The sequence below is a fragment of the Prionailurus bengalensis genome, chromosome B1 (genome assembly GCF_016509475.1).
Source record: "Prionailurus bengalensis isolate Pbe53 chromosome B1, Fcat_Pben_1.1_paternal_pri, whole genome shotgun sequence".
Classification (NCBI taxonomy): domain Eukaryota; kingdom Metazoa; phylum Chordata; class Mammalia; order Carnivora; family Felidae; genus Prionailurus; species Prionailurus bengalensis.
In genome coordinates this window covers 118,983,375-119,055,463 of record NC_057344.1, presented here as the reverse complement: position 1 = coordinate 119,055,463, position 72,089 = coordinate 118,983,375, and the positions used below count along the sequence as shown (strand labels likewise).

Below are 72,089 nucleotides of genomic sequence, written 5' to 3'. Positions count from 1 at the left end.
CAGATGGGGCATGAGTCTATCAAAAGTACAATTCCATTCTTTGCTCAAAGGATTTAGTTAGGATTCTGCAAGATACCAAATACACACACACACACACACACACACACACACACACCAATTCTTAAGTTTTTTCTTGCTTATTAACCCTCAGCCATTTGGCCTAGTCTCTCACGTTCACTAGGCCTCAACAAAGACACTAAGTGCTTTCCGGAACATAGATTTAAATGAGGCCCCTGCCCAGTGGGCTTACAACCTAATTAGACAGAGACAGTTGACCAACATATGCCCACAGACTACAGTTGGCCACTTATTTATTCTCTAATTAACATAAAGCAGCAGGGCAACAGATCCGCCTGTGCTCAGTGAGCAGGAGAGCGTCTATGTGCGCTGTAGAACTCTGCGGGAAACGAGGCTGCTTCTTTCTGCGGGGCTTTTCAGTGTGCATTCTCTTGCTTCTTGCTTGTCTCCGTAATTAATATTCCTGTGCATATCTTGCTGTGACTATATATGTCCAAGCAAACAGACTCTCATGGCACAGCAGAACCATTTAGTTCAGCCGTCTTGATGATCAATACAGGTCGCTGGTTGGTTGACTTTATGGTTGCACATGTAACTGTGCCGAAAAGATAGGCCAGAGCAAGCCCAAGTGCTTATTCCATGCTGTGATTCAGTCTTTTCAGCCAAACAAGGAAGACTTTCACCTGATGGCATTAGATTGTCAAGGTCCAGTGGCTTCTTTCTGCTATTCTCACTGCCCTTACTAAACACTCTTGCGATCTCTTCAATTTTTGAAATTTCTCCCTTCCTAAGTGTGTTTGATGTGATTCTAGAAAGGTCTTTGAAGTGACATAAACATGTACAGTGCCACACCGTTAAAAAAGTAAGTACATGCGAATATTACGGTGAGAGAAAGATGAGCACGAGGACCCATCAGATAAAGTTTGAGAAAAAGTTGGTACCTGAAATGCATGTCACAAGCTCACAAGTATTCACTAAACAAAATCCTTCATGAAGATGGTACATGAGTTGAGAATTCAATCATTGTTTATCCAGAGAGAAGAATGCAAGCAGGAAAATCATATTTTTTTCCCTAACTCTAAGGATATATTTAATGGTGGAAAAAGGTAAAACTCATTTGTTTTAGGTTACAGACACATGTAATTGCCAGTTACTACCTCTCTTAATGTTCCCTTTAAAATTCTGTTTAATGCTCTTGACCTATTATTAATCCTGATTTACATCTTCTGAGAATGAAAACCTTCACAGATTTGTAGTCATGAGTTTTTCACCCTGTGGTTTTCAATCTGTTATTGGGGAAACTGATTTTTTGGGGGGAGGGGAGAGGGGTATTGTTTCTTTCCTCATTCTATACTAGGTCCTAAAAAATAGTGTAGATATTGGAGAATGTAATTTCCTATGATATCATTCTTCCTTTGTTTGATTCCAAATTTTCAAACACACATAATTGCCATGGGGTAGTCAACATCATTATTGTTTTAAAGTGTTTCTCAGATGAACTTGAACATAACATAGAAGATATTTGGACTCTTGGGAATTTAATACTTATATAGACTATTCTCATATTTCTCTATAAATTGTGATCCTGTAAACTTACTACTATGCTGCTGAAGTAAAGAAATATAAACATTTAAAGTATAGTTGAAAAAAATTTGGGCGCCTAATGAGACTATAAAGGAGACTTGCTTTCACGAGTCAAGTAAAAAACAAAAGGCCTGAGTCAAAATATGAGAATCTATATAACTCAGTATATAACTGCTTCTAAAATAGAGTCCCAGAAATACCAGCAATATTGTTTTTGCATGATAAATGGCGTTGGTACAATCAGACTGATCACATTTTAGAATTTAGGTATTCTGATAAAGATTCTTAATCTTAAGCACCTTATGGTTTAGAAATAAATGGTCATTTTAGTCTCTTTGAGTCAAATTGTTGCTTTAATTATTTTTTAATGTATATGTGAACATGCTCATCATGGTGAAAGTAAAACCCAAGTTGAAATGAATATCTAAAGCTAATGCAGTTTTACTTATTTCTACCAAAAACTCTGTATCTGGAACTTAAAACAACGCAATTTTGTGTGGGTTTTTTTTTTGAGGGGGTATCCCTTTTCTCTCTCTCTCTCTCTTCTTGCATCTTCCATTTTCATTGTGAAAATCTCGTGCAGCAAAATAGGAAATTCCATCCACGATGATCTAACCTCAGGGCCTCCTCTAAGCATGCTGGAGAATCAGTGCTCTGTCACCTCTGAGAATAGAATTCATTTTGGATTCTTGTATTACCTGCCTCTGGTACTTGGGCACTTATTTCCTGACTGACTGAGTTATTGTAACTTTGGTATGATGTAAATGTCCTTTATTGCACAGTTTCCAATTTAGTATTTTTAAAATCAAGATGAACTTGAAACAGTGCCAGGTATTGTGCCCCCTCCCAAACAATAAAGTACTTAACTAAACATTTCAAAGGAAGAGTAATAAATCAAAGCTAGGAATTCCATTTAAGATGGAATTATAGTGTCATAATTCTCAAAATTCAAATTATAGAATATTTTCATTCGTCAAAATACATTTCCTTAAGAAATACAATGATTTGCAAATGATCACAACTATAAGCAACTTAGCACAATAAAAATATTAATAGCTGTTTCAGCATCTGTAGGATTTAGTTGTTTTGATGGTACTTAATAGGTAGAACTAGTATTTCTGGGCTCCTGCCAGTTGACCATCTGTCTAGGTAGTCCGTGGAGAATCAGAACAACTGAACTTGTGGCACATCCAATTACACCGAGCAGCCACCAACCCTGTTTTAGGTTACAACAGAAGAGAGCATCACCAAAAGAGTATGTTAATTGATTTAATGCTGAGAATTTGGGGAATCTGGAGGTAGTCATGGGAGCATCTCCGCCTTAGGGAGTTGAACCCATAAAAAACATAAATTAATTAAGGGCTCTTTCTCTTATAGGTGTTTTGCTATAGGCATTTTGAAGAATACAGTGATAACATAATCCTTGCCCTTTATTGCATACAAAATGATATATGAAATAAAATTTATGTTATACATATCTCTTAAGGAAGGCAGCCAAACATGTCAAAAATATTGCTACTTTTGTTGTTGGAGTACTGGGAGGGCAAACTACTTCCATATGGAGATCAAGAAAGTGGACCATGAAAGGCATGTCATTTGTGTTAAGTCTCAAATATGGACATGCCTCTGAGAAATAAAATCAGAGGTGAAGGTTTTACCAGGCTGAGGGACAAGTAGACTAAAAATAGTGAAGTGAGTTAGGGAATTAAAGCAGACTAAGATTGATTGGGGCCAAATCAAACTGAGAAATCATTTTAGAAATCCAGATTTATGTCATAGAGAGTCAGTAAGGAATTCTGAGCAGTGGAGCCATAACATTGTGTTAAGTATGATACGTAAAAGAAAGCGTAGTTAGAAGAATCTGGGACGAAACTCCTACAATGATGCAACTTGGAAGAAATAGTGCCTTCTCTGGGGCAAATGGAGAGGGAAAGAAAAAGAGGGTTGATTCATGAGATGCAGCTGAGACAGAAGTGAAATATTTCATTTGAGTTTATGTAAAGGGAAAAAGAGGAAACAAATCAAGATAGTTCTAATGTTTTTGAGCAGCAGGGACTATAGTGTTATACAATCAAATGAGGTACAGAATTCTGCGAATGGCACAGGTTTTGAGATACGTTATGTGATCATTAAGGCCATACAAGTGCCTGGAAGGATAAATTTTGAAAAGTGCCACTACTGAAGAGACAGAGGAAAGACAGAGAAGAGCCTGGGAAAGAGAATGAGGAAAGGAAAATATAGGAGATTCAATGGAACTCAGTGAAATGAAAAGTATTCGTAAACCGGTGGTCATCAAGGTTAATTGCCTAAGAGATGTTAAGGAGAAGGAGACCTTAAATAAAGTCACTGGATTGAGAATACAGAGGTCACAGGGGAATTTCAGGGGAATAATTGCAGTTGAGTAGGTAAGTGAGAAAGTCATATTGTATTCATTTTACTTCTAAAAGAAGTGTTAAGTTTGCTAGTGAAAGAAATTGAGATAAAAGAAAGAGATAAGATAGATGATAAATGGTAGATATTGACAGATAATCAGACAGACACAAAGACAGATATAGAAAATCATCACTTAAGAAAATGGTTAGGAGTCGTGTGTGTGTGTGTGTGTGTGTGCGCGTGTGTGCGTGTGTGTGTGTGTAAATGGGTAGTCAGGGAAGGCAAGACAAACGCTAGCATTTTATCAAAGAATGTAAAATAAAAGGACTGTTACACAGAAGTTTGGGTAGGGGTAAAGAAACCAACAAAGGATGTTTACCCTCTTCTCAGCCCTAATTCTGAAGAGGAAAGCAAGGAACTAGAGGACCCCAGTCACTGCAAGGAACGTGGTTCGCAGCAGACAGGGGAGGTAGAAGAAAGTCACACTTCCCTCCCCCCAAACTCTCCCCCCAAGCCTCCTGTCTCCTGTCTCTTCCTGCCTTCTGTTAGCAGAATGAAATATAAACCCTGTCAGCACCAAGCTTTTGTTGTACAGTTCTTGGGAGTCCGTTTCTTGAAGCATAAATCAAGGCACAACGGGTATGGAGTGGACAGTGGGAGAGCAGCATATTCTTTTTTTCTTTACGTTTATTTATTATTTATTTTGAAAGAGACAGAGACAGCATGAATGGGGGGAGGGGCAAAGACAGAGCGAGACAGAGAATCCAAGCAGGCTCTGCATTGTCAGTGTGGAGTCCAATGCAGGGGCTTGAACTCAGGAAATTGTGAGATCGCAACGTGGGCCGAAATCAAGAGTTGGACGCTCCCGGGTGCCCAGAGAGACAAGCATATTCTAAGCAAGGAAGAAGTCCCAGGAGAAAAAGAAAAAAAAAAGTGTAAGAAAGAAGATGAGATAAAAAAGTGGAAAACAGTTCAGGACAAGATGAAAGAATACATAGAAAATTTAAATTAAAAAGTACAAAAGAGGAAAAGATGGGATGCGAAGCACTTTTGAAGTGGGAATTGGGGCTTGTGTACAATGGGTGTACAGAATTTGCCTTTGCCAACCTAGACATACAGGAATGCAAACAGTTACAAATTCACAATGTTATCAGAACTTAACCTTGATTATTTTTGCAATGCTTAACTAATTAATACTTTATAATTATTACCAAGTGAAGACTTTATTAAATACATTTACTATGAAGTTTAAAAACATCTGTAAAAATAAGTACACTTAATGACTGTAACGTACATATAAATGTGTGTGTGTGTGTATATATATATATATGTATTTTATATATATGGAAAATAATATTTCAGTAAGTACAGTGATCAGGCGTTTTGTTAATATGTCCTATGGAATAGACTAGAAAGGAAAGTTTCACAATAGTTATTTTCCAGTCATCATATCCTTGTTTCAAGCAGTGAGATGGAGAAGGGGATAAAAAGGGATACATTTGTTCACTTTTTAAAGGTTTCCTGAAAGCCCACAAGTGTCTTTCTGTGTATAACTTAGTCACATGGGGCTGCCTAATTCTGAGGAACAATGGGCCTTCTAGCTGAGTGTTAGTGTCCTAGCAGGGAATCGGTATTCTGATCACTAAAAGATCGGGAAGACACAGCTTTGTTAGGCATCTACGTTTTCCTCCTTCCTGTGTTAAAATGAAGATGTTCTTAGAAAGACAGTGCTTTTGTTACTCATGTAGAATAAATTCATAAGTGATTATTGGAGAAACTAAGGACACTACTCCTGATTTGAAACACTACTCTAGGGGAGAAAGCACTTGAACATCGAACTCTAGGGGAGACAGCATGAAGTAGGGAAAAATGTAAGTCTGAAATTAAAAGGTAGGCTTGGAGAGTATCAAAGGCAATGTAGAACATATTCCTGGAATCAGCTCTACATTGGAACTTTAAAATAATTCTGAAAGTCATCAAGGACAGAAAAGATTTTAAAATAAATACCCCCAGATGAGATCTCTTTACTTCCCTTAAAGAAATTCTTTTTGGAGGATATTAAAAATAATGCACTGATTTACAGAAAACTCTAATCCATAGTGAACAATGTCATAAGTGAACATTTTCACTAATTGGCAATAATGGCAATGGTCTCATTCATTAATCAACATATGTAAGTGGAATCAGACTGGGGTGCCTGGGTGGTTCAGTTGGTTAGGCATCGGACTTTGGCTCAGGTCATGATCTAACAGTTCTTGAGTTACAGCCCAGTGTCAGCCTCTGTGCTGACAGCTCAGTGCCTGGAGCCTGCTTCGGATTCTGTGTCTCCCTCTCTCTCCCTCTTCCCTTCTCGCGTTCTGTCTCTCTCTCTCTCAAAAATAAGTAAATATTAAAAATATTTTAAAAATAAGTGGAATTAGACTGTGCATTGGACAGCAATTTATAAAGATTTAACTGGCCAGGAAACTAGTCCCTTGAACCCACACGAAACTTTTATATAACAGATATTTAATGGATGGAACACTTAGTCTAACTTGAGTCTCCTAGCATGACACCCTCAAACTGTGGTCTGGTTTTAGCTTTCTGGAACTGGTGGTCATACCTCTGTAAGATAGGAAATTTAATTCCCATGTTCTTTTAGTTCTGAGCTATGAATGCTGCAGTACCAATGAGGAAGGAGCTGTGACAATCATCACAGTATGTTTGAAGCATGTGCACTGGCTCAATCTTTTTCGTTTTACTAAAAAGTGACTAAAAATTTTCAGCTTAGAAAATGTATTAAAAACATTGTTGCATAAATACCCATATCATAAACTCCAAGCAATATAATAAAACTGGTAAGGAAAACAAAATTCTTACATCTACATTATCATAATTCTGCATGTTCTTTTAACATCATTTTGTGCAGAAGATAGTAATCTATAATGTCTTGAATGAGGTGTGGGGCAAAAAACCATATGTCTGTTGAACAAATATAATCATTCTTAGTGATTCTATTAAGCTACATGACAAATGATATATTCAATGGGTTAATTTTTAAGTTCTGCATCATCTTTTCTATACATAATTTATTACCATACCTAGCTGAATCAAAAGTGTATCACTTGATTAACATTTACTCTCAATTATCTTAAAAATTCTTTTCTATTTGTATATCTTAGAGTTTCAAAGATGTCCTTCAATAAATTTTTTTTTGCATTCAGTATATATTATAGACATAATATTATAATTTTTGTTCTTGCAGAATACAAATGATTTGGAGAAAAAAGTGGATTGGTGAATAATTTTACCTTGGTAAATTAGGAAATGGTTTCTTGTAAATATATAGAATATGAATGGCACAAGGGCAAGCTAATACTACATAGGTACAGAAAAGATGACAGAAGAATGGCAGGAGATTTTTAAAAAGGCAGTCATATATACTTCATAAGAAACCAAATGAAATTTGATAAATTAAGGCTGTGCAAATATATAAATCCAGGAAATTATTAGTAAAAGCAATAGCAGGTAAACGTCTAGAAAATAACCTTTGTGCTCAGGATACCTGGATCCCAGATAGCAGAAGTGTTGAATTACTGAAGCGTTTACCCATTGGCTCTCAGGGTATTGTTTGTAAAAAAGAAGGGATTGATTAGAGTGTCTGACTTTTATTAAATTCTTACACATTGTTTCATTTGATACCTGCAACAATCATATTGAAGGCAATATTATCAGCCTCACTTTACAAATGGAGAACCTGAACTTTAAAGAATGTAAATAAAATGAAGTTCACAAAACAAGCAAACAAAAGAACAGGCCTGGAACCTAAGACTAGTTGAAAGCTTAAGTCCAATTTCTTACCCACTCTAAGGGTTGCTTTTTTCTATGCATGACTATTTCTTCTTGCCAAGGAAGCCACTGTGCTAAAAGTCCTGGATATAAGTAAAAGAATTTAAAAAAACACATATTTCAAAGAAAGAAATGTAGTAAGGAGCAGGGAAGCAGCATATGAATTAGTATTTATTTAATAGGTTATAGTCATCAAATTGAAAGTGTGTCACATAACAGAGCATATTGAAACTTCAGATCATGCATTTTTGATGATTTACCAAATATCTTGACAAATGGTATTTAAAAAGTATTATTTGCAATGTGGAATCTAAAATACAATCAACAAACATTTTGTATTTTTTTACCTTAAAATCCATTGGTCCTTACAAAAAAATGCAACGTATAAAGGTGTTTATTTATTTATTTATTTTTTAACGTTTATTTATTTTTGGGACAGAGAGAGACAGAACATGAATGGGGGAGGGGCAGAGAGAGAGGGAGACACAGAATCGGAAACAGGCTCCAGGCTCTGAGCCATCAGCCCAGAGCCCGACGTGGGGCTCGAACTCACGGACAGCGAGATCGTGACCTGGCTGAAGTCGGACGCTTAACCGACTGCGCCACCCAGGCGCCCCTAAGGTGTTTAATTTCAACAGCAGTTAACTTACTTTCTGGTTATCTTGTATAAGGAGGAAAATAAAGGTCCAGAATCTCTCTTGTTTGAGAACTGGCCCTACCAACTGGACAACTTATATGCTACTGCTGAATATCAATTTATTCATCTTTAAATAGGTAATAAATATAAAACTTACATAATACTGTTGCTGTTTTACACACATCCATACATGAACCATTTTGAAATTCCTGAAGCAAGTTTTTAAAAATAAATTTTAGTTTAGGGGCGCCTGGGTGGCGCAGTCGGTTAAGCGTCCGACTTCAGCCAGGTCACGATCTCGCGGTCCGTGAGTTCGAGCCCCGCGTCAGGCTCTGGGCTGATGACTCAGAGCCTGGAGCCTGTTTCCAGTTCTGTGTCTCCCTCTTTCTCTGCCCCTCCCCCATTCATGCTCTGTCTCTCTCTGTCCCAAAAATAAATAAACGTTAAAAAAAAATTTTTTTTTTAAAAAATAAATTTTAGTTTAAATTATTTTTACTCTTATGGACATTTATAAAATGTGAAATATTTTTGGGTGCCTGTGTGGCTCAGTGGGTTAAGCATCTTACTTCGGCTTAGGTCATGATCTCATGGTTCTTGGGTTTGAGCCCGCATTGGGCTCTGTGTTAACAGTTTAGAACCTGGATCCCACTTTGTATTCTGTGTCTCCCTCTCTTGATTCTCCCCTGCCTGGGCTCTGTTTCTGTCTGTCTCTCAAAAATTAATAAAATTTTAAAAAATAATTTATAAAACAAAATAAAATTTTAAAAAGTGATTCTCTTTTTCATATACAAGTTTTTATGCTTATTTATTTTTGAGAGAGAGAAAGACAGAGAGTGAGCAGGGCAGGGGCAGAGAGAGAAGGAGACACAGAAGCCAAAGTGAGTTCTAGGCTCTGAGCTGTTAGCACATAGCCCGACGTGGGGCTCGAACCCAAGAACCGTGAGATCACGACCTGAGCCAAAGCAGGACACTTAACCGACTGAGCCACCCAGGCGTCCCTATTTTCTTTAATCATGGCTTGCTTATTTGAAAATAACAAAAACAGTGTTCTAAAAATAGATTATCGGGGTGCCTGGGTAGTTCAATTGGTTAAGCATCTGACTTTGGCTCAGGTCATGATCTCATGATCTCAAGGTTCTTGGGTTGGAGCCCCGTGTGGGCTCTGTGGTGATAGCTTCGGGTTCTGTCTCTCTGTCTCTCTCTCTCTGCCCCTCCTCTGCTCATGCTCTCTCTCTCTCTCAAAAATAAACATTAAAAAAAATAAAAAAATAGATTATCAAAACATTCCTCAATATTGTCAACAGCCTGTGAGCTATTTAAGTACAGGACCCCAGGTCCTTCATCTTTGTGTTCCCGAGACCCAGCACTTAGAGGACTCTGTATGAATGTTGATTAAGTAAGTTAATCAAATATCTAATGTAGTTTCACTTAAATCTTTGCATCCAAATATTGGAAAGTTGTTCATCTATAATAATCTAATACTTCTATGATGATTTAAAACTTAGAAATAACTTCTACAGATGATCACATGTGCCCTTACTATAACTCCATCTGATATCAAAAAGGCCTTTGAATTATTAATTCAAATAATATTTACTGAAATTGCCCTATGTACAAGACATTTTACTAGGTGATATTTGCAAGTGAGTTTAAACATGTAAAAGATATAGTCTTTATTCATGAGCTTTTAATCTACGACCTTAATTTGAAACAAGTTGTAAAAATGTATCATGGATTTCCAGTTTCCTGTTCCATATATAGGGAACATTAAAGCGCAATTCCATCCTAACAGCAAGTAAAAAGCTGAAGGGCCTGAAAAATCAACAACTCTTTCTAGATCCGTAGACAGCAGAGGTCACAGGGCAAACCGCAGCCCCTTAGACTGGAGAGAAGACAGGTGAATACAAGATATCATGGCTCACAGAAAACAGACTCAAAGGCAGAAAGCAGTATGGGAACCAGTGCCTGATACAGTGTGGCCGGCTGTCTTGAAAAATTACAAGGTGTACCAGAAGGCAAAACAAACAAACCAACAAACAAACAAACAAACAAACAAACAACAATTTGAAGATACAGACCAAGCATGAGAGCCAGCCATGGTAGAGATGCTGTAGTTATCACACCAGCAACTTAAAAAAACCTATAATTGATGTACTAAGAGCTCTAATAAACATACTAGATGACATGCAAGAACAGATGGACAGTGTAAGGAGAGAGATGGACATCCCAAGAAAGAATGAAACATAAATGCTAGAGAGAAATGTATCACGTCACAGGGGAGGCAGAGTAACCGAGTTTCTTGTCTGTAAAGAGATATTAACAACTTCTACCTTTGACTGAAATATGTCAAAATTTGCATACATTCATAGGTGTGTGAAAAATCTACATAAACATGGCAGTTGCATCACAAAGATTTTCTCTGTTCCCTTTCAAAACACAACTAATAATAAAGCAATCAAATTGTGTTAGTCTACTAAGACAAAGGCTGGCAGAAGTGAAAACAGCAGGTTTGAAGGAAGGAAAGCGGTGATTACTGAGACATCCAAATGGCAGAAGTTAGAATCTATGTGCTTACAGAGAAGCTTCACAGATCCAGGGGAGAGGTCTAAGGCTTAAGGAACTCAGGTGGTGGGATGAGAGGAAGTCATTAAATATCTATGTAATTCATATCTCTGTTTTTTTTTTTTACCAGTTTCTGCTCTTCTCTTCCTGGACACAAGATGGAACTAACTGCACTTTCTGAACCTCTCATGGATGGTTGGAACCTGAGATTCATCCTGGCTGATTAATTACAGGATAAAGTAATCTATGTCACTTCCAGTCTGAGGGAATAGCCAATGTGGGGCTCTCCAGAGATCTTTCTCCTTTCCAGAATGGTTACCAACAAAATTTAAGATGACCGACGTCCCATCATGATAAGCAGAAATGTAACTTAACCTATGGTAGTCATGCAGCATGATTAAGAAACAAACTTTGGTTATATTAAGGTTGAAGGCCTGAAATTCTTTGTTACTGCAGCAAAATCTATTCTAACTTGACTGATACAGTCTAGATGTGGGATATGATAAGTCTTCCTCACTATGCATAATTGGGAAATTCTCTACACCCCCGGGTTAATTCTCTGGAGGGGCTGACCTTAATATGGCTCCTGGGGCCTTCATGCAGGGTACAGAGTTAGCCATAAGTTAAAGGACTAAAGTCAAGGGTTTATGTGAAATATAACACACAAAGCAGAAGAACTGCTTCTATCCAGCATGAGAAAGCTAACACTCAGATGTGTATTTGCCAGTGAAGGATTTGAAGAATTTTCTGTAGTAATGGACCAACCTCAGAGAAAGGCCTGCAGATACCAATATTGGAAGTTGCCTTAATGAGAAGACCTGCGCATTGCTTTACCGCATCATAGCAGTGTATCTCCCTTCATCCCACATATATGCACCAGACTGGTCAATGGTGAGTAATGAGGTCATTTATTTAAATTAGCATTTAAGCAAATAAAAAGAATGTAAGATTTCAGAATGCACTCTGAGTATGTTAGACATTGTTTTGTGAATATTTGTTTCAATTATAGTTTCATGCATCTGTGTACTGGGATACAATGCAAAATGTACTTATTAGTAGGACTGGTAGATTTAGCAAATAAAAATTCAGGATGCCGAGGAAAATTAGATTTTGAATGTAAATTTTGGAAATTAGGGAGATGATAGGCTTTAAAAATCAATAAAGACATTTAAAAATCAACAAAAAAAGTTGCAAGATTTGGTTGAAAAAACAACTTTTGTTTTGCTTTTTTTTTTAATCACTGACTGACTTATTTTAGAACTGGAAGTTTGTACCACTTGAAAGTAAAACAAAACAAGTAAGAGTCTGCAATATATGTAAGTAAAGTCATTATGCTGCACGCTTTAAACTTGCACAGTGCTATATGTCGACTATATCTTGGTAAAATTGAAAGAGAAAAATAAGAGAAGAAAAAAAGCCAAAACATGGAGAAATATCACAGGGGGAACAGGGAGATAGAGTGTCTGTCCAGTGTAAAGAGGCTTAGGTGGAAAATTATCAAAGAAAGAATACAGGATATTGCCCAAACTGAAAACATGAGTCTTATAGACATATAGACTATGTCCCATACTACAAGAGGTAAACCACCGATGTTATATCATATCACCATGGACATTTTTTTAACATTAAGGATTTAAAAAAAAGCCCCTCAAGTAAGACAAAGACTTGTCTCAGGCAAAGGCTCAAGAAACAAAAGTGAGTAAGAATCCTTAACTTTATGAGAAGATAGTAGAGCAATACAATATTATGCAATAAAAAATGTTTTAAAGTCTAGATTTCAACACACACACACACACACACACACACACCATTTATTGTGTCACTTGCTACCATGGATTTTCTGCATCTATAGGACGCTTCATTTTGGAAATAGTTAAATGTCATTTTATCCTACATAATGGGTAAGACATGATCAAGAATAACTGAAATCACTGTTTCTGGTATGAATTTTATATTATATTGCTTTTAAATTTCTTCATAACTTTTTCTGTTTTATTCCTATCTTGAATGAATTGTGTTAATAAACTTTATTGACCTATGTCTATAATGTACAATGTCAAATCCTATAGTTGGTAATCTTTGGACTAGATCACATCATCAAAGTCATTTATTTCTATTACACTTTAATTTGGACAAATGATATTTCATTTGCAGCTTTAGGTGCATATGGATGTTGTTGCTATAGTCTGTGGTAAGGTCTCCAATATTAAACTTGTCCATTCATTCAGACTGTTACACTATCACTGCTCACACACACATAATAACTATATTGACCTCAATAACTTCACTGGCTTCTCTTTGTTGTAAAGCTTATCATTCTCCCCTGCTGACGGCATAGAGATTTCTAATCTTTCATTTGCATTAAATCTATAGCATTTTGGATTTTTTAATAACAAGGAAACTGTATGTGACAGAAATTATTCTTCCACATGCACCATGTAAAATCTTACCCATCCCAAACTTTATTTGCCCTTCACAAGTCATGTTTTGGATATATATTAAAAGCTAATGAAACAGTGGTGTATAAGCCACCTGAATGTCCTCTAAAAATGCTTGTGTGTATGTCTGGAATTTCTTTACATCATTTATCACTACCGCTGCCACCACGCCAGCTGAATTGCCATCGCCCCTCATGGGACGACTGCCGTTGTTTTATGGAAACCTACAAGCAGTTTCTATGAATGCTGTTCTTGTGCTCAGAAACCCTTTTCTTTTCCACCTGCTTAAGTCCCGCTCGCTGTCCTCATCTCAACTCAAGGATCATTCATTTCCTGGTCACTTTGACTTGGTGAAATGCCTTTACTACAGGATCTTGAAAAGTGGACTTCTTTTGCAATATACTTGTCCACAAAATATTTTGTCATGTGTGCAAGGATTAGTCTGTTTATTCAGCACATGAAGTTAATACATATTTATTGAATCAATGAATAATAGTTTAGTTTAATAATTAAATTATAATTGTTAATATGTGTCTTCTAAAGCTAAAGTTCAAGTGCTGCATTGTTTTAACTTACTATCACAGGCAAATCAATTTAATTGTTTTTCTAATATTCAGACAAAATAATTACAAACAGATCTTATGAATTTCCTTTATTTACATCCCATAGTACATTATAGTCATTAAAACCTTTCTTTCTATTTAAGAGGTAAGCATCCTGAAAACATAACTTTCTTAAATCATTTTATTTTATTATTTTTATGATGATAAGTGTGTTATTAATCCCCATCCCCTATTTCCCTCATTGCCCCACCTACCTCCTCTCTGATAACCATCAGTTTGTTCTCTATAGTTAAGAGTATGTTTCTTGGTTTATCTCCCTCTCTCTCTCTTTCTGTCTGTCTCTCTTTTTTCCTTTGCTCATTTGTTTTGTTTCTTAAACTTTACATGTAAGTGAAGTCACATGGTATATGTCTTTCTCTGACTGACTTATTTCAGTTAGCATAATACTCTAGCTCCATCCACATCATTGCAAGTGGCAAGACTTCATTCTTTTTCATGGGTTAATAATATTCCATTATATATATATACCACATTTTTGGTATCCATTCATCTATTGATGGACAATTGGGCTGCTTCCATATTTGGCTGTTGTAAATAATGCTCTAATAAACATAAGGATGCATGTATCTCTTTGATTTAGCGTTTTTGTATTTTTTGGGTGAATATCTAGTAGTGTGATTCCTAGATCACAGGATAATTTTATTTTTAGTTTGGACTAAAACTATTTTATTTTTAGTGTGGACTGTTTTCCACAGTGGTTGCACCAATTTGCATTCCCACCAACAGTGCACATCAGTTCTATTTCAGATCAGGGTCAAGCTGTGACACTGACAATCATTCAGAGCCCTAGCCTCCTCTTGATCTGAATATGCTGTGATCAAGGAGCAAGGTAATTTTTTTACAATGGACAAGAAATAAACAGAAAGAAATAAATGATTGAATTATTGCCATTCAACAATAGCAGTTGAGCATTCCAGTATCTTCTGTCAGAAAAAAGAAATGAATCAAATTGATATCTTCTCACAAAACTTACAATTTTGCAGAAGAAATAAGTGATTCATAAAAAATGATAGTATATAGTAGCAAGTTATACAGGTGTCCTATTATCTGAGGATGTTACCATTTTTACTTCATGTTTCCAGTAATTTTCTTTTAGGAAAATTGCATTCCTGGTTTTGAAAGTTTAGGGACTCTTTTGGACTAAAAATGAGGTACTAATATATGCCTCCCCTAAAGCTCATCCCATCCTCTACATTCTGAAATATTGACAGTCTTCTCTGTCTTTATTTTTTTAAGTTTATCGAGAGAGAGAGACGAGAGAGAGAGAGGGAAAATGGGGAGTGGCAGGCAGAGGAGAGAGAGAATCCCAAGCAGACTCTGTATCAAGAGTGGAGCCTCATGTGGGGGTTGAACTCAACAAACTGCGAGATCATGACCTAAGCCGAAATCAAGAGTCAGATGCTTAACCAACTGAGCCACCCAGGCACTCCTTCTCTATGCCTTTAAATCCCTGTATCTTCAAATTAAAGTTGATTGCTTTCATGGAATGGTGTCTGCCCACTGTTTAGCATTAATAAGTGAATGATATATTCTTTTAATTGTGTTTGCGAATCTGAATTTTATAGAACACTTTCTCTCCACCCCTTTATTATCCTTTTTTGCATGTGTTCAGGGTAAATGCTGGAGGGGTTCCAATTTTGAAGTGTTAAATTATCAAGTGAAATCATAAGAGCAATTTATAAAAGAGATAGTTGGAAATTAAAATACAAAAACCGCTCAAGGTAAAATTCGTGGGGGGAACTCTCTTGTCACCACCGCGAGACCCTGCAGAACAGATGGAACCAACTCTCCAGCTTCTGCTTGGGTACCTGCTGTTTAATTATACCCTAATTAATTAAAGGAAAATCTCCTGTGTGGTTTCAATAGTAGTGAGCAGGAGGGCAGTCAGAAAGAGACACTTGAATTCAAAAGACTTCAAAATTAACACTAAGAGGCTCAGGAAAAGCAGTTACTGTTTACTCATTGTGGTCATTTTCCAAAAGCAGTTGTTAAAACAACAAATTGACTCTCTTACATCCAAAAGGATACATAGTATGTCTTCTTTTCAATGACAAAGCTCTGTAAATATTTTATTACTATTTTAAGGCTCACTAATAATTTTTTAGTAAACACATGAGGACTTTTGGGACCAGAGTAGCATGCATAAAGTTAAACTCAATGTGCTTCTTTAGTGGTTATTTTTTACGAAAAAAAAAAAAAGGAAAAAGGAAAGGAAAAGAAAGCTTACACACTCTTGTGCTTTATGAAACTTGCTTGGCAAATATTACTTCCAGGTTTAAGGTTTCACCCACTTAATGTCTCAGCCAACTGCCTACAAAAGTAGCAGGTAAATACAAGTATAACACATCTAGACAAATGGAATTCTAGTGGGGAGCTATTGTACTAATCAGGTGTTCAGTAACAATTCGTGCGTGGCCTTGCCATCCACATGCTGTGTTTACTTATGCACACACTTGTTCTTCTGGCTCTCTGAGTTTCTCTTCTTTAACACAGATGTCATTAGAGTATTATAAGCCTTTTGGCTAGCTATATAAAGACATCAAGACATTTTTTGTAGAAAACCAATCAACAGATAAAGAGCCCATTGGTAACCTGCATTAGATAGGGCTGTGTAGATGTTCATGCATCTGTTGGAAATGTCATCAACTGGTAGAGCAACCCATGAGCCCAAGGCATATTTGCTAAAATGAATCCTGTATTCATCAACTGTTATTTTACATGTGGCCTTTTGAAAACATTAAATAATAGATTTATTTAAATAACTGAATTAAATTTAATAAAAATAAATCAAATAAACTTAATTTAGAGGCATTTAAATAAATTAATTAAATTATATAAAGATTAATATTTAATGATATATATTCTATTTGTTTATACTTATTTGCTTTATAAATAAAATATTAAATATAAATAATATGTAAATATTATATATAGGTTTATTCATTATTTCCTTATTAAGTAGACTTCATAAGGTAGTAAAAAATCCAATCTCACACAACTTCCAATGTGCTTATAGGGATTAAGTCAATTTTATTAAGCCAGATAAAAAACACACACACCAGATCTGGATCTATAGTAAGTAGGCATGCAATAGATTTTCATTCTCTTTGTTATTTATAGGTTTACATTTGGGAATTGTAAGGGATAAAATTACTGAGTTTGAAATATAATTGTCATTGTAGGAAGACTATTTGAGATCATTCACTAATATTAACATGAATTATTGATACTACTAGTGATTTAGGTGGATTGAGACTCAAGAGTTCTTTTTTGCTCCACGTAGGAACCTGGGAAAGAAGTTAAGCTTTTACATTAATGTGGCCTTGAAACATGCAGTAAAAAAATCTCTTAGTTGTTGGGGTGCCTGGGTGGCTCAGTGAGTTAAGCAGTTAACTTCAGCTCAGGTCATGGTCTCATGGCTCATGGGTTCAAGCCCCGTGTTGAACTCTGTGCTGACAGCTCAGAGCCTGGAGCCTGCTTCAGATTCTGTCTCCCTCTCTCTCTGCCCCTCCCCCACTCAAGCTCTGTCTCTTTCTCTCTCAAAAATAAATTCACATTAAAAAATTTTTTTAAAAATCTCTTAGTGTAAGGAATATTAGTGGGGAGTTACTTTTCCTGTTTATGAATATATTGCACATAGAGTATTACTAAGAATCCCCAAATAATAGCTCATAAGTCAATTATATGTATGTTTGGATATGATCTTTTCTGACCACTATATGATGTACTATATGATACATACATGGAAAGAGAAATTGCCAGGCCAGTTATTTGACCACTGGCATTTTGATTATTTTTAAAAATATAGGTTTGTTTTTTAAAGCAGCATTATTAAGGTATAATTCATATACAAAATCTGTGCATAGTTAATATGTACAACATGATGAGTTTGGACATATGCAGACACCTGTGAAATCATGGCCATAATCAAGGTAATAAACACACACGTCTCCCAACAGTTTTCTTGGGTCTTCCTCTTTTTAAAATTTTTATTTAAATTCTAGTTAGTTAACATACAGCGTAATATTGGTATCTGGAATAGAATTTAGTGATTCATCACTTACATATAACACTTACTGCTCATCACAGCTAGTGTCCTAACAGCCATCACCCATCTAGCCCATCCCCCACCCACCTCCTTTCATCAACCCTCAGTTTTTTCTCTGTAGTTAAGAGTCTGTTATGGTTTGCCTCCTTTTCTCTCTTTTTTGAGAGGGTGGGGAGGGGATGTCTTTGTTGTTTTTGTTTCTGTGGTGTGGACAACTTGACATGAGATCCAACTTCTTAACAAATCTTTAAGTGTATATATTAACTAGAGGTGTTAAGTTGTGCAACAGGTATCTAGAACTTTTTCATCTTGCATAACTGAAACTTTGTACCCACCAAACCACAACTCCTAGTTCTCCACCCCCCCTCCCCCGGCATGCCCCAGCCCCTGGCAACAGCCATTCTATTCTCTGCTTCTATAAATTTGACTATTTTAAATGCTTCATTTAAATGGAGTCATGTAGTTTTTATCCTTCTGTGCCTTAGCACAATGTCCTCCAAGTTTATCCGTGCTGTTGCAAATGGCAGGATTTTCTTATTTTTAAAGACTGAACAATATTCCATTCTATATGTATGCCTTTTTTTCTTTATCCATTCATCTGTGATTAATTTTCAACTTCGAAAAGTAAAATGAGAACCAGCGTATGTTGGGGAAAATCACAAATAAAGCACAATAGAAAACAGTATGAACTTAAATGTGAATTTGCTTATTAAGCATGATATGGATATGTCCAGATAATTGATCTTCGTATTGTTTGGTAAAATGCCGTCAACTGTATTTTACTTTCTGTTTTGTTGTCATTAATGGGATTCGAAGCAAGAGGTATATCATGACCTAGAAGGAATTCAGATTGATAACTCTTCGAGAAAATGCATTTGTGGTACAAGAATAATACATGGGTAGAGAGAAAAAATAGGACAGCTTTATTCTATATACCTCTTTCTGGCAAAAGTCAAAACTATATTTATTTGGGGGGCCATATGTAATAATAATAATAATAATAATAATTTCCACTTTAAAATATCTATGCATTCTAATTACATTTCCCTTTTCTTTAGAACTCTGAGAATTTTAGTATCCTAATGAGGTATCTAGGTGCCTGTCCAGTCTCAGGCCCTGAAGGAGATAACTTAGCCTGATTTCTAAATGGCAGTTTCTCACTAACTAAAACTGCTAATCATGCTTCTCTGGGGTTTTGCTGCTTTGTGCAGCACCTCTGATTGCTTCATAACACAAGGATTCCAGAGGAAAGGTGGTCATGATCTTTGAGTCATTTTCTCCATATCCCGACACTGGTCACCTATTTGGCTGATGGTTCATTTCTCTCTGAAGAAAAAGGACAAATTTTTGGAGGAAGCCCAATAATTCTGAAATATGTACAAGAAGCCTTTTCAAGCTACCGCATTTGGGACTTCAGATGAAACTTATGCACTGATAAACCTGATTTCTCTGGAAAATGTGTGTAAGTACTAATCTTTACATAATGTCCCCAAATCAGGGATTCTCCCCTATCTGGAAGACAGTATTTTACTAACTCTTCTTACAGGAGAGAGTGGGAGAGGGTGGTCGCAGTGAGGAAGGAAGGAGAGAAAAAGAAACAACCCAGAAAACTACAAAGAGTACAGATAAAGAAGAAATCATCTTCAGACTTCCCCAAAACCTCTTCTTGTCTTTTCTCTTATATCTGGTATTAACCAAGGTCAGAATATCTTAAATACCTTTCATTATCGGCTCAGCATGGGCTGGTCTGCCATGGTTTGAAGTGTTATATGATTTCTGAGCATAAACTGAGATGTCTTTACTCTGGAGCCTGGCTTCAATGAATTTTTCATTTAATTTTTCTTTAGAAGACCATCAAGACCTTTGCTGTTAGAACATAAGGGAGGCTATATCGAAGTCTCGTTGTCAATAGATTTATTTCCCAATTCCATTTTCAAAACACATTCTCATCATGTATTCAAGTATTTCAGACTCGATCAAACTGCTTCCTCTTTGTAGTAGTGAGAAAAATTATTAATTCATTTTCATAGAAACCAAGCAAATTTACATGGAAAAATTTACTTTTTTTTCTTTCTCACTCTCCCCTTTTTTATTTTTAGTAAGCATGATCTATTCAGTTCTTCATAACTTGATTAATTCATTAAGTGTGAATGACCCATGGGCTGTTGGGGGAGAAAAGTTTACAGATTAAAGAATTTCTTATTCTATCCTAATAGAGGTGTGGAAGGTACAATTACCCCTACCCTTTCAAATTGATCCCTCCCCCCCCTCCCATTTTATTTTTTAGAGGGCCACTCTGAATTATATCATCTGATCTGGTTTCATGTAATGGGAAGCACTGGCAAGAGACTGGAGGGCAGACAGAGAAGGAGGCTTTGGGATTTCTCACTTGTTCCTTTCTGACTTTGGAGCCTCAATTTTGACAGGACCTACGTTATTTCCTGACTACAGATTTTGCCACTCAGCCCCTTCTCCCGGGCTCAAGCTCAACTGCATTCCAGGAGCACACTTTCTCCTCTGGCCCCTTCAGGGCTAGAGGTAGCGTTTCTCTGCTTACTCTAGTATCTCCTGTTGGCTTCCTAAATCCTGCCCAAACCTCCATAAATTGTCTTTCGTGAGCGTCTCTTCATTTGAACCATTTGATTTAAATTTGTTTTCTGTTGGGACCTTGACTTATGATAAAAAGAACAACATCAATACCAATAATCTAGGACATACAGAATACTTACCACATGTTGGATATTATGCTAAGTGTTTCATATGTGCTATTTAATTGAATCTCTCAAAAGTTCTTCTCTCTCTTTATAGGGATTAAATTGGGGTATAGAAAGGACATCATCACTCAAGGTCTACCCAGCTAGTTAGGGAGCATCAAGACTCTAAACCTCTGTCTGACTACAGAGCCCTTGCTGTCAATCACTAACTTTTCTCATCTCAAAAATAGTGATCATAACTCTTCTCCCATGGGGTTGCTGCAAATACTGAGTGAAATGAGATGTGCAAAGTGATTAGCCTAGTGCGTAGTACATAATAAACACTCAAAAAATTAGTTACTAATTTTGCTGTTATTATTCTTATTATATTCCTTTCAAGGTAGCATCTGATAAGTGGTCTAAAATTGGTGTAAACAAAAATCTGTTAATAGGCAGTGAGTCATTTTGTCTTATTATTCTCCACCGGATTGCTCTAGATTGTAAACTATTTTTTGATGAAGGCTACAACTAAGGCTAGGCCAGCGGTTTGCCTGGTTAAATCAATAACTTCCCTCAGAATGAAATAGCTCACTCATAAAAAAAAAGTGGGGGGGGAGAGAATAATCATTTATCCCATATCTATACCGAAGAACAGAGAAAGAGAACAAAGAAATGAGAACACACTTTATAAGCTTTGAAGCGATATACAATGATCATGTATTATGAATATCAATTTCATAAATACTGGTTGACTGATTATCTTAAGCCTATTTTGAAAGAAAGGAACACAGAGTGTTGTATTCATTTTCCAGAAAGACCATGCATTGTTTCCCTGGAGCCTCAAAATAAAGACTTCTGAATGAAAATTTATCTTTTTTTTCTCCAGCACCCTCTGCTTACGTGCCAAACCTTGGCACGTTAAAAGTCATTTTTCTTATGTAACCTCTGTAATCATGGGGCAGTGCCAGTGGCAAAAAGCACAATCTAAATTGAGATGCAAATCAGCAGGTTCTAAGCAACAGCAAATATTCAGAGATGCTTTTGCTGTTGTGGCTCTCAGTGCAGAGGATCTGAGGACAGCAGCTGCGTCCCTGTCTTGGTTGCTGTCAGTCACGTGAAGGTGTGAAGGCCCTATTTAACCCCGTGCTCTCTGACCAATGATGTTGGAAATTCACGCATCATTCAGTACCTCGTACATGTTCAGAGTTCACATCAATACAGGAGGTCGCCACGAACAAGCTGTGCAAAAATTTTTCTCATGTTTAGGCTACTGAAAATTATTTTTCAGCAAAATTGACTCCACCCCTCCAATTCTGTTTTCAATAAATTATGATGCTTTCACTTTTTTTTCCCCTAGAGAATAAGAAATATTGCCTTCTTCTCCTTTTATTGCTTTAAAATGAGAGATGATGAGAGGTAGGGGCACCTGTGTGGCTCAGTTGGTTAAGTGTCTGACTTCGGCTCAGGTCATGATCTCCCAGCTTGTGGGTTCGAGCCCTCTGTCCGGCTCTGTGCTGACAGCTTGGAGCCTGGAGCCTGCTTCAGATTCTGTGTCTCCCTCTCTCTCTCTGCCCCTTCCCCACTCATGGTCTGTCTCTCTCTCTTTCTCTCTCTCTCAAAGATAAATAAAAGTTAAAAAAAAATTTTTAAAGAAATGGTGAGATGTTACTAAAAAAGTAGTGCAATTTTGAAGAAGCCAACTCTTCCCTCCTCATTTTCATTCACCCCTATTTCTCCCATTTCTGTTATCTCTAGGCAAACAATTAAATGAATACACAAATAAAAATCCTCTACCCAGTAAAATAGTTACTTCACAAAAAACTTTACAGAGAAAACTTTCATTTTTAAAATGAATACACTAATAGACAAGTGATGTGTAATATTTATTTTGGCTTCATCTCCTGATTTTCTAAATTTAGGATACACTAATTTCTTTTAGGCCTCAGGCCACAAAATCTAGTATTTTCTGTCATGAATAGTGTGTTCTCTTGCCTTGGGATGGGCATGTAAAAATACCCGTTCCTTATAATGGATGCTTATCTACAGGAATAACTAAGGGTGTTTAAAGGGTTACTGGCAGAAACTTCACATAGTACCACCTAAAAATTTCCCTGAATCTTATCTCAGTGAAATAAAATTTCAAGGAAATCTCAGGTGATTTTAGAGATGCTGTAGGAGATTTTTTTGGGGGTCCCTTTATTCTCTATATATCAATATAAAATTCTCTCCATTGAACTTTTCTGCTTTTGAAGTGTGTAACATCAGTGTATTTCCATTGAGGATAAAAAGAACTTTAAAAATTTCAGTGTGCCTTTCTTTGGGGTTTACTCTCTAATAGAAACTCACAAGAAGAAATATAATACTTATTTATATTAACTTACAGACAGCTATTGATTTAAAAAATAAAACTCATTAATCTTTTAACATCAGCACTTGCTACACATAAGTATTGTTTACAAATCATTTATATTTTAATAAAGGTATTAGGATCAGTAAAGAAGAGACAAAGAAATTTCAAACTAAAATTTTAGGGTCAGCTGAAATTCAAAAGACAATTAGATATATTTACAAAACTGTGCAGAAAACAAGTCAATGTTGGATATTGGGATTTAATTCACAAAAGTTATTTGCTGCCATAATTAGTTATTTCACCTCTTATAAAAATATGTCACCAAATGAATTATACAAATAAATAACTCACTCCTATGACTCATGGATAGAAAACATTTATCAGATATGTACAGAGTACTTGACTAAAATAAAATTACCACACTTTTTCTGCTATTATGTCTTGCATACTTTTTATTCCATGATATTTTATCTCTATAAATTATCCCTGTATATAATAATAATGGGATATCTTCCCCATATATAATAATTTTATTCCATGATACCTTCCCTATATAATACTCCTTATTTTTTGCTTAACTGATAACTCATTTAGTCTGTAGTTTCTCTAAACTGGTAGTTTATGTCTAGAGGTGTTATTAGATTTAAGATCAGTTTAGGGGAGCAATACATCTCTAGAGGTGGTTATGTGGACTTTCTAGTAGGTGAGCTCATGAGGCACATACCCCTCCCCGGTTATCAAACTTAGAAATTCAGCTTTATTTTTTCGTCCATGACGAATTTCCCTGACAGCACTTCACCCTACTAACTTTAGAATTATAAATGAAGAAAAATTGTTTCATTCAAGTTTATAAATGGTAATTTTAAATGCCAATGTCTTTCCCCTACTTTTTAGCTATGATTCTCCTTTTAAAAGCATGTCATCAAGAGTGTGGTTGGTTTTTAATACCAACCAAAATGAAAATAATGGTAAATATACATTCTTTTCCTTATTAATCAGTTTTAGAATGATGTGCTGATGCCCTAGGAACCTTCAATGCTGACCAGTGAGAGTATTTCTGTTATTATTAAGAGCTCTTAGACTTTTACACAGTTGACATGATTCAATTTTTGTAGTTGTTTTCGTTATGATCCTTCAATTGTTCCATCTGATGCCAGTGGAAGCTGATTCTAGCTGACACTTTTGACATGATCACATTAATCTTTGAGAATTTCCTTATTTCTGGAAGAATAAACTACTTCAGGTTCATCTTGCACATTTAGTACCTTAGACCTGGAACCAAGAATTTCTCCAAGCTCCCTGATTATTTTATTGAGAAATAATATCAGATTAAATTCTAAACACTAGAGTTGCCCATCATGACTTGGGTTTTAGAATAAACAAAGTTGGAAATACACATTTTTCAGGAGAAAATATATGATATTTTCACTTTTTTTTCAATCTAGTAGGTGGGAAATGGTATCTCAGTGTGTTTCATTCAGATCTCTCCTATTTTAATAAAGGCTGAAGTTTTTCCCCCCTCATATATCACAGGATTATTTGCATATTTTAAAAATCAATGATATATTTATATCATTTGCCCATTTTTCTAGCAGATTCTTGATGCTACCCAATTTCAAAAGCTCCTAATATGTTAGGAAATAAGTGACTTGTGATTTGTCTTTTTTGATTTTTTGTACAATGCATAAGTGTTTTTTTTTTTGATTTGTTTTTTTTTCATTTTGATAATAGTGGACTGTAATATGAACTGAAATATCTACCTGAAAACAGGTGGTAAAATTTTAAAAAGTATATGAAACATCTGCTCTAAAGGATTCACAGATTGTGAATAATTTGGAAGTCAGGATTCAAGAAAAAAAAAAAAAAGTCAGCCAGGAGGGATGAACCTGGTAACAGGAGCAATTGTTTTGCAAGATGCCTCTGCCAATTCCTAAAGCATGGCTAATGGGCAGAAAGATCCACTTTCCATGTCAGAGGGAAAACAAAAGCATTGGAATTCAGGGCCTGCCTGGAGTTAGCCAAACTGTGAAGGCTGAGGGCACAATACTCCACAAGACCACCCTCATGTCAGACACCAACTGCAGGTTCAGAGGGTCCTGAAATCACCACCTCAGTTTTGATAATTCTCTAGAAGGACTCTGAGAACTCTAAGAAAGCTATTTTACTCATGGTTATGTTTTAACACAAGAATACAATTTAAAATCAGCCAAAGAAGAGATGCATAGGGCAGAGTCTGGGAGGGTTCTAAATGTGAAGCATCCATTGTCCTCTCTTGTGGAATTAAGACATGTTACTCTCTTGGCATCAATGTAAGGCCACACATATAGAGTATTGCCAACCAAGGAAGCTCACCTGAGTCTCAGTGTTCAGAGATTTTATTGGGGCTCTATTACATAGGTATGGTTGATGGGTTAATTGCCAACATGGTTGAGCCTATTCTCCAAAAGTATGACCCAAAGCCCCTACCGTAAATCCCATGATTCGTCTTTTAGGCCTGGCTAGCTCTATCCTAAGACTATAGGGTACAGTTGGTTCCACTATGATATCCAATGTGGCCAGCAACCACTCTTATAAAGAAAGATATGTTATCTCCTAGAAGCTGATGACATGACCTCTTTTTTAAAAAGTCTGAATTCTTTACTACACAAGGGCTCAAAAGAAACTCTGGTATACATCCCAGAGTGAGATTGTGAAAGTCCACATTCTTTGGAGTAAGAATGAATAAATTTGGAAGAGTCCTTATAGGAACTGAGGGCCTACAGAAATTCAAATTAATTCTGATAATTGAATTAACTGATATGTAATTGCTACTGCCCATAGCCACTTACCAGAAAGAAACTCAAATACCATACAGAAGAATGTAATAACAAACACTCAAACTATTTTTATTAAACGAAGAGGAGCCTGGGTAACTTGGTTAAGTGTCCAATTTTGGCTCAGGTCATGGTCTCACAGTTTGTGGGTTCAAGCCCCATGTTGGGCTCTGCACTGACAGCTCAGAGCCTGGAGTCTGTTTCAAATTCTGTATCTCCCTCTTTCTCTACCCTTCTCCCACCCTCACTCTGTCTCTCTGTCTCTCAAAAATAAAAAAAATTAAAAAAATTAAAAAATAAAAATATTGAATGAATATAACCAATTAAGAATAATCAGGCATAAAAAAAAAAAAACTCAAGGTAATCAGGGCGCCTGGGTGGCTCAGTTGGTTAAGCGTCCGACTTCAGCTAAGGTCATGATCTCACAGTCTGTGAGTTCGAGCCCCATGTTGGGCTCTGTGCTGACAGCTTAGAGCCTGGAGCTTGCTTCGGATTCTGTGTCTCCTTCTCTCTCTGACCCTCCCCTGATCATGCTCTGTCTCTCTCTGTCTCAAAAATAGATAAAAACATTAAAAAAAATAAAAAAAAACCTCAAGGTAATAATCACAATTTAAAACAAATAAAATAGACAGTAGGAACAGATCCATAGGGTATTCAGAAAATAAATACAGATAAAGACAAACACTAGACTTAAAATCTATGCACACTAAATGAAATATTAGACAATATTCAGAACTTTTGAAGAGAACCAGAACCACAAAAATTAAACAATGGAAAAGTTAAAATTATATATACGAATGCAACCTTAGAAATTAAAATGCAAAATTTAGTGGAAAGGTTTATAGAAGGTAAGTATAAGGGAAGAAAGAATTGGTAAACTAAAAAAAGTACAGAAGAAAATATCCAAAATGAAGTATATAGAGACAAAGGTATGTGAAACGTACCAACCCACATACATAAATATTAGACATGTCATACTGGAATGACTTCAGAAGAATCTAGAAGGTGGAGCCTTACCATCAGGGTTTCTGTACTTTTCTAAGACTCTTTTGTTCAATACATGGAAGAAGTTAATATGTGTGAAAACACATTAAAACCAGCATTGTCTCATGATTGCTGGCATTCTTCCTCAAAATATAGATAGTGATTTCCAGGCATGATTGAGAGTATTGACTATAAGTTCCAGAGTATTCAACTTTAGCTTTGAAGTTAAGTTCATTAAAAAAAAAAAAAAAAAAAAAAAAAAAAAAAAAAAAAGGAAAAAAAATTCTCATTTTATGGCTATGCTTAGAATGCTGGTCAGCTATTCTAGAACTAGAATTTCTAGAATTGTTTTTGCTATATGTTTGTTGGCACCAAGAAAATGTAGGAAATTTGAAAGGTAGAAGGAAAGCAGCATTTTCTGTGTTTGGATGGTTGGTGCAGAGCACCAAATACTCCTAAAGCTCACGCATGTGGGATTGAACTAGTGGCTTAACATGCTGGCCTTTGTGCCAGTAAACACTTTAGCTCACCCAGATTCCACAGGACCTGCTCTTTCAGTGTATTTTACCTTTGGCACAGGTATATGTAGACTGGTGGAGAAGATGTCAGCTTCTTTAAAGCTTCCTCATGGTCAAGATTGCAGGTGGTGAGGGACAGATTCTAGTTTGTCCTCATTGATTCTAGTTGGCCCAACCTCTCCCTGCTTCCTGTGCAGCTTTCCTTCCCTACTGCTGTCCTGCTAACATACAGTAACTTGTAATCTGCCATCAGATGCAGAGGCAACAGCTTTCTATAAACTTCTTCACCAAGACCTATAAATACAGAAGATCAAAACTTAAAAAAAAATCTGTTCGTGGTTTGCTCCCTGCTAAAACCATAACTGATACTGGAATTGATACTAAAGTAGTTCTAGGGAAATAAAACCTTAAGGATGGATTATATACATATTTTCTGGGATATCTGGAATTGATTTGCTAATATTGAAATTAACTATATTAATAACCCTGTTGCAAGTGATAAGGGGGACATTATTAGTCCATGCCATATAATGGCAAAGCAATTGCTTAAATGATTAAGAAGACACCCAATGGGGAATGACATTGAGCATCTTTAAATGTGCCTGTTGGCCATCTGAATGTCTTCTTTAGAGAAGTGTCTATTCATGTCTTCTGCCCATTTCTTCACTGGATTATTTGTTTTTTGGGTGTGGAGTTTGGTGAGTTCTTTATAGATTTTGGATACTAGCCCTTTGTCTGATATGTCATTTGCAAATCTTTTCCCATTCCATCAGTTGCCTTTTAGTTTTGTTGATTGTTTCCTTTGCAGTGCAGAAGATTTTTATCTTCATGAGTTCCCAATAGTTCATTTTTGCTTTTAATTCCCTTGCCTTTGGAGATGTATCAAGTAAGAAATTGCTGCGGCTGAGGTCAGAGAGGTTTTTTCCTGCTTTCTTCTCTAGGGTTTTGAGGGTTTCCTGTCTCACGTTCAGGTCCTTTATCCATTTTGAGTTTATTTTTGTGAATGGTGTAAGAAAGTGGTGTAGTTTCATTCTTCTGCATGTTGCTGTCCAGTCCTCCCAGCACCATTTGTTAAAGAGACTGTCTTTTTTCCATTGGATATTCTTTCTTGCTTTGCCAAAGATTAGTTGACCATACTTTTGTGGGTCCAATTCTGGAGTCTCTATTCTATTCCATTGGTCTATGTGTCTGTTTTTGTGCCAATACCATGCTGTCTTGATGATTACAGCTTTATAGAAAGTCTTCTCACGCCAGTCAGAGTGGCTACAATGAACAAATCAGGAGACTATAGGTGCTGGGTGTGGAGAAACGGGAACCGTCTTGCACTGTTGGTGGGAATGCAAACTGGTGCAGTCTTTCTGGAAAACAGTGTGGAGGTTCCTCAAAAAATTAAAAATAGACCTACCCTATGACCCAGCAATAGCACTGCTAGGAATTTACCCAAGGGATACAGGAGTGATGATGCACAGGGGCACTTGTACCCTAATGTTTATAGCAGCACTTTCAACAATAGCCAAATTATGGAAAGAACCTAAATGTCCCTCAACCGTTGAATGGATAAAGAAGTTGTGGGTTGGGGCGCCTGGGTGGCTCAGTCTATTGAGCATCCAACTTCAGCTCAGGTCATGATCTCACACTCTGTGGTTTCAAGCTCCGCATCGGTCTCTGTGCTGACAGCTCAGAGCCTGGATCCCACTTCGGATTTTGTGTCTCCCCCTCTCTCTGCCCCTCCCCTGCTCATGTTCTGTCTCTGTCTCAAAAATAAATAAAAACATTAAAAAAATTTTTTAATAAAAAAAGAAGTTGTGGTTTATATATACAATGGAATACTACTTGGCAATGAGAAAGAATGAAATATGGCCTTTTGTAGCAATGTGGATGGAACTGGAGAGTGTTATGCTAAGTGAAATAAGTCATACAGAGAAAGACAGATACCATATGTTTTCACTCTTATGTGATTCCTGAGAAACTCAACAGAAGACCATGGGGGAGGGGAAGGGGAAAAAAGAAGTTAGGGAGGGAGGGAGGCAAACCATAAGAGACTCTTAAAAACTGAGAATAAACTGAGGGTTGATGGGAGGTGGGAGGGAGGGGAAAGTGGGTATGGGTATTGATGAGGACACCTGTTGGGATGAGCACTGGGTGTTGTATGGAAACCAATTTGACGATAAATTTCATATTAAAAAAATTAAAAAAAATAAAGTGTCACAAAAAATAAAAAAATAAAATGTAAAAAAAAAGAAGACACCTAAAATCAAACGACTATAGAAGGCAAAACTATAGGCTAAATAGTGCTAGTTTAGAACATTTTTTTTTGTGAAAATAAAGACCAAAATGGAGTTTGTTGGTTACTTTGAAATGTACCAGAGAACTTAAAGAAAGAAAATGAATAATTCAGGGCTTTAATTTTCTACCTTAAATTATGGATTTGAAAGCAACGTTTCAAGACTTTGCACTAAATAAAGACCTTTAATTCTTCTAGACACAGGGCAGAGATTTCTGAAAACCAAACCTCAAGTGTAATCATGAGAGTGGCTGCATTACAGAAAAATAATGTATTCATAAAGTCATAGAATTGCATATGTTAAATGTAGGGAATTCATCAGAGGAGGATTTTACTTTCAAAATGGGGAGAGCACATGTGGGAATATTTCAGTAAAATTGAGTACCTTAAAACTATATTTTCCTGAACCTCCTATGCCAGTAGAAGTACCTCTTCCTCCCCTGACTAAGGAAGGTTGTCTTAAGAACCTATAATGACCATCCCAAAAGTACAAGGAAACATTGATCCTTCTGATGATGTACCCTCACCAGTCTCATTGTTTTTAAACCTATAACCAGATTCAAGTCCTGTCAGGACTCAGGAGATAATACATAGATGAAAATTAGCATAATATTGACTATTCCAGATATGGGTATAGATCCTTGATCGACTAGGGTAAAATGGAAGAAATATGTTGGATCTGACAGAATTTGTTGATATATTTGCTTCAGGATAGATTCTGGATTCAATAGGCTAGCCCTAATAACTAGAAGAAATTCTAACCATTCTTGGAGAGAAAGCAGAGCTTTGGACTTAAAAAAAGGTCTATAAAACAAAGGGAAAATTCCACATCTCCCTTTTTTTTATTATGAAATTTATTGTCAAATTGGTTTCCATACAACACCCAGTGCTCATCCAAACAGGTGCCCTCAATACCCATCACCCACTCACCCCTCCCTCCCACCCCCCATAAACCCTCAGTTTGTTCTCAATTTTTAGGAGTCTCTTATGTTTTGGCTCCCTCCCTCTCTAACCATGTTTTTTCTTTCCCTCCCCCATGGTCTTCTGTTAAGTTTCTCAGGATCCACATAGGAGTGAAAACATGGAATCTGTCCTTCTCTGTATGACTTGTTTCACTTAGCATAACATTCTTCAGTTCCATCCATGTTGCTACAAAAGGCCATATTTCATTCTTTCTCAGAGATCAAGGGACTAAGATCCACATCTTCCTTGGTACACTATAGAAGTAAGTATCCAAAGGCTAAAGAAGGTAAGAATTCTAGTGTGGATTTATCATGAAAGACAATCACTTAATTCCTTATATTCTTTGGAATGACCAAAGATTATTTGCTTCACCAAAGCTGTGAGAAATATGTCCAGGAAAGGATTCTAGTATCCTTGATGATCAAGGTATTGGCTATTGTCTGTAGGTTGGGAATGACAGTGGGAACTACCATAAGTGAATTGTAATCCTTGATGAAAGGGTGATACTTACTAGGGTGATAGGGACCAGCCTGTGGTAGTTAATTTCCAGAGTATGGTTGTTATAAAGGTACTAGAAATGGTTACTAAACAAAGCCAAAGCATTTGTCAGAATGACTTGAAGTTCAGATATTGGTGATCTTTGCTAATTGTTCATGATGTTCTTACAATGAAAACAGTCTACTAAAGTCTTACTTAATATGATAAACAGAAAAGCTTTAGTCTGGTGAACCAAATTCTGACTTGAGTCACAATACAGTTGCAACCTCTAAACAAATTCTCACACCTGAGCCCTTTCATAAATTCAGAGTACCTTTCATGAAGGGCAGACTGGATCCCTTGAGAAAGAAACTTTCTACACATTTATTTATTTATTTTTTTTTTTCAACGTTTATTTATTTTTGGGACAGAGAGAGACAGAGCATGAACGGGGGAGGGGCAGAGAGAGAGGGAGACACAGAATCGGAAACAGGCTCCAGGCTCTGAGCCATCAGCCCAGAGCCTGACGCGGGGCTCGAACTCACGGACCGCGAGATCGTGACCTGGCTGAAGTCGGACGCTTAACCGACTGCGCCACCCAGGCGCCCCCTACACATTTAAAAATGTATATTGTAAATCATCCTTATGGCCTTTCCAAAAGAGATATGCAGACTTTTACATGATAACTGTGCACTGGAAAAGTGTATATAAGAAGGATTTAGGGAATTATTGGACAATGGCTCTGAACTGCCACTACATTTTTGAGACCCAAACCCCAGTGTGGTTTATCAATCTGAGTAAGGTGGAGTCCAGGGGGTTAGTAAGTTCTGGTTAAGGTCCATCTCACAGTGGACTCAGTGGGTTCCCGAACTAACTCTGTGTTTTATTTCTTCAGTCTGGAAATCATATTTGAATAGACATGCTTATCAACTGACGGAATCCCAATAATTAGCATTTCTTTTTTCAACACAGGTCTTCCTAAGGAGTCATTTTATTTCTTCTTAGAGGAGTTTGGAGGCCATTATGTTAGGAAAGGCCACACGGAAGCTGCTAGAACTGCTTCTATCAAATAGATGTTGCATCCTTGAAGTTTTGCAGAAATTGGTGCCATTATCAAAGACTTGAAAGATGCATGGCATGGTGAATCTTACCATAGTCTCATTCAAATCCCCTATTTGGCCTGCACTGAAGACAGTTGGATTTTTCAGAATGACAGTGGATTATCATAAATTTAATCAAGTGGTGACTTCAGGTGGAACCACCATTTCAGATGTGATTTTGATACTGGGGCAAATAGACATGCTTCCCAGCATGTGGCATTATCAATTGATGTAATAAATGCTACTTTGATATCTATATTCTATCTTTTTATTGGAGACTGTTTGATTTCACCTGACAGGACCAGAAATACACATTCACTGTTCTACACTAGGGTAATATCAGCTTCCTATCCCAATATCATAATCTTGTCCATAGATACTTTGATGGCCTCCCAATTCCAGAATAACTCTAAGCCATTCAATTAATCATATGATTCTCATTGGACGTGCTGACAAGAAAGAAGCAGCTTTTCTAGACACACTGATAATGTACATGTGTATTAGACAGAAGGAGGTAATTGCCACAGAAATTCAGTAGTATGCCATTTCAATGAAATATCTAGAGTCAAAGCATCTGGAACATGTCAAGATATGATTTTCAAGATGAAGGAAATGTTGATGTGTCTGAAAATTGGCTCATGTTTATGGAATTTATTGATTCCCATGATCATCATCACACTGCAGAAGCTAGCATGATCAAATAGTGAAAAAGCATTTAGGAGATTCAGTTACTGTGCCAGATGGGCACATCAGCTTCTGGAGTTGAAATAATGTCCCCTAGGATGTGATATATGTTATAAATCAGTAACCAACATTTAGTGCTATTTCTCCCATAGCACACATTCATAACTCAGGAAACCAAGGATAAAATTGGGGGGGGGGGGTAATTCTCTTACTTTTACCCCTAGCAAATGAACCATTAGTGAAAATTTTGCTTCCTGACCTCATACCTTTGATTTCTGCTGCTTGACGTGTCTTAGTTCCCATGGAATTAATATTCTCAGAAGGGGCCAAAATTGTTTTATTAAACTAGATATTGAGATTGCCACTTGGCCACTTCCGAATTCTCAAGACACTGAATCTGCTGGCAAAGAAAGGGATTTCTATGCTCTTTGGGATAATTGATCCTGACTCTTCAGAGGAAATCAATTTGCTACTATGGGGTAAGAGGACATAGGCCTGGAATGAAGTAGATACCCTGGATACCTCTTAGTACCCCATGTTCTGTGAAAAAGTTAATGGAAAACTGTAAGTACTCAATACAAACAGGACTGATAAAGCCCAGACCTTTCAGAAATGAGGGTTTGTGTCATCCTGTGAGGCAAGGAACCATGAACTTTTGAGGATCTCATTGAGTGCAAAGGAAATACAGAAATGTCAAATTATAAATATCAGCTACACAATCATATTAGGGCTTTCTTCCTTATATTTATTTGAATATATGTGCATGAACTCATTCAATTCTTTTTTTAAATCCCATAATTTGTGTAATTTAACAAAAGTATTCTAATAATACTTAGCCTTATTTAACATTTTAAAAGTGCCTCAGCTAGAAGAGAAAAGAACATTACCCAAAAAAGGGATAAAGTGACATTGGGACTTTTATCCTTTTTTTGGAGAAAGGGTTAGTGTGTTTTTGGTTGTATGAAGTTCAGTTGCATCGTTAAGTAGAGTGTGACTTTGCTTTTATCTTTCTTTGGAGGTTAGGTATAGTTAAAAGATGTGTACATGTATCTCAGGTTGACAAAAGGTGAACTGGGTTGTTTCCCTATGTTTTCAACTTAGCTAAACTAAACAACATTTTCTAGAGTTCTTTATATAGTTTCAGGTTAGGGCTGTGTTGAGAGTTCATCTAAAGTATTTCATAATATTGCTGCCTCAGCATCCATTTTGTGTGATCAAGGAGCCTGCAGGGGCCCTGAGCGGAAACACTAGCTCCTCCTGTGAGCACATGCCATAGATAACACCCTGAAGAGGCACAAGTAAATGTGATGTAGTTCCTGATATTCTGATATTCTAAGATGGCTCCGACATAAGCAGCTTCTCCTGCCTCCCAAGTCCTTCTCCTTATAATCCCCCTCAAGGTCCCCAGGAAGATTTCTAAAACCTTACTTTGGTTTGAATTTATCCATCTGGCCTTGGCGTGGAACCCCAAAAGAACTCCACCAGTGGACCCTAGTACAAGCGTGTGCTCCAAGTTCTACTGGACTCTCTCTGTTGGGACTCTGCCTTTAGGTCCCTTTGTGGCCCCCTTGAGGCACACTGTGTACTTCCTCCAGGGATCTGTGAGTGGTAAATCTCTCAATTTTGACTCCCTTGTGGTCTTCAGTTAAACCCTGGTTCACCAACACCCTGGGCTCTATTTAACAAATTTTAACAAAGTCACAATAGGATGGCCACAGGAGAAATTTCTGTGAGATTCTGAAGGAAGTAACACCTAGTCATTCCATTTAAAGGTGGGAGTTTGGCACCAGGCAGCCCTGCAGCTTTTGAATGTAGTTAGTGAAGTCTTTTTGGAGTAGGTCTGCATCTTTTGAGCTACCAAAGATCTCCTCAAGCTTGTTTTGGGGTCAGGTAATTGTGCAATTTGGCAGCAAAAGCCATCAACTTCTGCAGATTATATAGGTTACTGAGGGTGGAAGTGGGGAGAGAGACATGATTGCAATTTCTCAGTTTTTCCTCATGTGTTCTAATTGTTTTCAGCTCTCTCACTTCACATCTGGCTGTTTTTCTGAGGGTTGGCTGTGCTGATCGAGAGCTTCATCCACCACCAGAGTCAGAGGCAGCTGCCTTTCACAGACATTTTACCAGTATCCATAATTTCATTTGGTTTCATCCCTCTTCTAATTTTGTGAATTTACATAATTCCTAGTAGTCCTTTTCCCCTAAATAAACCTCTGATGGTTATTTGTCAACTTAACTGGACCAAGGGTGTCCAGATATTTAATTAAATGTTATTCTGGGTGTGCCGATAAGGGCATTTCTGGATGAGATTAACAATTGAATTGGTAGACTGAATAAAGCAGATTGTCTTCCACAATGTAGGAGGACATCATCCAAATCATTGAAGGCCTGAATAGAACAAAAAGGCTGAAGAAGGGAGATTTTTCTCTTTTTGCTGGATTGTCTTTGAGGTGGAATACCAGTCTTCTCCTGCCTTTGGACTCATGCTAGGACTGGAACTTATACCAGCTTCTCTCCTGATTCTCTGGCTTGTAATCTCGAATTGGTCCTGTGCCTTCAGCTTGCTAACTTGCACATCTTGGGACTTCTCATTCTCTGTAGCCACACAAGTCAATTCTTTATAATAAATTGAGGAAAATTTTGAGTGTCATATTTCAAGAAAGACATTTAAAAGCTTGAATGAAGACATTTTATAGCCAGAAGAACTAAAAAGCATATGGCGGCCCTCTTTCTCATGTGTTACTCAAAATAAATATCAATAATAATTTGTAAAATAAACACAATATGCCCAACTAAATGCTAATTGTTTCCAAGGTAATTATCTTAATAAATGAAAAAATACATATTAAATACTAAACACTTTCAAATTATCTCTATCCCCTGCCCCTGCTTTTTAATGTTTCTGTTTTTTTTCTAGTATGCTAAAGCGTATTCTTAGTCTAACTATAGGAAATTGTAGTAGACTGCAAAAATAGTTCTAATTTTTCTCTCTCTCTATCTACCACCTTTGCAAGGTGCCTTGCAGATCTTTCCATGAGGAGGTGGAGTCTTTCCCATCCCTTGAATCTGGGCTGACTCTTAACAAATGTTGGTCAATATAATAGAGTAGAATGGCATGGGTGCCAGTTCTGACCTTGGGTCTCAATTGTCCTTGTGCTGCTTCTCTCAGTGACCTATGCAAGTCTGATCTAGCCTACTAGGAGATGAAGACCATATGGAAGAGAGGCCAGTTGCCCCAGTTGAGGCTTCCTAAGCTTGTCTACTACTAGCAAATATTAAGAAATGTGAGGGAGCTCAGCCAACCTTGCCAGAGTTTTTACCTGACTCACAAATGTCCAAACATATGAGAATAAGTCCAACTGAGATATAGACTCATGAGGGATAGAAGCTGATTTTTCCTTTAAACCATTGGGTACTAAGGTGGTCTGTTATATTCCAATGGCTAAATGATAGAGAAATCCAGCCCTGGATGTCATTAAGATGAATATATACAGAGGAGGGTGATTAGCCTGTGAAGAGGTCTGAAAATCAAGCTGTAGGAGAATGGATTGAAAGGACTAGGATATTTAGCATAGAAAGCAAGGATTTGGGGAGGGACATAGTGGCTTCCCTTAAATAATTGGCAAACTGTTATGTAAACGGGCATTATATTTACCCAGAATAAATTTAGAAGGCAAGTGGTAAACATTGGAAGATATTAAGATGATGAAAGACATTGTAATAGAGATATATAAATTATAGAATTTGCTCAGATTTATTTGGTGGGGATGGTGCTTTACAATGATGTTAGTTTTGTCATTAGATGTGTACATACAGAATGAATGACCTTTTCACATGTTTGTTCCAAAAGGCAAATTTCCTCTTTGGCTTGAAGTTTTGACTAGATAACATATAACATTACTTGAAGTCCAAAATTATATGTGTTGTGATAATTTATATTTCCTTTCATTAAATATACTTTTCATAATTATCAGTATTCAAAATTTCTATTGTTTAAATACCAATAATATAACTGTTTGATTTTCCATTCATTTTGATTTGAATTTATTTTATCGTAGCCACACTCTGAGTGGAATCATCTGAAAATCTATCCACCATCTTACCATCAATAGAGCTGTTAAAATGTGTTCTGGGTTCCAAAAATTCACTTCAAAAGAAACTGTTGGGTTACGACCAATAGTGAAAGTGAAGACACAAAATTCATATAGAAGTAATATAAGAAGTTTATTTCTGTTCCTTTATTCAACAAATATCTATTGATTTCCTGTTATTTGCTGGACACTTACTTAGGCACTGTGGAAATGCTTATAAACAAGTGAAGGCATTACCTTTAGGAAGCGTATCTTCTAGAAAGGAAGGAAAACAATAAATAAATATGGATTCCATTTATTGTCTGTTGGTTCACAGCCCTATCAGGATCTTTGCAGGTATACTCAAAACCGGCCCCCATACTCAGAGGGCAGGGAGAAACCAAAGAAAGAGGCAGGCACTCTAGATTAGGAAGTGGAAGCTTTAATAAGCAAAAGTAACTTATGTACACTGCTTATGTTGGGCAGCAGCAAGATGAATGGGCCCCCACAACCACCTGCCAAATCTTGAAAGTTTAAACAGAGGCCCTAATGGGTTCAGTCACATACATTGGGCAGGTGTTCTCAACACCACATCCCTATCTCAAGCCTATGTCCTTGGAACAGTATCTGGGAGCAGAAAACGCTAGTGAAACCCACTTGCCAAGGACAGGCAAGGGAGTCAGGAGACTAAGTGCCAGGACCCACCCAGTTATATTTGGCATTCACATCTTTTTGATGATGTTCCCCAACATTGTGAGGTATGATAGTGTTAAGAAGAAAAATAAAGCAGGGTAAGGAGACATAAATTATTGGGTAAGTCAATCTTTTAGAAAAGGGATCAGAGAAGTCCTCTGTGGGGAGGTAACATTTGAGCACAGGCCTAACTGAAGCTAGAACAAACCTAGTAAACAAGGGGAATAATTTACCAAACAGATGGAAAATATGAAGAAGAAGTTGTGCTAGCCATATTCAATGAAATGCAAGAAAGGCTCCATGCTGAAATGAGGTGAAGCAAAGGAGAGAAGCAGGAAGAAATTGGAGCAGTAATGGCTAGTCACATGAAGCATTATAAGTCATGATAAGAACTTGGTATTTTATTTAGAGTATGATGTAAAGCCATTGGGAGGTTGGGACTAGGCATTTGGCAGGATATGTGTTCCATTTCAAATGGCTCACTCTTGCTTTGGGGGGACATAAAGCTACAGTGGGGTGCAGTAAGGGGCAGAGGTCATTGTCCCTTGACTCAACTGCTTTCATATCCATTCTCTCCTTTCTCAAGTCCTGTTCTGTATCAATGGAAGAATGGGAGGAATACAGCCCTGGTGCTGTATTTTCTAGGGTTTTTTAATGATACAGCTGGGCGAGACACTGACGGTGGAGGGAAGAGAGAAGCCAGCCCATTTTTTCAATCTTCGTTCTCTCTGCTCATCACTTACTATGAGTTGAGAGAATTATGGTGGTTCTGCTTTCACTGGCATCAGTAGTGAGTATAGTTTTGTGCTCTGGTTATGCCTCCTTTTTTTCCATCTAACAAGAAAGTTTCGTTAATGATAGAAACAGTACAAATTTCAAAACAAGCTGCAGTTATTCTTTTCAAACACCAAAAAAAGGTCCTTGTTTTCAGATGGTTACATTGTCAATTCCATAAAAACGTTTACAATAACATTACTGTTTTTTTTTTTCAGGACTGGACTGCCTTTGCTCTTGACACATTTGCTTGTGACGTGACCAATTCTATGTCCTTGACCTCTACATCTCTTTCATCAACTTCTTCCTCTTCACTCTCCTCTTGTTCAGGTGGAGTCTGTGTGTTTTCTTGAATTTTTGAGACAGTTTTGCCTTGAATTCTGAATTTCTCAGCAGTTTCTAGTTGTGCCTGCTGAGATAAATCCTTGATCTTGGCTTCCCCCAAAACAATGTAGGTAACTGAAACTGGGCTTTTATGGACGTCTGGTTTTGTGATGACAAAGAGGGTTTTCTTAGATTTCCAGATAGTGGCTCTTATAACCCCTGCAACCTGTCAAAGACCCAGTTTGGACATAGCCTTCTGTGCCTTCTTTTCACTCCAGCTCTGTTTTGCTTTACTGACTGGTTCTTCATTGATTTCAGCTGTTGTTGCCAGCTGGGCTTATTGTGTGGTTGGCTGTGTGGAATTCTGTTCCTCAAGCTCTGATACTGATTCATCACTGTCAGATTCTGTTCCAGATCCTATCTCAGCCTAAGACCATGGCAACCCCTGCTCTCCATTAGGGATGGTTTCTGTGGCTTCACCAGGCATTTTGTACAGGGAACATGGAGCCAAGATGGCAGAAGAGAGAGAGAGAGCAAGCCATGCCTCTTCTTTTTGAATCCCAGCTTATGGGTGGGGAAATCTCTAGAGTGACTTGTCTAGTTGGACTCTGACTGAAACAAGGGGCAAAGTTGAGGCAGGAATAATGTCATGAGACTATTTCAGTAATCTAGGCAAGAGAAGAGCAAGTTGAACAAGTTATAGTGGCACCATGGACAAGGTGAAAAATGACGAAATTTGGGATCTCTTTTGAATGTAAAACTAACATGGATTGTATAACTAATGCAATAAAATAAAAGAAATATAATGTCTTCAAAGTTTAGTTTGAAAAACTGTAAATGTGGTATTATTGGTAGATATAGGGAAGATTGAGAAAAGAGGAGATCAGGAGGCAGGGTATATGAATCAAGAGTTCTGTTTGGTAAAAGTTAACGTTGACATAGCTATTTGGTATCTACTTAGGAGATCAAGTAGAAAGTTAAGTATATGAATTCAGAGTTTAGGAAAGCACTTCAGTTTAGAAATCTACTGGATGGGTGGATAGGATTATTGGTATAATAAAGTCATGCAATTTGAAATGATTACTTAGGAATTGGCTCTGCATAGAAAAAAAAAATCCATGACTGAGGACTAAGCCTTAATGACTCCAATGTTTAGAGAGAGAGAGAGAGAGAAAAGAAAGAAAATTGGAGAGAGAAAAGAGACCATCATAGGAAACTAAAAAGGCACATATAGCAAAGCAGAAGGAAAAAAAATAAAAGAAGTACTCCAGGAAGCCAAGTGAAGAAAGTTTTTCAAGACCTTCCCCCTCCTCCATTTCTCTTTCTCTCTCTCTTTTCCCTTACTTTTTTCTTTCATTCCTTTACTCAGTTATTTAGCCAATATGTATTGAGAACTTGCTGGATGCACTGTGATAGTTAATTAAGAACTCAGATACAGGAGGCTTTGAATAAAAATTTTTAGTGGTAGTCTTGTGGATGAGAGTCAATTTTTTTTAGACAGTTCCTTTAAACAAAGAATGATCAAAAATTATTTTTAGAAAACATGGCATAAGTTAATCTGGAAAACAAATCCATTATTATACACCTTAGGAAAAGAATGGGATTTTTACCTTGCTTAACACTTTATATGCATTTACTCATACAAATAATATCTATATATACATAAATATTTTACATTCAGTTCTATCATATTTACTTACAGCACATCATCTTGCAATGAAAAAAAAATTTAAATGTCTTCTTATGTGTCTGTTCTATAATTTTATTTTGCTGCTTGGAAATGGCAAATGCAATTGGATTTTCTCCAGAGCCGCTCAGTTCTCTGTGACAATCCAAGGGTTAAATTAAAGGAGAAGTCAGCTCCTTGTCCTTGGCTCAGAGGAAAGCTGAACTGTAGCCTTCATTTATTTCCTTCACATTCTGTTTTGCTCTTTCCTCTTTTAGGACTGAGCATGTAGCCTTCACTTTTCTCATCCCCAGCCAAGATGCAACTCTACAGTGGGGAGATAGCCAGAATATGGGTTGGATCTAATTCTTAAAATCAAAGATAGGTAAGCTCCAAGGTTAAATTTGGAAAGCTCAGGAAATCCTAAGTGCAAACACCACCTTTCAATCATCTGCAAATCATTTCCTGCTCCCTTGTCTCTGAAAGGCAGGATTGCAGCCTCACTGTAATTTTTCTTTCTAAATTAAGCAGCACATTTCAGGTGTCTGAGAAGCAGCTGAGTGAGGCAAGGGATTTTAGATCTGGATTCCATTCAACTTTGCTATTGGTTTATTTTATCATTACATTTTCACACATGGGGGTGAGAATTTTAGAATTTAGCGAAGGTCATTAAAGGAAGAAAATATGGCAGCAAAATAGGACTTGATGTTTTAGAGTTAAAAATAGGAAAAATGAGAAAGAATATATGCTATTAAAATTCTATACTTTTAATCCTTTTTTCCTCAGCATAATTCTGAATTTCAGGTGACAAACAAGGTACATTAAGTCGACTGAGCCTGGTAAAATCATTGTACTTAACTGCAGAACTTAACTACAGGGCTTTTTTAAAGTCTTCAACTTTATTGGAACCATTAAAAACTTGTTTATATGTTTATACCTTTTAGTCATTAGGATTGGGATGTAAATGTAACAGAAAAGACAGGGGCCAGGACCCAGTATTAATTTACTGTTAGCTCACGAGAACAGCCAAGCCTCTTGAATAAAATACAAAATACATATTTTCGTCTCCTAACAACATTATGTTCTATTGTGACTAAATTTATTTCTGAAGTATGTGTATCCGGAGTGTACCTAGAGAAATTCAATCTACAGAAGAATTTAGTGACTTCAGATAAAAAAAATTGTTACATTTTGCTAGGTTAAAAAAATCAGATAAAGGAATAATCTTTCCCTCTTCATTTCTCTCATTAGAAGTGATATCTAGCAGAGACCAAGACCTTTTTGTAAGGCTTTTCATCTGCCAGTTTGCCTGGATAGTGAGGATATATGGTAAATAACCTCCAATGAAGGTCAAAGAGTAAAGAATTAAGATTAAGGTATAATTGAAGGGGAAAAAAGAAAAGAAAGTAAGAGAACACAAAACATTGTAAATGCCTGGAAAAATCAGATAAAAACACAAATCCTAAGATCACGTTGGATATTCCCTTCAGTCTGCCCTGAGTTGTGAAATCCAATCATAATATCAGAGTTACCTATCCCTTACCATTGGGTTCCACTGGTTTTCATTCACTGACAAAATCCAAACATTTGAAAAGACAATGAACTGCTTTCAGATGTTTAAGAGGGAAGGGAATGTGTCTATTACCACTGAGTCATAAGTAAATATTATTTGTGGTAGGCAGACTCTAAGATAATAACTCATGATCCCTGAGTCCTCATATTCATACTTTTATGTAATTCTTTACCTTGAGAATGGCTAGATTTGGTGACTCACTTCTAATGAATTGAACACAGCAGAAGCAATAACATTTCAGTTCAATTATCAAGTCTTAAAAAAGATCGTCACTTATGTCTTGGAATCTTTCTTTCAGGGTCATCACCCTGGGGTAACTAGTAGTCATGTGAGAAGCCCCATGGAGAAGGCCACCAGCCAGGAGCTGATACTTCCAGCCTTCAGCCAGTAAGGACCCAGAGACATGTGAACAGCCACCTGTGTAAACTTCAAAGCAGACTCCCCTCCAGGTGAGTACTGAAATGACGGTAAACCCAGATAATACCTTGACTCCAGACTTCTGAGAGACTAGACCATAAACACCCAACTAAATCACAGTAAGATCTTGACTCACAGAGATAATAAATGGTGTTTGAAGCTTTCAATTTCAAAAAGTATCTTTTTAGATTGTCTCGTTAGTTTTCTCTCCTATGTTTATTTGATAAAATATGGGATATACCTCCATTAATCCACAATTACTTAAAATAATAATTTTATAATAAAATAATGATACTGAATTATTGCCTGCCCTAAGGAGAAGCTTAGTCATTTCTTGACTATTAGTTTTTGTAAAAAAATATCTGTTTAAGATTTCTATGAAAATAAGAATTTGTTTCCGAATTCTGGCCTCCATTTTCTTCACTCTGCTTCCATCTAATCCAGCATAGAGACATCACTGAATTCAACTATCAAAACATATATTTGTTTTTAAAAGGAAATAAAATCTATCCATCTCTTTTCTTTAATTACACCTGGGAATTTATTATGAAAATATGTTTCCATTAAAGTTAGAAAACATGATATGAAATGGGATAGAATGATCTCAAATAAAGATATTAGAATATCTTTAAATAGAATTACCCTCAATAAAAATAGTTCTTTCTTCTTTATTTTTTCCTTTTCTATACCATTATTTATTATTTATTTGTATTAGTTTAACATGTTAAAAAGAGTCATTTCTTAGATACTTAAGCTGAATATTCTGGTGACTAAAAATCTTTTTTAGAGTGATAAGAAATAAGGATAATTTTCTAATTTCTTCCCAACTATGTAGTTGTAAAATCTTTACAATTGAGAAGAGTAATTATTCATTATGGTGGCAAAATAATTTTCTCAGAAGAGAAAGTAATATATTAGCAGACAAAGTAGATTGTGGCCTAATTCTTTGAGTACAGAGCAGTATGGAGGGGAGGAAAGAGCCACACTACATCAGAATTTGGCATTCCACTATAGAATAGCTGGATATCTCCTTCTTATTATTTTAAATTGACCCTCTTTAGCTAGACCAATGAAGATAAAAAAAGAGAAAGACATCCAATTAAATAAAGTCAGAAATAAAAGAAGAGACATTACAACCAATGCCACCGAAATACAAGGATCATAAGAGACTACTATAAACAATTATGTACCAACACACTCAATAATCTAGAAGAAATGGAAAAATTCCTAGAAAGATACAAGCTACAAGTACTGAATCATGAAAAAATAGAAAATTTGAACAGGAGAATTACAAGTAAGATGACTAAATTAGCAATCAAAACTTCTTAACAAAGAAGAGTCTTAGACCAGATGGCTTCACTTGTGAATTCTACCAAACATTTAAATAAGAATTAACAGCAATCTTTCTCAAACTCTTCCAAAAAAAATTGAAGAGGAGAGAACACATTCAAACTCATTTATGATGCCAGCATTACCCTGATGGAAAAAAAGGGAAATGATCCTTGATGAGTATATATGTAAAATTTCTCAACAAAATAATATCAAACCTAATTCAACAGCATATTAAAAGGATCATATACCAATATAACTGGGATTTGTCCCTTAGTGCAAGGATGGTTCAACATATGAAAAATTAATTCATGTTAAACACCACATTAACAGAATAAAAGATAACAATCACATGGTCATCCCAATAGATGCAGAAAAAGTGTTTGATGAAATTCCTCAGCTCCCTCATGGATAAAATCTCTGAACAGTGAGAAATAGAAGGAAAGTACTTCCACATAATAAAGGCTGTAAATGACAAGCCCACAGAACACATCATTCTCAATAGTGAAAAAGTGAAAGCTTTTCCTCTAACATAAAGAATAAGGTAAGGATGCCCACCCTCACCACTTGTATTCCACACAGTATTGAAAATAGCTTAGAGCAATTAGGCAAGAAAAACAAACAAAAATCTTCCAAATCAGAAAGAAAGAATTAAAATTATACTTCTTTGCATATGACATGATTTCATATATACAAAACTCTAAAGATTCTATAAAAAATTAACAAGTTCAGTAAAATTGCAGGATACAACATCAACATATAAAGTTCAGTTGTGTTTCTATACAATAACAGCAAATTATCTGAAAAGGAAAGTAGAAAACAATCCCATTTACAATAGCATTAAAAAGAATAAAATATTAAGAATAGACTTAACTAAGGAGGTGAAAGATGTGCATACTAAACATTACAAAACATTAATGAAAGAAATAGAAGAAAAAACAAATAAATGAAAGGCATGCCATGTTCACAAATTGGCAGACTTAATATTGTTCAAATGTCCATACTACCCAGAGCAATCAACAGACTCAATGTTATTCCCATCAATAACTTTTACAATTCACAAGGAAACTCAAAAGACCACAAATAGCCAAATTATTCATGAAATAGAAGAAGAAAGCTGCAGTCATTACATTTCCTTATTTCGGAATATAGTACAAAGGTATAGTAATCAAAACAATGTGGTACTCATGTAAAGACAGATACAGACAAATGGAATACAATAGACAGCCCAGAAGTAAATACACGCATATGTAGGCAACTGATCTTCAGCAAGAGTCCAAGTGCAACAATGGAGAAGCTTTTCAATAAACGGTACTGGGAAACCTGGATATACACATGCAAATAATGAAATTGGACCGTTATCTTACACCACACACAAAGTCAACTCAAAGTAAATTGAAAACTTAAACATAAGATCTGGAACTATAAACCTCCTAGAAATAAATATAAGGGAAAACCTTGATGCGTCAGTCTTGGTAGTAATTTCATGGATATAATGCCATAAGCATGACAACAAAACAAAAATAAGCAAGTGCAAATGCATGAAACTAAAAAGCTTCTTTTCAACAAAATGAAAAGGCAACTTATGAAATGGGGGGAAATGTTTGCAAACCAAAGTGTTCATTTCCAAAATATATAAGGAACTCATGCAGTGGAATAGTAAAATAACAAATAGCTTGATTAAAAAATAGGGCTAACAGCTTAAATAGACATTCCTCCAAAGAAGATGCACAGATGACCAACACACATATGAAAAAATTCTTCACATCACTAATTCATCAGAGAAATGCCAAATTAAACCACGATTAGATATTACCTCACGCTTGTTAAGGTGGCTATTATGAAAAAAACAATTGTTGGTGAGGATATGGAGAGCCTAGAACCCTTATACACTGTTAGTGAGAATGCTAAATGGTGCAACTGCTATGGAAAACAGTATGAAGTTTTCTCACAAAACTTTCAAAACTACCATATGATCCAACAATCTCATTTCTAGGTTATCCTAAAGAATTGAAATCAGGATCTCTAGGAGATGTTAGCAATCTCATGTTCATTGCAGCACTATTCACAATAGTGAAAATGTGAAAACAATATAAATATACATCAGTAGATGAACAGAGAAAGAAAATGTCATATACATATAATGGAATATAATTTGGCCTTAAAGAAAGTCAAATTCTGCAACATGGAGGAATCATGGAGACTCTGTAAAGTAAAATAAGGCAGTCACAGAAATATGAATACCACATGATTTCACTTACATAAGGTAACTAAAATAGTCATGGAATTAACGAGTGGAATGGTGGTTGCTAGGGGAGGAAGAAAAGTGTAGTTACTAATCAGTGGGCATAAGGTTTCAGTTAAGCAAGATAAATAAGATTAGCTACATAATAAATTTATGTACATTAAATATGTTATGTATATAATAAGATAACATATAAAGTATAATTGGATGTACATTAAGCTCTTGAGACATGTGGTATAACGTTGTACCTATAGGCAATGACAATGTATCATATACTTGAAATTTAAGAGGGTAAATGTTAAGTGTTCTCACCACAATAAAGTACTTCTTAAGTGAGGGATAAAAACATGTTGCATACATACAAAATGTGCCAGGCATTTTGCTATAGAATTGCACACATATCATCTTTTTAAAAATTAAATTTTCATAACAAGAGGCAAGTAATGCAAATTAATAATAACAAAACATTAAAAAACATATTTCAAAACTGATTCTTCCAGCTTAAATTATGATGTAAGACATTTCATCTTTTTGAGATTAGTTTGTCCATCTGCAAACCAAGGTAAAGAATTTCTGTCTTAAATATTGTATGAGGATACCAAAGCAAACAAACAAACAAAACACCCAGTGGGGGCTGGCAGATAGTGGGATTCCAGGTTTCCATCCATGTCAAACTTTAGTATTATGACTAAAATGTGCTGGAATTTTCTAACCTTTCAGAAGAAAATAATGCAGAGTTCTCTACATTCATTATTTTATAATTGGTCTTATGTAACACAGTTCACCTATGGTGAAGTATATGCTCCATTTGGATTAGCTGAGCTTGAGATTTAGAAATAGATAAACAGCCTGATGATATAATTGTGCCTCCTTTCCTCTAATTCCACCCCCTGTGGTGCACAGGTGTCCCACCCAAGGTGTCAACATTCATGCAAAGTCAGGTTCACTTCCCTTTTTTTTTCCCCCCATTTTCTTAATGAAATAAAACTGAAATGATTGCTTAGGTAACCTGAGCTGTCAATATTGCCATTTCTTCCTATGAATGCTGCTCATATTTTCTTCTCTCCTTTATTTCTACCTCCTTCTCAAACCCTCCTTTCATCCCTTTAATTAACCAGGCTAAAGGTATGCTTACTAATTCTCGAATCTTAATGTCTCTTCTATTTCCTCTTTCATTGGAAGCTGGCAGGTTCACACCATAGCTGGATCTTTCATGCGATCCTGAATGAGAAATTCTAAGGATAAACTGCACTTTTTAATTAAAAAAATTTTAAATGTTTACTTATTTTTGAGAGAAAGAGAAAGAGAGAGCATGAGCAAGGGAGGGGGAAAGAGAGAGGGAGACACAGAATCTGAAGCAGGCTCCAGTCTCTGTGCTGACAGCTCAGAGATGCATGGCTGGAACCCATGAGCAGCGAGATCATGACCTGAGCCAAAGTCAGAGGCTTAACTGACTGAGCCACCCAGGTGCCCCTGCACTCTTTAATTTCAATATTAGATGGCCTGTGTACTCAGTGAGTGGGGTAGTTTGTTGTTCAATTATTCAATATTGTTATTACTATAGATGGTACTTATTATATGTTGGGAGATATTACTGCCTTGCCACTAAGTCAGATGGTCTGGATTTGTATTCTCCTTTAGTCCTGATCATGTGATAACTGAGTCACATAGCTAACTTTTCTAAATCTCAGTTTTCTCATCTGCAACACATAGAACTGTTATGAAGATAAAACTAAATTACTACACCCATTTCCTGCATTGTTTTTCCATAATATTTATCTAAATCTCTGTATATTTTTCTTCTTCTGAGTACTTACTGTCCTCATTTAATATTTTATAAGAATAGATATCTTTGTCTGTGTTTCAGTGTGGTATGGATTGCGCCTAGTGCGTAGACAGAACTTAATAAAGGGGTTATGAATGAATGAAAAAATGAGATATGATTAATGTGATTTTTAATACATGAGTGCAGACTATTATAATTCACATAAGGATTATTAACAATCCTTCCAAAACCTTGTAAGGAGGTTAACGTTGTTATTCCCGTGTTAGTCATAAGGAAACTGATGCTCAGAGAGGTCCCACAGCAGTAGTTGGTGGAATAAGGGTTCATTCCATCCCCTCTAAGTTTCAGAGGCTACCCCACATGTAAGTTTTAAAATTTGTAAGTAATATCAGTAAAAGGATGTCTTGAATGAGCCTCCTGAGAGACAGAACCTGAGACAAGTATTTTGGTGCTACATTCTTGGAGTGCCCTCAGAAGACACCTGTAAGGAAATAAACTGAGGCAGGATAAGATAGATCAAAAAGCTAAGCCAAAATACGGTTTTTACTGAAGTCTTGACTGAGCCTGACCTCATGGGGAGCTCTGGAGTGTGAAAGGCACCACAGGGTTTTCATGCCTTGAAATAAGTGGGTTTGGGGCCACAATTTTGCATCCCTGTATCAGCTAGCCAGTGGCTGATTTTTGTCCTCCTCGTTAGAGGGTGCTTAAGCTCTCAGATATCTTCTGGCGAGACAGTTCCTGCCAGTCAAGGAGAATTCTCTGGAGAAATGTGCAATTGTACTTAATAGTAGCCAGCACTAACAGCAGTAGGTGATAAATGCATTGGTCCAGTAAAGGGAATCTGGGCAAAGCACCAGCAGCCTCTCTCAAGGGGAAATCTTAATTGTTCTGCTGTCTCCCATGCATCCATTTTACTCCTGTAGCTTACACCCACATTTCTGAGACTGTATCAGCATAAGATCAACCTATGTATCTGCTTTTCATTTTGAGCAATGGTGAATCTAATAAAGGAAACAAGGGGAAATTAAGGGAGCATTGTACCAGTAGCCACTTTATCATCAATGAATATTTTATGGTTGGTTCTACTTTAACTTGATGCCACAGTCACCAGTTACTGGGCTTATGCCTTTCCACTAGTATTTTCAGATAACTGACACCTAGAATTATACTGTATTCTGTACCTGTTGTGACTCCAATCTATGTTTTGCTCTATGGAAGTCCATTTGTGTCTGCTGTTGGATCTTCAATGAATGTTTACCCTGCCTTTGGGATTCTGCCTAGAACTTACCTACTTATGCTTACATCCTCTGTGGACTATTTCCTCTGTTAGGAATTCCTCTTTCCCTGTGTACAATTACATGACATGTTTAGTTTCAGAGGCATTATTCAATCCTTTGGCTCTGCCTGTTTCTAAGCCAAGCTCTCCACATCCTGTATCTGGTGACCCCCAGGGATGACAGCATCTTTTTTCCCCCAGAAACCCAGTCACAGTGGCTTCCTTGTGGAGACGGCAAATATTTATAAAATATTTTGAAATGCAGAGCATTTAATTACACAGAGAAGGTTAATGCTAGAATTTTAAATCCCTTGAAGACTCTTTACTTGCCCATTGCAACCCCCATAAATGTCAATAAAACCACAATCTGCAAATTAGAAAGTGAGAAACCACTTCTCAAGACAGCTGAGGTTTAGGTGAACCACAGGGAAATGCCTTTACCTGGAGGCCAAATAACCATGGTAAAAGGGCAAGGAACTCTGGAGCTCATTATTCTAATCATTGAGAGCCAGGGGACCTTAGATTTCATAAAAAGGAATCTTTAACTTTCTAACATCCTACACTGAGCACGTGGGTGTTACTTACATTTAAAATAGTTTTTTTTTAAATTTTTTTTCAACGTTTTTTATTTATTTTTGGGACAGAGAGGACAGAGCATGAACGGGGGAGGGGCAGAGAGAGAGGGAGACACAGAATCGGAAACAGGCTCCAGGCTCTGAGCCATCAGCCCAGAGCCTGACGCGGGGCTCAAACTCACGGACCGCGAGATCGTGACCTGGCTGAAGTCGGACGCTTAACCGACTGCGCCACCCAGGCGCCCCTAAAATAGTTTTTTAATGGTTTACATATGTAAACCTGCTTTTGGATTTCCCGATAAACAATAGTATTGACAACAACATCAAAAAACTCATTAATAATAATAATTGAATAATAATAATAGAAGAAGAAGAAACCACTGCTGCCACCACTACCAGATGTGAATCTTGTCTTGGAATAGTTTTCCAAACAAATAAAAAAACAAACAATGCAGGCAACAATAACAATGAAAAGTAGTAGTAGTAGTAGTAGAAGAAGAAGAAGAAGAAGAAGAAGAAGAAAATAATAATAAACCATAAATCTCACAACCTTGACTTCTCTATTGGAATTTTTAAGGCTATGAGTTGCTAGTGTGCTTCTACATGGGGAGATGCATGTGCAAAGAATTCATGAGACATGTTTCTTATAATTAATGGGCTTAAAGTTTAGCAAAGGTAAGTGAACCATGTGAAGACTTAGCCATTATAAAATGTTACATTTGTTATATTGCCCCCAACAGAGGGACAAGACAAGAAGCATGAAGACAAGAATTCTATGTGTGCAGAAGTGAAGAAAGGTTTCAAAGAGTAGGCAATTCAAGGTGAATCTTGAAAAACTTCTTTCTCCCTGTCCTCCCAGCTTTTCATTTTGTAAAGCAGTTAAGGATGGTTACTGCTACCTTTCTTTGTTGTGGAAGAAGAAATGTAAATAAGTTATCTCTAGAGGTAAAGAAAACAAAAAGCAAGGTGTAACACTGAGTAGTATGGAGGTGGTGGTGATGTTTGAAGTGATGAACCAAAACACAGAGGCTTTGAACAAAGAAATACAGTAAAACCTTGGTTTGTGAGCATAATTCATTCCAGAAACATGCTTACAATCCAAAGCACTTGTATATCAAAGTGAATTTCAAGAACCATTGGCTCAGTGTGATCATGTGACATTCGATGTCATGTACTACTTGCATCGCAAGACCCCCTTGGTTTATCAAGTAAAAATTTATTAGGAATGTTTGCTCGTCTTGTGGAACACTCGCAGAACAAGTTACTCGCAATCCAAGGTTTTACTGTAAATATTAGAGACAACATCTAAATGCTCGCCTTCTGTGAGGTGGCAGGATTACTGCCTGAAAGCAGATGAGTTATGATGCAGTTATTATTCCTGATGAAAGAAATATGATTAAGACCAAGAATCACAAAATTGCTAATTATTTTACCATTTGAAGTTGTTTAAAAATGTATTATTTAGCTATAATGCATATAGGAAACCAACATATTACTCCTTGAGAATAGTATGGGCTTTTTGTGAAAGCCAAATTAGCATTTTTATTAGATAAATAAAGTCCCCCGTGTTCATGAAGTTTACTATCTAGTAAGGGGCACAATTTAAAGTTATACAAATACATACACAAATATATACCTATATGGGTTCTCTTTTGACATATGACTGAAGCTTTAACTCATCAAGAAGATCTTAATGGAGAATCTACCACTTGCTAGAACTACTAGATTCTGCGGGGAATAGAAGAATGAATCGGAAATAGATTCAACTCTGCCGGAAATGTCAGTCTAATTGAAGCAATAGGGCATAAAACTAATGATAGTTCAAAATGTAGAAAGGGTAAGTGTCATAAGAATATAGATTATAGTATAGGATTCCTGAGGAGAAAGAGATTACATTTTAGTAAGAGAAATAAGGACATTCTGATAGAGAAATTGGCAAACTCGCTAAATCTTGAATAAAAGTTCATAGTTTGGATATGTGCACAAGGATATTAAGATAAAAGGAGAAATGTGAAGAAAGCAGTGTATTTGTTTGCTAAGGCTGCTGTAACAAAGTTCTGCAGACTGTTGAGGGGGAGAGGGGTTGAACAACAGACATTTATTTTTTCACAGTTCTGGAGGATAGAATTCTGAGATCAAGGAATTGATAGGGTTGGTTCTTTCCGAGGTCCACGAGGGAGGGATCTGTTTCAGGGCTCTGTCCATGGCCTGTGAATGGTTGTCTTCTCCCTCTGTTTTTACATTGTCTTTCCCTTGTACATGTCTGTGTTCAAATTTCCTCTACTTATAAGGTTTATATGGGGTTAGGGTCCACCCTAAGGACCTCATCTTAACTCGATTATCTCCATAAAGACCCTATCTCCAAACACTATCACATTTTGAGGTAATGGGGGTTAGGATTTCAACATATGGATTTTTAGGGAGACATAATTAAGACCATAACAAGGACTGAGGAAAAGAATTGTGGGACATATAAAAAGGATGGTGAATTATAGTTTGACTAAAATACAGTTACATAAACTAACATAAGATTCAGACTGGACAAAAGACTCAAACCAGATTGTATAGAGCTTGAATTTCAAGCAAGAAAGTTTAGGCTTTGTTCCTCCAGCATTAGGGAACCAGAAATGAATTTGAACAGAGGAGTAGCGTAATAAATACAAAATTATCGCATGCTTACAGTGCCAGACACCATGCTAAGTGTTTCACCTAATTATCTCGTTTTATCATCATCTCATTTAATCTTTGCAATAATACCTTTAACCAAGTTTTATTATTCTTGTTTTACAGCGTAGTAAACTAAGGTTAAAAAAGTTATTATAGTCTATGAATATTAGAGCAGAGAATCTAATTTAAATCTTCATAATCTGGCATCACTTCCAGTGTACTTTAATCTCAGACATTGTAGTTTTCATCTCTAAAATTTCATTTTAATTTTTTTTAATGTATCATCAATGGCCCTGCTTCAATTTTGAACATATGGGATAAAGTTATAATCACTTTTTTTATGTCCTTGTTTGATAATTCTCGTATCTGTGTCAGTTCTGGGTCAGTTTTCCGTGATTGATTTTTCTCCTTATCGTGGCTCCTGTTTTGCTGCTTCTTTGGATGCCTGGTAATCTTTGATGGGATACCAGACATTGCAAGTTTTACCTTGTAGGGTTCTGGTTATATTTTTTAATAAATATTCTTGACCTTTGTTTGGGATTATAAATTACTTATAATGGTGTAATCCTTTTGGGGGGGTCTTGCTTTTAAGATTCATTAGGTGAGGGTGGAGACAGACTCCAACCAGGCCAAATGTTCTGCATTCCTGATGCAAGACCCTCTCTGTACTCTACCCTATATATCTAGAGATTTTCCAGTTTGGCTGATGGCAACAGGCACTGTTCTCTCTGGGTATGAGCTGGGCACTGTTACCTCTAATCTTTTCCAGTGGTTCTTTCCGGGCCTCAGGTCGTTTCCTTAGGTGTATGTACTGATCAACACACTGCTGATTACTCAAGGAGCTCCTCGGCAGATCTCTGCATTCCTGTCTCTGTACAGATCCCTCCACTCCAGGGCTCTGTCCTGCAAACTCTACACACTTTAATCTACTTAGACTCGTGGATCTATCTGAACTCAGGTGTGCTCAGGGCTCCTCCTGCGCTCCTCCTGCTCGTGCCATAGCCTGGAAACTCTCCATGGCATTAAGCTGGGACACTTGTATGTCTCACCTAATTGGCTTCTCGTTTCTTAGGAATCCCCATCCTTCATTTTCAAAGATAAGTTGGATCCCTTTCATTTAATGTTGGTCTGAAGCCAACACCAACCTAGGAGTCTTAAATTTTAAAACATTGTTTTCCACATAAAATTTGAGGATGGAGGGTAAAAGGTGGGGAGCAGAGCTCTAACATTAAAACATGCTTAAGACAAATCACCAAGATAAATATGACATTATTAGTGTGACTAAGAGTGGAGCAAGTAAAGAAACAGACTTACAGGGTGTTTTCTCCCAGCAGCGGGAGGGTAATAAAAGTAACGCCTCGTTACTATTGCTGCTGCATAACAAGACTTCTGGGTCACTGGGAGTCGCACTCTGCTCTAAAATAGTCTTCTAAAGAGGAATCCTATCCTTTCCCCTCTTCCTCCTTTCCTTCCCTATCTTAGCCCAGGTTGGTCTGACAGCCATGCAGTCCTTATCTTCTCTTTCTTCCTTGTGGTGAAAACAGCACCCTACATGCATAGGGCATCTGATATTGTTTTAGTTGCTATTTAATGATGCTTTCATATCCTCACCTTCCTGTTGCTAATGTGCTGAAATGAATTTCAATATCCCTTCAACATCTACTAGAAGCCCATTTGTGAATATGATCCTCATGAAGAAAGACATCATAGAAATTTGGTGAGCATTTCTTTAACATCCTGGAAGAATGGGCTTCACGGACACAGTCCTGAAAATGATGTGTGAAATGTGTTTTAAAAATCGAATTATATTTTAAATATACTAGTAGATCTTGGTTTTTAAAATATAATTTTAATGCTTGTTTGTACATAATGATTACATCTGAATTATCACCGAGGAAATCTAGCATTTTGTTAATTTAATATTTCTGGTCTCCATATAACTCTGCCCTTAGATCAATATGTCTAGTATATTTCTTATTAGTAATTTTCACAGTAAAGGTTAGACACAACTAGATAAACTGCGTACCTACCTCACTATTTGTTGTAATTTAGAAATCCTCTAATGGAAAGGATTATTTGAGTTATAATTAACATTGAAGACTGAACCTTATTTTATTTTTCACTTGAATGAAGTTATATTGAATGAGAACTATATCTTGCTGAATCACATAATTATAATTTCTGATAACACTTTACATATGAATCATGTAAACACAGAAAAGTGTCAAGTTGATAGCTTAAGTATCTGAAATCTGGGAAAAACATTTTATTTTATTTTGTGGGGATTTTTATTTCTTTACTCTTAATATGCTAACGGCAGGATTAATTGCATTCCAGCGTATATAGTTAATAATATATAATTGATAGATATTGATAGAAATAACATATTTGATATTTACTTTATATATTTGATGTTGATTTGATTAATAGATAGGATAGATCTCATATATATCAGTGTTTGAATGATTAAAATGAACATTATTTAACTTTACACAACTTTGCAATAATGCTTCAACTTCCTTCTGCCATTGATTTTAGTATGTTCTACTCAATTAAGAGAATATTTTGGACACCTTTGGGACATTTGTTTATTTAATACATTCCTTTTAAGTGTGAAAAATGTTTATGTATTATTTTAGTGTGTAAATTATGCTTGAAATCATGCAACACAAATCTTACTCACACACACGATACCAAGAGTTAAGAAATGATTTTTTCCCCTGTTAACTTACATGCTCTTTTATTTCTGGGGGCTAGGTTAATTGTGATATATTGAAAAATAAAAGCTGTGCAATTTGTGCCTTTTTTTTTATTATCATGGCTTTTAAATGTCAGGCCACAGACAAAGGTGTGTGTTAAGAAAGTAATCTTGTATGTATGCCCCTAAATAGAAAATAAAGCAAATGTACTCTACTTGCTTGTTTTTACCACCCCCCACCCTGCCTGTCTTCCCTGTCCTTCTTGAAAATGAATGATTGAATAGAATGGCCTAGACATAGAGCCCATTTCTCTTTGTGCCTTGTTCAATGTGAAGATCCTACAGCCTGAAGCAATATCTCCTTTAGAAAACAGGGAATTATTTAGAGACTGCATCCATCCTGTGATTGCAAGGGAGGATTCCAGGGTTTTGTAAAGGCAAAAATAATGCTTTCAAATCCACACAGATGTCACTCAAAGCACAAAGCTAAGTGGAAAAAAGAATTAGGCAGCCACGATTTTTAGATTTCAGGCTGAAAGATGCTATATAAGCTGAAATTTGCATTTTCATTACCTAGTTAATAGTTATCCAAACTAATAAAATATACTGCAAAGAAGAATAAAAAAGATAGATATGATTTTTATACTTACTAAATAATAGCTGAGTTAGAAGAAAACTGTTAAAATGTTAATATTTTTATGAGGTTACAATATTATTAATTCTTAGCAATGATAAAAAAAAACATTTTTTTTAATCATCAGATTCTCTTCTTCAGTGCATGCTTTCATTTCATTTAACCAGATTTTTGAAATGTCCTTATCAAATTTTGGTGTGGTTTTGGTGGTTCATACTATTTTTTTAGGTTAAATGAAAGGTTTCCTAGGACCTAATTGTGTAAAAACGTGACAATGGCCAAGACTAATTTGGTAGGTTTGTTTTAAACAGTGTATGTTTGAGGATCAGGTTGGAGGATGAGAATTACATTCAGTCACAGGCTTGGTAAGCAGGTCTGTTCACTTTCATGGGCATGCAGAAAACCAGGCCAGGCCAAGCAAAAGCAAGGAGCTTTAGCATAAAATTAGAGGGCTATCTGGCTAGCTCTCTAAGAAGAATAAAATTGAAGCTAGAAAAAAAAATGTTGGGGGATGGGTAGAGGAGAAAAAGTCAAGAATTAAGGAGAAAATAACTCTTTCCAAAGAAATCATCCTGAAGATTAGTAATTTCTCTAAATATTGATGCTCTTGAAAATTAAAGTGCATAATGAATGATTCAAAGGACACCGGAAACTCTCAGGCACATATTTTAATATCAGGTAGGAGGAAAAAGGTAGACTCTTGAGCATGAAAAATGTTTTTATTAAAAAATATGGTTTGTCCACGAGGCAGGTTTCTTTAAGCTCTCAGAGTTCACTGCACATCCTCAGCAATTTAGTGGGCTATGCCTCAGAATCATCATAAATCAATGAGAGGATGTCTTGAGCCATGGGGAATTAGCTGGCTCGCTTATGTATGAGGCGATTCACAGCACTTCCATTCGGAAACCTGGAAACCTTTTATGAGCCCACATGCTTGCTTGTCTGAGACATACCTATGTCTAGGCAGGGATAGCTTTGGCTACGTTATGTTAGTTTCCCCTGTATTTTTTCTGCCTGACTGAAGGAACATTTTTTCTAGCCAAATCCTTTCTCCTTTTGGGCAGGGCTCCTGATTTAGTTCCTAGTTGTCTGGACCAGATTCAATGCCGTAGACTACAATTAATATTATCAGCTCCAGGATACACAAAAATTCAAATTTGACTAATGTTAGGGAGTGGAGGAAATCCGTTCTTGAAATCACAGATTCAATCAGAATCCTCTGATGCAATCCACCAGGGGGCAGCTCCCTGGTGATACGCTCACAACATTTGCCTCTGAGCCTACAGCCTGCCAGAAGGATTTCCACAGACTGGAACTACACCGGTCCTTGTCACTTTTCCATTTAACCATCAGAAATCCTGCCTCAAATTCTTGTTTTGTGTAGCAGTGCATGTACTAGTGAAGGTTCTGAAAGGAAAGTAAACGTGGCTGTTAGAGGGATTTTAGTATCAAGAAACTGAAAGACTTCTTAAAAGCCACACCAATGCCTTTAAACTACTAAATAAAAGCCTAGAACCTCTTCAGCTGGATAATGTTATTATTATTTCCTGGAAGAAACTGGCATTATCCTGCAAATAGAGAGCTTCAAATGAAAGAATGTTATAATCCAAATAAAAAACACCTGAAAAAGGACACTTTTTATTTTTTTTTTTAATTTTTTTTTTCAACGTTTTTTATTTATTTTTGGGACAGAGAGAGACAGAGCATGAACGGGGGAGGGGCAGAGAGAGAGGGAGACACAGAATCGGAAACAGGCTCCGGGCTCCGAGCCATCAGCCCAGAGCCCGACGCGGGGCTCGAACTCACGGACCGCGAGATCGTGACCTGGCTGAAGTCGGACGCTTAACCGACTGTGCCACCCAGGCGCCCCAGAAGGACACTTTTTAAATAACAATTATGGTAAAGAGGACAGTGACTCCTGCCATGTTATTAAATCTCATTCAACAGTGGCTAACATTTAACAAATTTTACTGGGATTCTACACTAAAAGTCACGGGTGGTAAGAAAACGTGGACATCACATTATAGGAAATCAGAAAGTCAAAGCAGAAGTTAAGCAAATTGTTCTATATCAAATGCATTAACAATACCTCCCATACTTACACTATGGTTTATTTACTTCCTGATAATAAACAATTTTACAATGTTCCATCCTAACAGTATTTCCACATCTGATATAGAATGGCAGTGAATAAAACTTGCTTTTGCATTAAGAAGTTTGTGTATCCTGAGAAGACCTTTATAATACACTTTTAGTGAAGTCTATAACACCTGTGCTGTCGAAAGTTCTTATTTTTAAAATGTACAAAAATGTGGTAAAAAAACAAAACAAAACAAAAAAACTCCCAGCAAGATGTTGAGAGGGACCTACAAGGGAATGGGGGAGAGAAATGACTGAGACTTTCTTCAAATTAATTTTAAACAACACAGTCTAATGTAGATAATGGATGGTCGACACTTCTGGACAAGCCTAAAAAACATTATTGTCACCACGTATTTTCTATTCTATTGTACTAAATAATAATTCCAGTTAGCATGCATCTAAGTTAATAGAAATGTTGCCTGGAACAAACTGTTGGTATTTCTAATTCTGAAATGTTGTTGACCCTTGGTTGGCTACTGTGGAAAAACATGAAAATAGCCAATTTTCCAATGTCCTGCCAGCTCTGTAGGAAACCCCATTCTTCATTTTATTAAAACTAAAGTGTTCCTATATGTCTCCCAGGCTATCTTCATCAAAAGTTATATTGGGTTACAGGGTAGGCCATGGTGACAAGTTATCCTGAGGAAGAGTGCTTAAACAAGATAAACATGAATTGATTTCTCTGTGATGAAACTCTCCAGGCAGGTGATTTAGGTATGGCAAAAGTACCCAGAGGTGTCAGAGATGGAAAAGCCTTCCACTTCTTTGGCTGTGACATCCTCAGGCTATTACCTCATCAGTTTGGTTGAAATTGGTCACCATGTCCACCTTACAGCCCATAGCAAAAAGAAAGAAGAATTTGTATGCAACTTTACTTTTAAGAACAATTTTTTAAAACGTTTCTTTTTGAGAGACAGAGAGAGACAGAGCACAAGCAGGGGAGGGACAGAGAGAGAGACACAGAATCCAAAGCAGGTTCCAGGCTCTGAGCTGGTGGCACAGCCGATCATGACCTGAGCTGAAGTCGGATGCTTGACAGACTGAGCCACCCAGATGCCCCTGCATGCTTCTTTACTTTTTTAGAGGTATGATTCAGAGGATGCACACTTCAATCCTGATCATATACCATTGGCCAGAATTGGACATGTGACCTACCTGGCAAGGATGGAGATTGGAAATACTATGGTTACCTCGATACCCATGTACTCCATCACGTTACCTATTTGCATCCATGGAAAGGGGAATGAATTTTGGCAAAGGCAATTGGCAGACCCTGCCACAAGTGTTCACAGATTGAAGGTACAGAAATCGTAATCAGATAGACAAAGGTGCCTTTATTTTAGCAATTCAAAATTCCTCATAAGATTTTATGTAGACCAAAGTTTTACATAACGGATAGCGGTCTTTGCTAGAAATGAAGATGTCATTTTCTGGATTTTAAGCCTAAGTTGGACATGTTCACCAGAGAGTTTGCAGCTCCCCTTCAGGCATCTGTAAGGATTACTCTTTATATCTTTCAATATTTCTAATTTCATTTTGCAGATTTATGATTTTTCATTTCTAATTTGTTTTCAATCAATTATAGCAACTCCATCCTTTTTATAATAGTGAGAATGTGAAACTGCGTAATGACCAAATGTTGGAGAGCTAATTATAACTAACTATGTGCCCAAAGAAAATAATACAGAAATAGATACACATCATCAAATATATTTCCAAGGCCAGTTTTTTAAGTAAGTCATTTTAAATTTTCAAGGAACAGACAATACTAATGCTATGGAAACTACTACAAAGCAGAGAAAAAGGAGAATTCAAATGCCAGGTTTACTTTAGAACAGAAGTTCCTCATATGCGTCCTGTTTCTTTTTGCGCACTCCTATCCTAAGACATTGCCTTAAACATCGTGGACACGTAATAAAACCCTGAGAGTCATTGATCGTGTGAGTAATTTATTCACTATTTTAAAATTATTTCCAGGGTGCCTGAGTGGCTCATTTGGTAAGCGGCCAATTCTTGTTTTTGACTCAGGTCATGATCTCATGGTTCTTAAGTTCAAGCCCCTCATCGGGTTCTGCACTGACAGCACGGATCCTGCTTGGGACTCTGTCTCCCTCTCTCTCTGCCTTTCCCCTGCTCATGTTCTCTCACTCTCTCAAAAATAAAATGCTTTCAATGCATTAAAAATGCTTGAAAATTATTTTCAGGATACAGAGGGAGATAGCTTCTGTTTATTAAGAATTATGATAGCATTTAATTTTTCAGTTTTGGTGAGTGGGAACACATTCTAGTAGACCTTGTTAGTTGTTCTTTTTAGGTTATGACTTTCTCCTTCACTGAAAAACTACTCTGACTTAGTGATTTAGAATTAGACTACTACTTATAGAACAAAAAGTTACCATCCAAATGTTATATAATCACAATATTATTTCTAAAAGGATAAAGATGTTGATCATTTTATTGATCATAAGCTTAGGATTAATTAACTTCCATTAAATCAAAGCATAAAACTAAACATAAAGTAGAAGTGGACTGTACCTTTTTATAAGATTTGTACTAAGTTTATTTTCTCACTCATTCAAAGCCCTGCTGAGACATCTATATTCAAACCTCATTACCACTCACTACTCTGCTAAGAGCCACAAGGTACTGAGAGGCCTGGTTTATCTTATCCTGATTACCAAAACATTTTATCCACTTTACCAAAAACCATCAGGATAGGCCATTCTTCTGAAACAAATCCTTTTAAAAATTATTTTCCTTGTCAATCTACCTTCTTTAAGCTTCATTTTGAAACTAGTCTTCTGTGTCTAATTTTCCCTTATATGTTAGGACAAATATCCCATTTGCCTTACTTTGACTTTTGAACATCCTCTTATATCTGGAATCATGTGTCAGTGTACCTCAGCTAATGTTATATCTTTTATAGTTGATTGGAAGACTTATAATTCCCTTTAAATAAATAAAATGAATAAATAATTAATTCACATACAAGTCAACTTAAAGCCATATTTTATAAGTAGAAAATCCATTCAAAATTAACGTATATGTATTTTATATTTCTCATAACTTTTTAAAACACTCCTCATGATTTATATCATTATGCTTTTACAACAACAATAGCAACATAAGAAAATGTAAGAGGAAGATATTTATTTTCCTTGCTTTGGAGATAAAGCATTTGAAGTGCAACAAATGTAATAATGAGACCAAGATTACTGAATGAATCAAGGCAGTGCTGGTACCAGGACTTGAGTCTTCTGATTATGATCCCATAGATTATTCCACTAGATTGATAATCTCCATTGTTTTCACATCTTTATAAGTAAAAATCGAATTCAGTGTTTACCCTTAATGCATGTATGTTTATTTATTTATAAGATATATACAGGTGCTATTACGTTAATTCAGTTTATACATTTCATTTAAAAACAAAAGAAATGAAAAAGAATAGGATAAAAATGGAAGAAAATAAAACTTTCAAGATTTTTTACATATCCTAATGAATCATAAGTTACTCCCTCTAGGTAAATTGTATTAACCTCATTTGGAGTCCTATCTACCATCTCATGCTGAGGTAAGGCATTTCAACTCTAAACTACTCGTACAGTTTACTGATATCTGCAAGTACCAGATAAGAAAATGGGTATCCATTATTATGAAAATATGTTCTTTCCTTTGTTTGCATCTCCTTTGCATCTCTTCATTTATCCCTTCACTTTTTATCATCATGAAACAGCCATATTTTCCCCCAGGCACAAAGAACAACAAATATTAAAGGAGCAGCTTAAAAATGTGTTCTCACTGGCCCACTTCCTTAATGCCATTTCATTTCTTGCCCTGAAAGATCTTGTTGGTCTCTCTGGATCTCTGAGGTCATAAAACTCAGTGCTTGCCTTTGACCAGAAGTAGCAGAGTGGGAAGTTAACCTAATGATAGGTGAACACGCTCGACACAGCAGAAGGCCAACTGAGCAGTAGGCAGCTGCTGTTGCACTGGACAGCCTCCTCACTTTCAAGCAAAAAGTGCTTACATGAACAACTGTCCAAAGTGCTGGATGAGGCCATTAGCGGCTAGCTTGTATAGTGCAAAATGAATGTGTTTCACTCTATTTGAGCTATGAAAGATTTGGAGCTTCAGTGACATAAATTGGACTCCATTATCACTTAGCAGCTCTTCTGGAATTCCATATCCAGTGAACAGTGTTTTAGTTTGGACTGGAGAGAGAGAATTTCATAATAGCCTACAGACATTTTCAAGAAATAATAAGAGTACTAATGACTATATGCAGAGTTTAGGAAGCCCACTTCCCACCTTTACTATTTGTTTAGCTAATATAAGAATTTCAAAGATATTTATGGCATACCCATGTTACATGAGAAAATTATTCTTTAGTTGATATTATCTACAAATCGATCCTAATGTCATTATAGGCCTAAACATTTCTGCTTTTGTTTTCTGATTTCTCAATAATCCTTTGTAAGGCTGTAATCCCTCAATCCGCTTTCTTCAGTGAATAGTTGGTATGTTTCAAAGATATACTTTATATATGTGTTATGTTGATTCAAATGGTAATATGACACTTGAGTATCCTAATCATCTGTATATATACTATAGAACCATAATCCTGGAAGAAACCTCCCAAAGCCATGTTGTTTTCTTTCCCTGCATGCATATTCAAGTATAAGTAAAATTTCTTTTCACTTTAGTTTGTGTCATTTCCGAGACTTCTAGGTAAGATTTCAAATATTTTGTTATAACTTTTTCTTACACATATTTACGTTTATTCTTGTTGAGAAGTTAAAAAAAAATAGTCACACATGAGGTTTTCTGAGCCAGTTTCTTCTTTCTTTCATTAATTCAATTCCCGTTCTGAACACTTTATATGTTTATTTGTTTCAGCATCACTGCTATCTTAGTCTTTAGCGGGCAATACTATTTATTCTTCTTAGATAGCATTAGATTTCACATCTACCCTTAAATCCTTTCTTTACATCTTTTTCCAGTCGTTGCCGACTCTCCCTAAAAGTCATTCACTATGGCACAATCAGAATCAAATACGGCCGTACACTTTCAACAATATTTTTTCTTGGAAAGTGGCTGTCATTGCTTTTCAAAACGTGTATAGTCACTATTACTAGTGGCTTACTGAGTATAATTTCCACATTTCATCTTTCTTTGCCCTTTAGTTCCCATTTCCTGTTTTCTCTCAGTGATCGCTATAACACCCTTGTGTTCCAATGCATAAATTTCTATTTTTATGAGTATAGACAATCTTCAACATTTTCTTGCACATAAATTATCTAGATTCAATATTTGAATCTTTAACTTTGAACCTCAACTTCTCCACATTTTTTACAATATTCCTTGCATATGCCAACTTTTCCCTTTCCATTTTGTCATGAATTTGCAGCAAAGTTTATATTCACGCTATTTGTATAAGGTGGGCATCTAGAATTTAAAATTTATTTCCATGATTGACATGTTGGGACAACAACAAAACTGTGCTACATTATATAAATAATTCTGTCTCTACAACCTCCCACCTTCCCCTGTAAAGAGATCATTTGGATTAAGTTTTGTTTTTTGGTCATTTTGTTGCAAAATGGAGACAAATTAAAAAAATTCAAGACTACTTGCTATGACTGAGAAGATCAGCAAGTCTTCTCTCCAAAGAGAGATTTTATTGTCACAAAATTGACAAAAGCTATTATTTCATTGCTCTGGAAATTAGCCAAAGGCATAGAAGTGGAGAAATATTTATGGTTGCAAAACTTCTGAACTTTGTACTATTCCCTCAGCTCAGTGTGGTGTTTACGTCAAGTCTGCAAAGCTGTGAGGATTCAATTTTTCTCTCTGGAATGTTGGGTGATATCCCCCTTCCAACAGCATTATTAGAAGTGACTTGTTGAAGGCAGGCAAACAGGTGAGAGTCAATTGCTTGGCTCTGCTAGCCTTAGACTCTGGAAGAGATTGGGCCAAGCATGTTTCTAGCTGAAGCTGTGCATGTGTCCACCTGACACTAGAGTAGGTTCAAGGCATTCAAACACTCCTGACCACATGCACATGTGTAGAAGGCTTGAAAGCGATCAGAGGGAAAGGTAAAATTTAGGCAACTTGAAAATGGCCTGATCATTGAATGTGTTCCCCTACTCACAAACAGATCTATCTGCAGAGGACAGAAACCTTACATCCAACTTCCATGCAATCATTGGATAATCACTAAATTACATAGACACAGAAGCATCTAGGAAGCCACATTAAAACAAACAAACAAACAAACAAACAAATCTGAAGAGAAGTGAGTAGCCGCACATTGCAATGGAGACAGATATCACAGATTATGTCTGGGAAAGTTCCAAAAACAAGAATAAGGAAATAGCAAAATAATAACAACTACCACTTGAGACAAAATATAAAAATCTAGAGTTGCTAAAATATATAATCTAGTACATAGGTGATAGATAGATAGGTGTTAGCAATTCTGAAGTTAAAGAGTACAAAAACTGAACTGAAAAAACACATGTGAAAAGAGGTTCCACAGCATATTCCAGATGGCAGAAGAAAAAAATAACAGACAAAGACATCCCAAATTTGATGAAAAATATTAATCAACAAATATCATTAGGACAAGTACAAAAAGCAGTCACAACAAGGTACATATAATCTATTCTTTTAAATCCAAATACAAAAAGAAAATCTTGAAGACAGCCAAGACAAAAACAACTCATTTTGTACAGGAGTGAATCAATGAAATTAATAAAATAGCTGATTTACCATCAGAATTAAATGGAGTCTAGAAAGCAGTGGAATGACATGGTAAAAGTACAAAAAGAAAAAATAAAATAAAAAATAAAAACAGTTAGTCAAGTATTCTATATCCAGCAAATCTATTCTTTCAACACAAGGCAAAATAAAGACATTCCAAGAAAGCGAAGACTGGGGATATTTGTTGTTAAATAGGCTTGCCTGCAGTAAATACTGGAGAAAGTCCTGCAGGCTGAAAGGAAATGACACCTGAGGGTCACTAGAATCCTCTGAAAGAAATGATGAATATCATAAATGATCACTATGAGCTAACATAAAAGATTTTACAAATGCACTTTTATCATTTCTTTTTATTTTTTAAAAGGACATCATATTGTATAAGTAACTAGAGTAACACTATATTATATTACAAAATATAGAGACCGAACATGTGATAACAATAGTGTAAAGGAGGAAATGGAACTATACTGCAGCAAAGTTATTATATTTTATCAGAATTAAGTTAGCATTAAGTTAGAGTAAGTTAGTATTACTCTGAAGAATATTGTAACAAATTAGAATACATAGTGTAATCTCCAGAGCAACTACTAAAAAAAACAAAAAAACAAAAAAACAAAAAAAACTCAAAACAAGGAAAAAAACCCAAAGAATTTAAATGATATGTAAAAATATTTAGCACTAAAGAAATTAGATAGATATAAAAAAATGAAAAAGACAAGAGACTTACAGAAAATAAATAGTAAAATGGTAAATGAAAAAAACCACACAAAAATTGTATTAAATATAAATAGTGTAAAAACTCTAATAAAAATGTAGAGATTGCAGATTGGATATGAAAGCAAAAATCTAACTACAGTTGACCCCTGAACAACACAGGTTTAAACTGTGTGGGGCCACTTACATGCAATTTATTTTTAATGAATACAGTAAAGTACTGTAAGTGTATTTTATCTTCCTTATGATTTTCTTTTCTTTTTAAAAAAAGTTTATTTATACACTTTTTGAGAGAGAGAGAAATAGAACATGTACGAGGGAAGGGGGAGAGAGAGAGAGAGAATATCCTAAGCAGAACTCAATGCAGGGCTCAAACTCAAACTGTGAGATAATGAATGATGATCTGAGCAGAAATCAAGGACTGGATGCTTAACCGACTGAGCCACCCAGGCACCACATTCCTCATGATTTTCTTGATAACATTTTCTTTTCTCTAGCTTACTTTTTGGAATAATACAGTGTGTAATACTGTACATAGATACTATTTGCTAATCAACTGTGTAATCGTTAAGGCTTTTGGTCAACAGTGATTAATAGTTAAGTTTTTGGGGAGTTAAAAGATATACATGGATTTTTGACGGTGCAAGGGTCAGCAACCCTAACTCCTCTATTGTTCAAGGATCAACTATACATGTTCTCTAAAAGGTAAAAAAAGATATACCACAAAATCAAAAGCTGTAAGAAAACTGGAGTGTCTATATTAATATCAGACAAAATGGACATTGGAAAAACACATTTTTATTAGAGAAAGAGAAATATTTCATCTAATAAAGGGTCAGCTAATCAGAAAGATATAATAGCTATACACGTTTTGTTTTTGATTTAGAAATACCTTTATATTCAACGATATACTAATTGGAAAAAACGTATTTTCTTGCTTAGAAAATAGAATAGTTTATATGTTGTTCAAATATCAATTTTCTACTTTCAAGTTATTTTCTTAATTTTACTCATAGTAATGTGATATACATCTATTTCTATTCTATTCTATACATGGCATTTTTGTTTTCACATGCAGTGATTTGTTCTAATAAATATACCAATCTTCCATCACTGGAGTTAACAAAATTACAGTAAAATTAAAGATAAACTGAAATGATGAAAACATCTAAAAAATTAATTTCTTGGCCTTAGAAATATAGTATGCAATTTGTAGCTGTGTTAATGCCTAATTTAATTCCTATATGCCTTATTTTAGTATATTTTCTTTTCTTCTTAAACAAGACAGAAGAACTTGGGAAGAACTTGTATTACAAAGTAACTCTTGGTCCCCTACCTTTCCCTCTGCCAACATATTATCCTACACCTACAGGTGAAACTATTCTCTTTAGAGACTTTTTTATTTTATGGTTTCCCCCCTTTTTTATTGTAATTATTCATTTATTTTATTCCACTTAAATTAAAATGAAATTAAATTAAAATTTTTCTTGCTATGATTATAGGCAAAAATCAGAGAATACATAATTATTATAGATATATTTATTATATGTATTTATTATTATAAAACTGTTTTAGGGCCTATGTATACTTAGGAGAATATCTTGAAAAGAATTATGGGAGAAGAATTTCTTGCATGCTTTTTCTTTGTTATTTTTTTAATGGCTTTTGGATTTTGTTTGCTTTAGGTAATTGATTTCAGTTCAGGAAGATGTTAGTCTTTATCTCATTTCACAACTTCCTGGCTAAATGATCTTTGGTCGAGTTTTTCAGTTATTCAACTTTGTCTTCTTTTGTTTCAGTATTTGTAAAATGGAAATAATAACACTGCCAATTTCACAACGTTATTTTGCTTTTCAACATACTCATTTTCTACTGTAGTATTCAGTAAAAGCTTAATAAATTAATTCCTTTCTTTTCTTCCTTTGAAGGTTGCCAGTGAAGCAGAGTTCTAGCATTAAAGAGAAGAAAGAAATATTTAGCTATTCTATTATTGCTCAATAGTTTCAGCTCTGGACAGCATGTGAATAAATATATGAAATATATTTTGAGTTTATTTTCTTAATGCAGTATTTTTAAATCAGAATATATTTTTCCAATGCTAAAGAAAACCCTCCCTTAAAAAGGGAAGAAAAAAAGCATGCATTTAAGCAAAAGTACTTTTCTAATCAAATTCTCTATTCTACAGGAATTTTTATTTTAAATATTTAAATTTATTTGAGCAATTGCCCTGAAAATATAGCAGTTTTTCATATAAACCTAGCTTCTTACAGTTGGAATGTTATTATTAAAGAATTTGGATTTCTTGAAAATAACTGTTATTTTAGACTTTTATATTTATTGATCTGAAACAAATGTCCTTATTCATTATTTTGTTAACATAGATTCCCTGTTACTTTTTTCCTCCAGTAGCTAAAAATATATGGAGAAAACATTGATTTTGGAATCTCTGAAAGCTAAACTTCCTAATTATTTGAAGTCTAATGCATAGCGAGATACTTTTTTTCTTTAAGAGTCTATCTTCCATTTGAAGATTTTTTTTTTTCTTAAATTGTGTTCCCATCTGCACAGACACATAGGGTTGCTTGGTCTGGATAATGTTGTCTAAAGAGTGGTAGGTAGATCATGTCTCTTTGCTGCTGGTCTAATACAATTGCTCAACCTAGGAGAGACAGATAAAGGGTAAATGTTATACCCTGGGAAAAGTCATCACTTTGAAATCTCAAGCTGCAAACAGTAGAAAGAGGCAGGTTATACGGTTTCTCTAAACACTGATTTTCAAGGTTATAGGGAGCAAGATGAGTAGCAAGATAACACTATTTCATCCCAAGGTTAGTTTTCTCTGATGCTAATTTAGAAGGAATAGATGAAGCTAATGAGGAGAGAGGTGCAAGAATATATATTGTGAAAATATTCACAGTGAGTCTATGATACTGTCATTTGGAATTTCTTCCAATGCAAAACATATATACAATTTTAGATCTTTTTTTTAAAATTTTTTAATGTTTATTTTTGAGAGAGAGAGAGAAAGAGAGAGAGAGAGAGAGAGAGAATGAGAGAATGAGCAGGAGAGGGAGACACAGAATCTGAAGCAGGCTTCAGGCTCTGAGCTATTATCACAGAGCCCCATACGGGGTTCGAACCCACAAGCCATGAGATCATGACCTTAGCTGAAGTCAGACGCTTAACTGATTGAGCCACCCAAGTGCCCCAATATAATTTTAGTTCTTAAAGACATCATATGAGACTGCATGGTGTATTGAGAATGACATGGCCATTGGAATTAATGTAATGAATTCAAAGTTTAACCTTTCCTTCTTCCCTCCCTCCCTCTCTTTCCTCTTCTTTTCTTTCTTTCCTTTCTTCCTTCTTGTTTGAAAAGGACATTTCTTTGTGTTTACTAATGGTATTTCACGCACTCTATCAGGTGGGATCCAGACCATCTCATCTCGTTCTAGTATTAATTCTGAGAAATACACACACAAACACACATACAGGAATAATGTGTAAAAACCAAATACAATTCAAGAGAAGTTACTTTTATGAAGATAATACACAGGAAAAGTGTATTTTAAAAACTGATTTTAGCGAAAAGAAAAAAAAGGGCAACATCTACATTAGGAGCTTAACATGGTAGGAAAAAAAAATGACCTTAAGATATATAATCTGTACAACAAGAGGAGAGAAGTAATAAGAGATGAGATGTTAGGCAAAGCTGCCTACCAATGTGAATAAAGAGCCATCGGATACAGTGATTAAAGAACTTGTTCTTACCATATAAATTTAATAATGAGAAAAAAAAGTCAATATTGCTTTGCTGTTATGGTGGTGGTGTTATTCTATTGACAAGGAAAATCAGAAAGGATTTTTCAGAAATGAAAACTGGGTTCTTAAATAAAGAGAGAAGTTATTTTAGAGTGTAAAATAAATCAAAACCACATGGATTAAATGAATCTCATAGATATAAATATAGATAATAAATAATTAAATTATAATAGGAAATTATATAAGAATTATTATAATAAAAAGATAATTTAAAAATAAGACTGAAATATTTCCTAAATAAAAATTTTATAAAAAGCCTATTACATTCCTGAAAAAGAAAAAAAAAACTATTAAAAGACAAAATCACACATATGCTAGCCATAATTGTTCAGTTTGGTAGATAAAGAAAAAAGACAACCAAATACCCAAAGCAGAAAAAAATCTACTTTAAAAAAAGGCTTCTATTAGACTTCACAAATAAGAGTTAATTTCATATAAAATTATTTGACCCTCAAGGCTCAAGGAAGGACTCTGATTATAAAATTCTATACTCAGCCAAGTTGTCATGCATAGCTTTGAAAATTTACAGAAAGTTGTTTACAAATATGGTAAATTCCTGTGTTACTTTTTTTGAATATGTTGTTAGAGAATATTTAATTCTGGCCTTTGATTTTTTGGAAAATTTGTTTCTAGTCTACCAAGTGATCAATAAAAAAATTAAAGACTCAAGGAAGCAGGAGTTCTGTAGAATGGGAAATGGTGAATGCTAATACTAGTTAACTCTTCAGATGTAAATCTAAATAGTTGTTGCAACTCTAGCTCTCAAATTAACTGCAGAAGACTGTAGTAATTATTTAAATACAATCATATCTCTTAGATTATATTAATATAATCATAATAACAATTTAAATTATTTTCCTAGAATAAATTAAGAAAGCCTGAGAATTTGGAGAAAACAGGAACATCAATTCCTCCTCTTTCGTAGGGGAGAGTAAAATTTTATTATTTAATTCTGGAAAATTTATTTCAACTTCTGCAATTAAATTTTTGTAATGTTAATATTTTGAAGAGAGAGAAACAGAGTGCAAGTGGGGGAGGGGCAGACAGAGAGGGAGCCACAGAACCTGAAGCAGGCTCCAGGCTCCTAGCTGTCAGCACAGAGCCCCACCTGGGGCTCAAACTCACTGACCATGAGATCATGACCTGAGCTGAAGTTGGATGCCCAACCAACTGAGCCACCCAGTTGCCCTACGTCAGCTTTTTAAAGGAACACTTAAAGTTACTTTCCAAAGTACAATGGAAGATAAAGCAAATAAAACATGTCTCATGTGGCAGAATATAAAACAAAGGTCACATAAAGAAATATGAGAGTAAAAAGAATAAAATAGGAATAGAAGTAATGCAGCATCATTTGATATTTTGTGTAATTAATTTAACTAATTTATGCAATCATAATGTGTAGAATACTTTCTGAGTTTGTTGGTTTTGAAAAAGAAAAAAAAGGGGCGCCTGGGTGGCGCAGTCGGTTAAGCGTCCGACTTCAGCCAGGTCACGATCTCGCGGTCCGTGAGTTCGAGCCCCGCGTCAGGCTCTGGGCTGATGGCTCGGAGCCTGGAGCCTGTTTCCGATTCTGTGTCTCCCTCTCTCTCTGCCCCTCGCCCATTCATGCTCTGTCTCTCTCTGTCCCAAAAATAAATAAACGTTGAAAAAAAATTAAAAAAAAAAATTAAAAAAAAAAAAAAGAAAAAGAAAAAAAAATCCCTCCTGTCTTGGAGCTTTAATTCTAGAGACAGAGTGGAAGGTTAAATATAAGTAACATACGTATAATTATATTGGAAAAGAATATTCTCCTTTTGGGATCAGAAGCAAAACTATGGATAGATGAAATGATTATAAGAGACATCATTATATTGACCCAAAACATTCCTACCAAATTTCTACTAACTCTATTTCACTGGCACTTATTTTTTTAATCTTTTATTAAAACATGCCACACTTATAGCAGGTTGAATAGTGCAGAGACAGGGGGCCATATGAAGATGAAGGCAGAAAGTGGGGTGATGAAGCTAAAACCATGGGACACTAACTATTGTCAGAAGTCACCAGAAGCTAAGGGAGGGAGGCATGGACAGATTCTTCCCTATAACCTCAGAGAAGGCACAGTCCTGTCAACACTGTGATCTCAGATTTCTAGTCCCCAGAACTGTGAAAGAATAAACTTCTGTAAATTTCCATAAATATTAATAATTTTATTAAAATTTTGTAGTTTTAAGCCACCCAGTTTGTGATGTTTTTGTTACAACAACCCAATAAAGCAAACACACTTACACTTATATAATTTTAAATGAAAAATAGTGATAATAAAATAAATAGTGAGAATTCAATGAACTTCTGATTCTTCTCATCAGGAATATTATAATGCTTCTTTAGAAGCATCAAATGCCTTCCAGATACTTTTTTTGATGGCACTTCTTTACTAATTTCCTTAGTTTTTGTTTAGTCTACTAGCTAAATAATCCTGTAATCCTATATGGTAAACTGTAATCCTATATAGTAAGCAGTTCATAAGATCTAGCTTAACTCTTTCCCTCCAAAAATCATGTTTTAAATGAATATCTTAGACCACACTTTTCCCCAAATCTTTCTCTCATTGGTCTACCCAGCCACATCTCAGTTAGGAATTTACTAACTCAAGATGCCATAGTAAATATAGTAATTGCACCCACGACTATCTCAGGAATAATAGAGAATAGGTACCTAATACATATTTTTGACTAAAGATAGATACAGCAGAACAAATAAAAAGATTTAGAGAGATGTACTTATTTGCACGTAGCCAAATAAACATACATATTGGAACTCATGCCTCAAACTTCCAAGTTAAAATACCAACTAGAAATGCCGTCTTGAGTCAAACAGGAAGAGTGACTTCCCTTGTCTTCTGATAGCCATCGATGGTATAGAAGAGAAAGCTCTGTAAGTCTATACAAACTTCTTCAGAA

At 35.9% G+C, this 72,089-nt stretch overlaps 1 pseudogene; it reads right to left on the bottom strand.

Annotated features, from left to right (window-relative positions):
* Positions 1-38,728: 38,728 nt before the first annotated feature.
* On the bottom strand, positions 38,729-39,325 carry LOC122468105 (annotated as a pseudogene).
* Positions 39,326-72,089: the final 32,764 nt, after the last annotated feature.